Here is a 60,948-nt window from a genome sequence, read left to right as displayed (position 1 = left end):
AAACTGGCAAATTAACAAAAAATCTAGACGTTAAATACTGTCCATTCATTTGCTTTGCTTTGTGTACAAAGAAGTTATGGTTCTGTCCATTCATTTGCTTTGTGTACAAAGAAGTTATGGTTCATAGTTGTTGCCAATGTCTCCACTCACCTTAGAGCACATACAAAACTACATTGGATTGTGGGAAAGAGAAGGGAAGGACATTAAGGAGGAGGGACCAGGTTAGCCAAGGTCCTTGTAAGAAAGATGGGACCAGAAGGCGTGATGCAGAGGCGTGCACCCTTTCCCCCAAACACACATCAACTTCTCTGCCCGTATTACATGCTGGAGCACCATGGTCCTGTGTACCCCTCTGACCTTAGGCTGCATGGTGCTTGCATACTGTTTGTTTTTTTGTTTGTTTTTTTAAATACAGTTTAATGAAATAACATGTTAACTGATTAATGTAAACCAAGCAACCCTTATTGATACAGTCTCAATGAAACTGAAGGTTGCAAAATCGGCAGGCAAGAATTCTGTAAATGCCTGTCAAAAATGGTGATATTGGAATAGATATATATCTGCAATGTAAATTGTTTTGTGATCCTTTTGAATAAAAGATGTAGTCCACTGTTTCTCAACCTTTTTCATGCTAGAGACGGACTTGTTCCCTTCCTAAACTGTCAGGATGATCTCAGGGACCAGTGCTGGTCCACAAACTGGTGGCTGAGAAATACTGAGTAGTCTATAAAAAAACAAATGGAAATCAATATCATTAGAATGAGATGCTTATTTTATCTTTCTTCTGTTTCTGTACCATAACCAAAAACATTTTTTTATTTCCAATTTATTTTTAAATGAGAATTAACTTCTCCCATGAAAGTGAACAGAACTAATGCAATTCTCAGAATTAGTCTTAATAATATGCAGTTGTTTATCTTAGCCTGTAGTGCCATCTAGTGATTGTACCCTTAAAAGAGCAATAGTATGTATGTTCTCATTTATTTTATGTTTCTTCACTATTGTGCCATGCAAAAATGCAATGCTATGAAAATTACTAAAATTAGAAGACAATAGTACATGCAAAGCAGTTTGGGCACTATGGGATCCATATACAGAGCATCATACTGCAAACACTCATGCAAATGTAGTAAGTGGTAGACCCTGTTTGGGTGCCATTTGTGTTACAGATACTTGGGTTAAATTTTATAAAGTTCTAGGAGACTCCCTTTTCCTGCACTTCAGCTTAACTCTTTGCTGAAGCACAGGCCAGAGTTCTGCCCTTTCAAGACTTTTTGAAAAGAATTACACAGAGTTAAACCTCAGGGCTACTGTTTGCAAAACCCTGAATGTAGGTGCTTGTGACAGCTTCCAAGCCGGTACCCCATAATGATTAGTAAACAAACCTTTGATACCCATGAAAAATTGTAAATAATATTTGGAATACTTACGATAAACTTTTAAACAAAAGCTACTAAGTAGTAAATCTACTGATGTTCCTTATACTGACTTTCACCCCTTTGTGGCCATTATGTATATTCCATGGAGGGTTCCAATGGAACATTTAGACTTCTGTTACACTAGCACACATACATACATACATATATTCCCTCTGATCCTTTTTTAGAGAAGAAATTCTCTACAGTGTGGCCTTAATATGTATATCTGTCACCTGGATCCTCTTCAGAGCTTGAGAAGACTGGCAACGTCTCAATTCTTTATTCTCAGACACTGCAGTCTTGTCAGCAAACAAAAGTCTAGGGATTCTCACAACTAGCAGTGCTTCAGTCTTTGGGTTAATAGCTGACTTGGCTTCTCAGTAGCTGGTAAAATAGGCAATCTGCAGCCTGTATCCCAAGTGGTACAAGTATTGGGATCAGCATATAAAATTACAGTTTCCTGTGGATATCTAAAAGGCTGTCACTCTAGTCCATCGGGCTCTATTTTATCCCCACCAAAGCAACTAAGTCAGAGACGGATCTACAGACCCTCACTTCCCTGAGCTCTAATTCTTTTCTCTTTAACTGAGACACAATCTTAGTAGGAAGTAGTTAGCTAAAAGCCAAATGTTATTTCAATAGACTCTGTAACCTCAAGGTGTGACAATTGCTCCCCTCCAACTCTCCCTCGGGGTCCATAAAATACACTGTGGTGGACCTTTCATTACTTCAACTGAGGGTGTCAGTAAAGTGGGAATAACTCTGAATTGTATAGGAATTGGATAATATTCCTTTAAGTAGACTGTGATCCCTCTAGTAGGCCTCCCTGTCTCCTGTTGCACTAGCCACCAGAACTTAATAGAGCAGCAGTGTATATAAGTAGCTAGACTATGTATGTTTATATATAGTTAATAAATGTGGTTATTTGGAGCCCAACTATGTCCAGCTGGTTTCCTCATTTCTTAACATTGTGTGCAGAGCAAACACAACAAACACCTGTATCCAGCATAGCATTGGCACCCAAGTCTTACAACAGGCATATCTCTTGGTCCTGCATCGATCAGCCACTGAGTCCACGGGGTTGTCTTTATCTCCTGTGTCTACAACCTTCCCCTCTCTAATGTCTGATTGGCTTTGCTCTCAGATGGTGAATATGTGTGGTCCCTGCAAGATGGTTTGTCCTTATTGGAAACTGTACAGCTTCCAAAACAGTTACTAAGCATGTCTAATAACTGCAACACCCTATTTCTAGATGTTTCTGGGTTCTTCTAGCTGAGTTGCCCTGCCCTGGATTCAAACAAAAATCCATTTCTTGTCCCCACTGCTTCTCTCCCTGCCTTTGGACTTAAAAAGCAAATGTTGCTGTATAAAGCATGAGGATTATGCAACCTTAAGTTCTTGAGTAGTACCAGTCACTTCGGTGGGACTACTCACATGCTTAAAGTTACAGAGAATGAATGTTTGCAGGTTTGTGACCTTATTGTGTCTCAGTGGCTCCAAATCAGATTTGCAATGTTTTTAAGTAAAAAGATGGGGTGAAGAGTGTTAAACGGATGACAAGCTCAGCCTGTGTTCTGAACGCCAAACAATGTTCTTTCTGGTTTGTGACATCACCTACCTAAAGATTCTGCAGGCCAAATGCTGCTTTCATTTCAACATGTGCAACTTAATTGGCCAAGAATTTATGTCCTGTGTTCCACCAGCGTAATTCTGCTATTTCATAGGGTTGCACAGGTGTGACTTAACACATAATTTGAGAATGGTGGGGTTGCACAGATAGCCCTTCTAATGAAACTTAGTTACCAATTCTGTTTATGATCCATGAGCCAGGAAAGGATCCAGTTCATGCTCTCTTCTGTATTATTTCCAGGTAGGGTGACCAGACAGCAAATGTGAAAAATCAGGACGGGGCTGGGGAGTAATAGGAGCCTATATAAGAAAAAGACCCAAAAATCAGGACTGTCCCTATAAAATTGGGACATCTGGTCACCCTATTTCCAGGGGACTGACAGTAGTAAAATGTGACACTTTGAACAAAAAGGAGGGGTGACACTGCACTGTGTTGCCAACTCTTGCAGTATTGTGAGACTCACAATATTTTCTTAAAAGCCCCAGCTCCCTCAGTCAAGTGATTATGTGAAAATTTCATCTTGCTTTTTTAAAAAATAAACATGTTTCTAGCCCTCATGGTTGCAGACAAAAGCTGGAAAATGTGCCCCGAGTGAGTCTTAAACACTCAGAAACCAGAAGGCAAACAAAAAAGCCACAAATTTACTGGGTTTTTTTGTTTTTTTCTGTTTTAAATCTCATGATTTTAAGCCAATCCCATGATTTCTTGAGGTCAGACTCATGATTTTGGAAGGCCTGGGATTGACAATACTATTGCATACCCAAAAGGAGAAGATCTGTTGAGCATGAAGATTCCATTTTCACATTGGCACTTTTCATGGCAGAAGTACTCTTTAAGGAGAATCCTTTATTTTCAGACTGAATACTGACTATTGTCACTGCTTCATCCAAAATGGAGACTGTCGTTCCACAAAGTGGTATCTGGGAAACAAAAGAAGGTGGTCTTGTGGTTAAGGTACAGATCTACTGGTCAGGGGGAGGGGCGGTCAGTCTGGCTGTGCCACAAACTTTCTTTGTCGTGTTGGGCAAGTTATTTAACTTTTTTGTGCTCTATCTGTAAACTGGGAATAGTAATACTTAACTTCACAACAGCCACGAGCGTAACTGCACTGATATTTGGAAAGTTCTCTGAGATCTTCAGAGAGTGCCTTTGGAGTGCAAAGTAGTATAAAACTAAATAAACATAGTCACACACAAAGAATCAAATAATTCAGCAGAGTTCCTTTTGTCAGACTTTGTCTCAGAGATACTTAGGATCACGTCCTAAAGACTATGTACCTGTGGCACGGATTGTTCATTTGAGCCATGGAGAGGCAAATCTCATGTGGAGTATGTGGGGAGTGAAAAACTTCTCTGATGCCCCTTTTTGTACCTGGCCATAGGACAAGCAGCAGGTTCCAGTTAGTGGGTGACAGTCACCAGCCATCAGGAGTAACACTCTGATTTTGAAAGGAATATATTCAGTCTTATTAAAGTCCCAGTTTTGTGTACTTTGATTTTTAAAATAATGAAGGTCTGAGGGTGAGCAAAGAGGCAGAAAAATAAAGCATTACATTTTCTATCATCTAATGTTACACAGCACAAGCTAATTGGTTGTGGTCAAGAATGTTTTCTTTCTTCCAGCCTGTAATGCACAAATGCAAAATTAGGTGCATTGTAGCTAGGATTTTCCACTCATTCATCCAGGACTGGCTGTTGTTGGCAACATGATAAGTGATAAGATGGTTCTTGGATCTGTTCTTGTATGGCAAATCCTGTTTTCCTGAGTTTCTTTGTTTTCCAGAAGACAATGAGACAATGCCTTCAAGAGCCACTCCGAGCAATCAGTTTGCAAATTACCAAACTCGGTGACTATGTTCTACTTTCTGCTGACAGCTGATTCTTTAAGCAAAAAATCAAAGTTTTAATAAAGAAACATTAGACACTAAACACACGCAAAGTAGTGTTGATCTCTAATTACTATGTTTGACAAAAAATGTAATGAAAAATATACCCCTTAATTCTTTCCAGTAAAGACATCAAATCTGATGGCTTATTACCACAATATCTTTGAGGAAGCCTTTCCCATGGTCATGCGATTGATTCCATCGCTGTGGAATCCCAGTTATCATCTGACTTTTGTATTTTGCATTTCTAACATTTCATCTAGATTATTCTTTCGCTAAATAAAGAAAGAAGCATTTATTCACTTTGAGAGGTACCATCTGGTTTGAGTTTAACTGGCGGTGAGGGTTAGGAGTGGGGGAAGGAAGTAGTTTCCAATCTGACAGTACAAAAGGAGCCCAGAGCAATAGGTTTGGGAAAGTATGTTTATCCAAACTATCCCCAGCATTCTATTTCAGTATAATCCAAAACACCTGTTCCTGGGCTCACACCTGCGTAAGGCACATGGCTGGGGCCAGGGCCAGACTCCTCTTTTTTCCAACTCTGCAAATTAATAGATGTTTGCCCTCTGGTGGCTCTTTGGGGCTACAGCAGTGAACAATTTATTGTGAACCCAAGGATACCTATAGGGATTATGATGAAGTACTGTATGAGCCTTAACAAACATTGAACTTTGTTGTACCACTGAGTCAAGAGGAAGATCAAATCTACTGATTAGTCAGAGTTTAAAGAGATATTGTATGAAGTATTTTAAAAACTATGCTGAAAATAAGTTACCTTGCTCTTTCTGGCCCACGGGATGGGGGACAGAGAGAAGCAGCTCTGGATTACTGCTTCTTCCTACTCATGCATGTGTGGGTTGTATGCAGACTGCTAGTGGGGAGAGGGGACGTCATGATCCATCTCGTATTTGTGTCCGAGTGTGAGTTGGAGGGGAAATCGTACCCTAACTCATTTGTGTGATGGTTGCAGGGACAAAGATCGTACACCATGTCCTTGTGGGGGCAAGGGCCGAGGCCTCTGCGCTCCCACTCTCTTTTGCCAAGGGTGAGTTGAGTTGTGGTGGATCTCTTTGCTAGGATCTTAGTGATAAAACAGTCAGCCACACCTAGAGCCTAAGCCCAAACCCCATCAAAGTCCATGGGGTCTTTGTCATGCACTTCAGGGGGAATAAGATAGGACAGCTAAGCCCGAGCTCTGGGACATTCCCACCTCACAGGGTCCTAGAGTCCAGGCTCCAGCCTGAGCCCAAAAGTCTACAATGAAACAGCCCCGCAGGCTGAGCCCCACAAGGCCAAATTGCTTTCCAGGGGTTTCCCTGGGGAGAGGGGGGAGACACGTTATATTATGACAGCATGGGCTAGCCACAGGTGTCTAGTTGCTGTGTAGACATACCCTCACGCCTCAGCATACCCAAGGTGTGTGAATATCAGCCAGCAAACCTTCTGTTTATAACGTATCCACCCCCAACCCAGTACTCTCTGCTTGCTACAGCACAGGGAGCTCTGCAAAGCAAATCTCAGTGATGGGTGGGCTACCCAAATCCTTACCTCTCTCCCTCCCCCCCGCACAGTGGAATTGCACTAGTTCCAGAGTGTTCAGGACATTCTGTATCTGGGGAGGGGAGCAGGTTTTGCTCCTTAGAATGTATGGTACACAAGCTGCACTTAGTCCTTCTGTGGTACAGAGATTTGGGGGTGTTCTGCTAAACCCATTTTAGAGATCATAAAGATGAATTTTCTTCTAAGGAGGAAACAACTGACTAACTGTGGAGCCTTAAATTGCACATGCATTTGTAAGTATTTTAAAGGATTTCAAAGAGAGTTTTCCAGAAGATGGTGATGGGCAGTGTAATATCTCGTACAAGCAGCCACAGCAAAGGAGTTATTATTGAAGTAATATTCTCCAACCCTTTTCTCGCCTGGATTTACTCTGACAGCATATTCACTCTGTGTGTGTGTGTGTGTGTGTGTGTACATACATACGTACGTACGTACAGGCACACTGTTTGGAATTAAATATATGGACATACATACATACTGTGGCCCAAGTTTTGAAAAGTAATTAGTGGTTTTAGGTTGCCTCAATTTTTTGGGTGCCCAGCTTGAAACTCCTTAAAGGGCCCTGGTTTTTAGAAAGCGCTGCGCATCTGTCCTCTGAAAAACAGGCTCCTTTATGGTGTCTTGGGTTGGACACTGAAAATCACTAGCCAATTCTGACAATCTTGGCCTGTGTAACAGGGTCCATGACCCGCCCCTCTTTCTGGGGCCCGCTTGCTGTCCCCAATAAGGCTCAGAGAGGCTTCAGGGTTGTGCAACACCCGTGTCTTTATTTACCTGCCGTTATCCCACCACCAGTATTCATCTATTTACAAGCTTTACAGGATTATTCAGCCTCTTTTACCTCCACCTCAGAGTCAGCCTTCAGCTAGGAGGCCTCCAGTTCCCTGACTGACTGACTGACTGACTTCTCCCTGGTTACCCCTCTGACTTCTGGCTCCCTCCCAGCCTTTATAGGCTTTGGCTTGTCAGGCCAGCAGGTGTTGCCAATCCTCAGGCCAGTATCAGGCCTTTTCCATCAGCTCCAATCTGTTTCCCCTGATTGGAGCTGACTGGGCAGGGGCTAATTAGGTGCTTTTGCACCAGCACCCTGCTACAGTCTGTATCTACATCTATACATAGAAATTAGGGCTGGTCTGGAATTTTCTGACGACGTGTTTTGGCAGAAAATGCAGTTTCTGGAAAATTTTAGTCTTGCTGAAATTTTTTGATTCAAATCAAATCAAAAGAAATCAAAATGAAATATATTTAGTTTGGGGTCTGGATGCCTAAGTAAAAACATCTCATTTCCAGGCAAGTTTGACATTAATCAGTATTTGCCTGAGATAGTGCAATGTCTCATGGAAGCTGCGGTTGGGGTGCCTTGTATCCCCATTCTCCTCTATGGGCTAGGCTCCCTCTCTGGACTTCGTCTCCCATGATACACCGCAGTCTCCCCTCTGACTTCTACAGTGAATCATGGGGCTTGAGTAAACATTGTGCATCATGCAGATGTAATCTGGCCTGGGAGCCTGGTTGATAGAGGAAAATGGGGGTCTAAGCCACCTAAACTACAACTCCTGCGAGACACCACAGCAACTCAGAAGGACATGGACGATAATGCTGAACCAGGCCAAAATGAAAAGTTTCAATTTGGGAATGTCAAAACATTTTGTTTCAGTTGTAAATGTAGAAATGAAACACATCACCATTTCTGAACTGAAATATTTCAGAACTTACCGTTCTGTGAAAAATTTCACTATCTTGACTTTTGGGCTTGATATTTTGAGTGAAAATAAATGTAGAAATATCCAAATTTCTCAGGAGGAAAATTCTGCTTTTTCAACTAGAAACATCTATATATTATAGCTAGATAGACACAGACAAGAAGGCTGCATGCTGATTACCTGCCCCAAACACTATTTTTGAGAACAAGTAACCAAAAAAATAGGAATGGGAGAACTTATTTTTCTAAATTTGGAATACACACTGACATCATGGTTTCAAAACTGGGTGAAGTGAGAGAAGAAATTTGAGTCTGATGGGGTGGGAGGGAAACACCCAACCTTTTGGGCTAATACAAAGGAGTAGATTTAAAAGGGTCATTCACAAAAGCTCAGGAAGCACAATGATACCAGCAGCTATATCAGATACATGTGTCCTGGTTTTGCCCAGAATGGGTCAGATGTGCCATGAGAAAACGCCCCACTGGTCTCCAGCCTTCGTGCTTTATTTTGATTTTGTATCCTCAAGATCTTCTCAGGGCAGTGGTGTCCTATGTTTTGGCAATAGCATGGTTATGCTAAGAGTACAATAGATAGACCGAGAGTTTCAAAGCCAACTAGGAGAATTAACCACTAATTAATTAATTTCCCATTAATTTCAGTGCAGTTGCCCTGACTTTGAAAATCTCAGCCATAGCTTCCAGAGTAGACCAGTTAGTTTGCAGCAATGATACAAACATTTGCTACTCTGCATAGAGATTATGACCATGAATAATTCAAGCCAAAGGGCTCCTCTATCTTGTACCAGGCCTAGGTTGCTGACCCTCCAGGATTGTTTTGGAGACTCCAGGAATTAAAGAATCTTTCATTAAAGATTATGTCATGTCATAAAACCTTTAGGAATATGTCCAAACAAAACTGGCAGCCCTAACCAGACTTCCAACATACCCTCTCTGATTGAGAAAAAAAGAACCAATTAGTAACATTTTAATACACTTATCAAATCAAAGATTTAAAAGGACACATACAAATAATGAATGCAAGCAGAAAAACAGAAACAGAAAAGCTGCTTGACTAACAGTTATCCTGGAGGGAATCAACATGTTCCACCAGAAGATAGCCAGATTCAAGTCACGTTAGATTAGTTTTGCCATTAATATTATTTGGTGGACTTTTTGTCGCTTTTGTACATCTGGATCGTCTGGACACTCTAAGTCTAATTCTGCACTAGTTTTCATCAAATTCAACCCCCATGAATTTCAAGGGATTTCTCAGTGCAGAATTGGCTCTCCGATTAAATTGATTTTGATAGGGTGGTTAAATAACTGATGGTGCTTCTGGCTGATACCTCCTCAGAATAGTGTAGACGATAATGAACTCTAGAGCTCCTTTCTAAGGCAATGCCATATAATGGGCATCTGCATACATAAAAGATCTATTAAGCATGGTGAGGTATCAGATTTAAGGCACACATCTGACATAAAATGCTGGTATTAAGAACTAGAACATAATTATTTACAATTGGATACACAGAAGTTTAGATGATTTTTCAAGTGTACAAAAACAAGTGAACAGATCCTACTAAGGGAAACAGTTGCATTAAATTTTGCTCTTTAGGCCTTGCAATACAACTCATATTTCATCTTTTCTCCCAGTTTAGTTCCTGCTAAACACTCTTCAAATTTTCTGTCCATTTCTTTACTCTGAGCTTCAGAAAAATGGTCCTTCCAGTCACCAACCATTCCTGTAAACATTAAAAAAATATATAATAATTTGTTAGAGAGAAAGGATCATCACTCCTTGGTTGAAGTGGCTTTCCATTGCAAGGCCGATTTTTCACATCACAACCTTCATTCCCCCAGCTATATCCCTTAGAATTGATCCTTTCTTCTTGAGACTCTACATTTGAGGTTTGTGACCACCGGAGAATTTTTTCAGCAATGTATGAGGTGAATTGGTGAAGCCATTTCTAAGATGTAGGATTTTTTAAAAATACAGGTAGAGTTCTTGGTAATCTTCTTTTTTTAGTCATACCATATCTCAGAAATAACTGGCCCCAGAAACATTTGTTTTGTTAAATTCAAGAGGCATTATACTCATTTATACCAGGTCTGATTTGGCCCCAAGTTTGTAGCTTTTTTTTTTTTTGACAAGATGGTCTTCAAACTGCAAACTAAGCACATGTATTGTTAGGCGTGGTACTTATTCTTAAATAAATAGAGGGGAAGACATCAGATTCTCCACGCATACTCCCCCATTAGCAGCTCTGTTCTTGTGTGCCACCCTCAGCCTGTGACAAGCAGAGATCCTAACTCAGGGCCTGATAAGGTCCCATGATTCATGATCCACAAAGGGGAACCTCCATGCACAAATCTGATGTATTCTCTATGGAAGGTGGGGGTGAACTGTCTTCACATCATCCTCCCCTTTCTCTGGAGCCCATGTGATCCACACATCAGGAGAGGTTGGCCAGTGGTGAGGCTGAGGGAGAAACAGGCGTGGTCTCCCCTCAATGGACGGGATGCAGTCAAATCCCAATGAAAGATAATAGAGCCCCAGACTAATGTGAGCTACAGGTAACTCCACTGTATCTAGGAGTACCTTCCTGAGCTAACCAGTGGTAGTGTCAGAGTCACCGCAGCAATTGTATTAGATGATTTCAACTTTTGCACTGATTGTGGCACTTCTACGTTAGCCCTAGATTCCACAGCCACCAATGACAGGCATAGCATTAGCCCTGGGACAGTCTGGTTCAACACCTAGAGTTGGATGCACTCTGGATTTTGTCTTTGGCCTGGGATTGGAGGTGGATGTTACATGCTCATCACAGTAGGGGATATAAGTGCTACTCTAATGGCATGAGAGAGGTCTTTCCCTGGCCAGCGGCCCAGCAATAAAAGGTTCCTGGATACTATCCCAGCAAGACAGAGGTCCTGTGCCACTAACCCTTGCAGGGGACTGTGCCTTCACATCACACCAGCAAGCTTGAGTTGCCAAGTCTGTGATGTCCCAGACTTTTACAACAGCCCTGAAAGATTGGGATGCTGGAGCCAAGACCTCATCAGAACCTGCGCCTTCAGTTCACCCAGACAGCTAGAGGTGCTGGCCAATGACTTCACTGCAAGGGACTAGTGATGAGTTATAGGGAGTTTTCAGAAATTTACCTTTACAGAAGATAATTTTCCCAAATGTTCCATGAGTTTTGGAGGATTTCTCTTTTATAGCTTTGAAGCCGCTCTTCTCTACAACAGTCTGAATCTCTTCCTCACTCAGGGAGAACCCAAAGAAGTTAGCTATTTTTTTCAGTCCTAAATTCTGATTCTGAAAAAAAGGAAGATAAGAGTGAATATTATTGAAACAACACTCCATTTGGATTGCACCTGTGGAGTAATTATAACAGTATCTCTGAAGGGTTCATACTTTCAGATTTTTCACGGTAATTCTGCTCTGTGAAAGTACTTCATTTTGCATTACCAAGGAATTCTAATAGCTTTTAATTTTCAGACAGCTTCTGTACAACGAGCCTTGTCCTCAACTCCTAACTCATGCAAGTAGGATTCTTTGTCTAAATGAAGACTGGGCTCTATACTTTTTATATGTGGCTGTGCCCTTCACACACCAAATGACAGTGCATTTTGACAGATACAACAGTGAGCAGAAAGAGTTGTTCTAAGGGGATTTGACAATAGTGGACCTAAAAATAGTAAGAGGAAAACTAGGAGAATAAAATAAATTAATCAAATAAGGCAGCCCCTTAGAACAGGCCAGGAAACAGAATTTCCATCCCACAAAAAAATTGAATTTGCAGAACTTTTCATCCAGATTTGGGATGAAAGGCCAAACATTTCAAATTCTGTAATATCTTGTTTCAAACATGCTGAAATGTTCCTATAGTGGAAATGTTGTGGTGTTTCCAAAATGAAATATGATCACTGGGATACCCAGATCACCTACCTGGCAGGCAGCCTGGAGTCCTGGCCAGCCAAGGAGCCCAGTAGCCCAGGGAGCTAGGGAGTCAGCTGCTCAGGGAGCCTAGGATCCCACCTGTCCATTCATGAAGCAGGCATCCGTGGAAACCAGCCACCCAGACTCCTGGCCAGAGTCGAATTATGGTTTTGTGGGGCCCTGGGCCACAGCAAGTGGGGACCCCTCCCCACCCCTTCTGCCTGCAGTCCCCCTCACTCCCCTCCAGGCAGTCCTGCTGGGGAAATGGGGTTGGGGCATGTGGGCTTGCCCTGCCCTGCCTGGCATTCCTGCACTGGTGCCCCAGCCTGCTCCACCCAACTGGTGCTCCTGCCGGGGAGTGGGGCAAGCCCCCGCACCCTCATCATGCTCCCCAGGCAGGAGCACCGGGCTGGTGGAGCAGGTTGGGGCACCCTTTTTTCCAGAGCCCCCCAAGTGGCTGGGGCCCCTGGGCACGGGCCCCATTGACCCAGTGGCTAATCCGCCACTGTTGGTAGCTTAGGGAGCTTGGAAGCCCAGCTCTGCAACTGCTCAGCAGATGGGCTGCAAGGAGCCTGGCTGCTGAGGAACAAGGAGCCTGAAAGCTCGGGACAACCCCAGTTTCACCTCTGAGGCTGCCAAGAAGCATGGGAACAGAGATGTGGGCAGGCGGGTGAGCTAGCAGGAAAGCAGGGAGGCAGGATGGCCAGTAGGCCGGCCTGCCTGGTTTCCATCAAAAGTATTGAAGCAATCTACATGTTCCCATGGGAACATATAGAGTCCATTGAATCAGCATTTTCTGTTGGAAAGCTGACAATCTCTTAAAGAGCGAGAAAGAGAGATTGCATTAGGATTTTTCTAAATAGATTTAGTGTGGGGCCAAGGTACCACACTGCAGGCATTGAAGAAATTAGATCACCCTGTTTTTATTTTATTTTTTTAAATCATCTCCCAAACACCTTGTCCAATTTGCAGCAAGCTTTCCAGGAAAAAAAATCTACCCTGCCCTTTATCACATCTGTGAAATTTCAGGTGAATTCATTTCACTTAACAAGGTTAGGTGTCGGGATCAGAATCAGACTGCAAACTGAACACGGTTTTTCCACTTAACCTATTGTTTCCCCATGGTCACTCTCCATATGCTTTGTGGTAGCTGGGCATAACAGGAAAGCATGCTAAAGACAGCCTTGATTTACAAATGGAAATCATTCTTAGGTGGCTTTGTGGATTTTGTCAGTGCTTCACACACTTCATGTTACTGTAATTTAGGTTTTAATGCAATATGTAGAATACATTCCCATCCAGCTCACTCGTGTGAGATTTGAGACGTCCGCATTTTAGTCCACATGGGTTACATATGGCCATATCTTATTGTTCTCCATTTTGGCAAAATGTCCCATTGAAGACAATTTGAAGTTTTGACTGAGTGAGGATTGAAAAACTCGGCTGGTTTTATGGTGAAGATGTTTGTTCTGAGTTTCAGAGATGAAGCGCACCCACACGCCCCAGCCAAACCAGTGGGAACTGTAGTCGTTCAGTATTTTTTAATATTAGGCCACTGGCTCATGTTGACAGAATATATTAAAAAAAATCTTAGGGCTAAATGGTGTAAGTGAGTGAAAATCCATTTGAAGATAACAGCGTTACACTTGATTACAGCAAGGCTGATGTTGGCTCTTGGTAATGATTTCCCCATGAAATGGATACTATTAGATGTAGGTCTTATTCATTCCAAAGTCTCTTTGTTCCTAGAGTCAAGTTTCTGGGCACATTGGTGGTCACAGAAGGTGAAATTCCACCCTATTCAGAGGTCTTCACCAGGACTATATGACATTTGCATCTGACTTATTTCATCATAGGGTTAAGTAGAGCTGGTTAAAAATTTTCCACTGAAACATGCGGTTTTTTTTATAGAATGTGGCTTTTTGATTACATTTTCATCAACATTTCTGTTTTGTCGGTTTCTGTCAAAAACAAAATGAATTGTATAGGCCTTGCATGGGCTGAGTAGATGTGTTGTTATCATTTGCTATGCACTATTTCAGTATGAAGTAAAGATTCCTTTAAACAGTATTAACTTCACCTCTTTCAGCTCTTCATAGGCTATTGCCATAATATTTTCATATCCATATGCTTGTTCCATTCAACTAAATAATCGAAATAGGAGCCCCAGCACACTGGAGAAAAAAATCCCAGAAAATCAGAATGATTCAATAATAATGAGGTAAAGATGAACTGAGACAGGGAATGTGGACTCCTTTTATAGGCTTAGGCTGACTTCATGGGATCAGACAGGGTTTTGAGGTGAGGACTACAGTAACACGTTTTGCCACTGCTCCTCTGAACAGAAGCAATAAGTGTTCCTTCTCTCTGATGGCTAGTACTAGCCACTAATGGAAGAGCACACATCTGCTAGGTCGAAAGGACTAAATACCCTCTTAAACACCTTCAGGACATAGTGTAAAAGCTGGAAAGCTAGCCAGCCTAACATTCCAGTGCACTCCTGTTTGCCAGGGAGACATCCTGTCTGACTGTTGGCTGGGTCAAAAAGAAAGCTCTCCTTTGCACTGTTCGCTATTACAGCTGAGTGGGTGATGGATTTTTTGGTTCAGACAGTGAATCAAAAAATCCAAAAAAAATCTGGTTTGATTTGAACCAAAACCAATGTTTTAATTTTAATTATTTTCTGTTTTTGCTGAATCAAATAAGTAGAAAAAAAATTAGTTTAGAATCAACTAAAATATTTCACTTGATGCCAAACAAATTTTATTTTGAGTTATTCATTTTGATTAAGCTGTTTTGGATTCTTTTCACTCTTTTCGTAGTTTTTTCTTTAACTGACCAAATTTGAAAGTGAAATGCCATTTTGAATAGAAAGTTTAACAAAACATTTACAGCTGAAACAATCAAAATGAAATGATTCAGAATGATTGAAACAAAATGTTTCCTCTGTTTAGAAATTTTGTTTCCAAACAAAACTATTTACCAAATTCAGCCTGAAGTCAGCAAATATTTTTGACCCCCAAAAAACAATTATTTGAAAACATTTTGGTAACCTCTATTCCCTACTTTATGCACCAGTGGGAAGAATTTTAGCCTTCTACCCAGTAAATGAATTCAGCTTATGCATAGATTAGCAGAAAGAAAAGTTTAGGGGGAAGTTGTTTTGAGTTAGAATATTGGGTTTGGATTTCTAGACCAATATACTTATGTCTATTTTAATAAGTACTGTATTAGCATAGTCAGTAATATAACTCATATTTAATTTCCTAAATCTGTGTTTCAGACTATATAAGGTTCACGGTAATGGTGGTTAAGCTGTAAAAGCTTATCTGACTTACTCAAGATCGCAGAGGGAGTCAGTGTCATCGAATGAATTATCTCTTGATTTCAGTGGTCACAGGCTGATTTCAGTTACATCATTTATAAATCTAGAATAACTCTAACTAAGACCATGAAGTTCTTCTCAAATTATAACATTACAACTGAGATCAGAATCTGCCCTAGGTCTTCCTGAATCCCAGTGCCCACTTTTGCCAATCCATTAATTAATCAGAATAGCTAAAAAATAGAAAAACAGAGTGTACATTTTCCATGCATAAAAGCTGTAAAATACTCATCCCATGAGCTGAAGGAGGGAAGTGGAGGCATATATTTTTGAAAATGGAAGTAAGATACAGTGATGTCTTTTAGATTTCGAATCAGCAGCAGTATCTAAAAATATAAGTAAATGAATTATTTGTTTAAAGCTTGAAAGTCAATACAAAACAGCTTGTACTTTTCCTAGCACAATGAGATCCTGGTCTATGACTAGGGCTCTGAGCGCTATGGTAATACAAATAATTAATAAAAATTAAGTAAGAAAAAATGTTTATTTGTTTAACAATCACAGTATAAGTAGAAACAGTTTAATTAATTTTACCTTATTTGAAAAATAAGGAATGGCTAAGCTCATTAGCAGGATATTTCTGCTGAAATGATAGCAGAGAAACAGTAAACATTTAAATTGTCAGCATTAGGTTTCAGTGTCAATGCATCCTGTAAACGAATGGGGCCAGTTTACTCCCAACCTAAAGCTATTCTTTCAGTTGTTTGCTGTCTCAGTACATAACACTGTATCAGTTCACATGCAGAAATCTTATCTTCACAACCATAAAACCTAGATGAAATCATAGAAAACACAAGGCCCTGCATATAACATAGAGGAAATCCAAATTGGTCTGAAAATGCCATGACAGTGGGTATTTTCTATGATACTGTAAATGAGGACTCACTTTGACCTTGCTTTTGAAAATAGATTTCGGCAGGACTTGAGGAGGGAGATGTGTTATTATGATTCTTCTGAAAGGTAATTCCTTCATCCTCTTTCAATAAAATTGGAAAGAAACATAGAATTAAATAACAGTCTATTAAAGAGACTATCTTTTTAAGAATTTTGTTTTAAAAAACTAGACTTAATAGGAAATATTTATTTCCTGCCAATTTAGAGGGTGACTATTTCACTATTATTAACATACTGCAGAATCTAAGAGAAATTCATTATTATTATTCATTCATACTCCCACTATCCTTTATTATTTACTCATTGATCTGCACGTTGTCCCTAATGTTTGGGCATTTTTGCCCATTGACACTTCAGAAAAGCCACAGACCGAGAGGAAGTATAGATCCAAATATCTCTGCTGCAGTTCTGGCTTTCTACCAGATTTATGGACCGGTCATGCTGCTGGCAGTAGGTACGCGGAGCCAAGAAGGGGCTACAGGGGCAGGTCCAACCAGATAGTTGATATGGTCCTTCAGTTTCATCATATGTGTCCCCAAAAGTATTGGTGTTCCCTTCACACCCCTTCCCACCCTCATTCTTGGGTGGATTACTACTGCTGTCTTCTGTGGAAGAGCTGTGCATGGGCCTAGGGTTAGCACCCTGCTGTGTTTACCGCCTCAGTGTGCTCTTGTTTTTGGAGTAATTTGGTGCAATACTATGGCCCTAACCTATGTTCCCTCTAAGCTGCGTGGCCACTCAGCAGTCTACCAAGTGCCACACATGTCAGGTGCCCCTCCCCCCACTGCCACACTGCTCCTGCCCTCTGCCTTGGAGCTCCTGGCCAGCTGCTCCCAGGAGCCTCCTGCTTGCTGTGCAGAGTAGGAGGAAGGGGAGCGCTGATGTCAGGGTGTCCCCCTCCCACCCCTGTACCCCATCTCCACAGAACAGGGGAGGCACAACAGGGCTCAGGAGTGGGACGGGGGGAGCTTGAAGGTGTCTACTATATTGTCTGAACAAGCAGGCTTCAGACTGGTGATTACCAATCTACTTAAAAGAGCAGCATACTTAAAGGGGCAAAGCGTCTCTCTCTCTCTCTCTCTCACCCACACCCACACTGTGTGTGTGTGTCTCTGTCTCTCTGTCTGTCTGTCTCTCTCCCCACACACACACAAACAGTTTGTCTCTGTCTCACACACACACTCTGTCTTTCACACTCACCTCCCAACACATATTTGTATTACTGTTGTTGTTGTTACTTCTTGATACTTCTTTCAAAGTGCTGTTATTTGAGTGATCTATGCATTTCATAATTTTTATTTCTTCTTGCGCTTAAATTTAATTCTTTGAGTAGTAAATTCTAAAATACCTAACCTGTCCTGGCTGGAGTAATTATCCCTATGATAACTCTTCAAAGATATATATTATATCTAGGTTTTTTGTTTCTACTGGTGGTACATGTTCACATATTTCCTTGATATGATGCACATAACAAAATTTATTCTGCACATGGATGGAAAAAATTAGAGGGAACACTGGCCCTAACACCAGTCAGTAAAAACAACGAGGGGTCTGGTAGCACCTTAAAGACTAACAGATTTATTTGGGCATAAGCTTTCGCAGGTAAAAATCCCCACTTCTTCAGATGCAAGGAGTGAAAATTACAGATACGGGCATAAATATACTGACAAATGAAGAGAAGAGAGTTACCTTACAAGTGGAGATCCAGTGTTGACAAGGCCAATTCGATCAGGGTGGATGTGGTCCACTCCCAATAATTGATGAGGAGGTGTCAATACCAAGAGAGGGAAAATTGCTTTTGTAGTGAGCCAGCCACTCCCGGTCCCTATTCAGGCCCAAATTGATGGTGTTAAGTTTGCAAATGAATTGTAGCTCTGCAGTTTCTCTTTGAAGTCTGTTTTTGAAGTTTTGGTTTTGAAGCTCTCAAAACTGGAGACTCTCATACAAAACCAACCTTCCAACCTTGTGGCTGGAATTTACAAAAAATAGACAAGCCATTTACAATACACACTTTGCTTCTCTAGAGAGGAAAAAGGACAGCAAACTATCTAAACTCCTACATGCCACAGGGGGCTACAACAGTGGTACCCCAAACTCACCCAACACTATTGTTAATCTATTCAACCACACACTTAGCCCGGCAGAAGAGTCTGTCCTATCTTCGGGACTCTCTTTCTGCCCCACCACCCCCAGACACATTTTACAGTTCTGCAGTGATCTGGAAGACTACTTTTGCCGTCTCCGACTCAAGGAATATTTTCAACACACCACTGAACAGAGCACTGACCTAAAGGAACCCTCCTACCTACACTACAAGAAAAAGAATTCTGCATGGACCCTCCTCCAAAATGACAGACTGGACTTCTACATAAAGTGCTTCTGCAGATGTGCACAGGCTGAAATTGTGAACAAACAGCATCACTTGCCCCATAACCTCAGCCGTACAGAACACAACGCCATCCACAGCCTCAGAAACAACTCTGACATTATAATCAAAGGGGCTGACAAAGAACATGTAGTCATCATGAACAGGTTCGGATTATGAACAGGAAGCTGCCAGGCAACTCTCCAACACCACATTCTATAGCCATTATTCTCTGATCCCACTGAGGAGTACCGAAAGAAACTACACCATCTGCTCCAGAAACTCCCTGCTATACCACAGGAACAAGTCTACACAGACACACCCCTAGAGCCCAGACCACGGGTATTTTATCTGCTACCTAAGATCTATAAACCTAGAAATCCTGGATGCCCCATCATCTCAGGCACTGGCATTCTTACAGCAGGATTATCTGGCTATTTGGACTCTCTCATCAGACCCTACACTACCAGCACTCCTAGCTATCTTTGAGACACCACCGACTTTCTGAAGAAACTACAGTGCATTAGTGATCTTCCTGAAAACACCATCCTGGCCACCATGGATGTAGAAGCTCTTTACACCAATATTCCACACGAGGATGGACTACAAGCTGTCAGGAACTGTATCCCTGATGAAACCACGGCACACCTGGTGGCTGAGCTTTGTGACTTTGTCCTCACCCACAGCCATTTCAGATTTGGGGACAACTTATATCTTCAAGTTAGCAGCACTGCTATTGGTACCCAAATGGCCCCACAGTATGCCAACATTTTTATGGCTGACTTAGGACAACGCTTCCTCAGCTCTTGTCCCCTAGTGCCCCTCCTCTGCTTGTGCTACATTGATGACATCTTCATCATATGGATCCACAGGAAGGAGGCCCTTGAAGAATTCCACCTGGATTTCAAACATTTCCACCCCATCATCAATCTCATCCTGGACCAGTCCACACAAGAGATCCACTTCCTGGACACTACAGTGCAAATAAGTGATGGTCACATAAACTCCACCCTATACCAGTAACCTACTGACTGCTATACTTGCCTACATGCCTCCAGCTTCCATCCAGGATACATCACACAGTCCATTGGCTACAGCCAAGCTGTAAGATACAACCGCATTTGCTCCAGTCCCTCAGACAGAGACAAACATCTACAAGATCTTTATCAAGCATTCTTAAAACTACAATATCCACCTGGGGAAGTGAGGAAACAGATTGACAGAGCGAGTCGGGTACTCAGCAGTCACCTACTACAGGACAGGCCCAACAAGGAAAATAACAGAACACCACTGGCCATCACGTACAGTCCCCAGCTAAAACCTCTCCAGCACATCATCAGTGATCTAGAAAATAATCCCTCAGTCTCGCAGACCTTAGGAGGCAGGCTAATCCTCACTTATAGACAGTTCCCCAATCTGAAGCAAATACTCACCAGCAACTACACACCACACCACAGAAACACTAACCCAGAAACCTATCCTTGTAATAAACCCCATTGCCTACTCTGTCCCCATATCTACTCTAGCGATACCATCAGAGGACCCAACCACATCAGCCATACCATCAGGGGCTCATTCACCTGCACATCTACTAATGTGATATGTGCCAGCAATGCCCCTCTGCCATGTACATTGGCCAAACCAGACAGTCTCTATGTAAAAGAATAAATGGACACAAATCAGACATCAGGAATGGTAACATAGAAAAGCCAGTAGAAGAACACTTCAGTCTCCTTGGATATTCAATAACAGATTTAAAAGTAGCCATCCTTCAACCAAAAAAACTTCAAAAACAGATTTCAAAGAGAAACTGCTGAGCTACAATTCATTTGCAAACTTAACATCATCAATTTGGGCTTGAATAGGGACTGGGAGTAGATGGCTCACTACAAAAGCGATTTTCCCTCTCTTAGTATTGACACCTCCTTATCAATTATTGGGAGTGGACGACATCCACCCTGATCGAATTGGCCCTGTCAGCACTGGTTCTCCATTTGTAAGGTAACTCCCTTGTCTTCATGTGTCAGTATATTTATGCTTTCAGCTGTAATATTCACTCCATGCATCTGAAGAAGTGGGGTTTTTCACCCATGAAAGCTTATGCCCAAATAAATCTGTTAGTCTTTAAGGTGCCACCAGACTCCTCGTTGTTTTTGTGGATATAGACTAACATGGCTACAGCTCTGATACTTAACACAATTCAGTATTATCTAATGTCCTTTTCCTACAATAGATGAATGCAATACCAAATCTTGATCTTGCCTTGAGTGTAGAGCCCTGCCATGGAGTTATGGCCAACCTAGATCTGCGGAGTAGTGCAGAGATCGAAAGGGGAAGACTCTTATGGGCAGCAGCTATAGAACTATTCCCTACTACCCTTTTCTCCGAAGGCAGAGTCTGAGTGCCCTCCCATCGCCTCCCACAATAACTCTGAAATAAGGGGAGGGGTCTCTCCAGCTGAGTGAAATCCTGGGAAACGGTGGGGCAGAAAATCAACCCTGGCGCTGACTGAGAGTTACGAAGGAGCTGTTAGCAATCAGAATGGGAGACTCCATGGAAAATGAAATGGAGATGGGGTAATAGAATCTTTCCTCAATCCCCAGTCCCATTGCTAACCGCCTGTTTTGGGGTGGAGGCTCTCAAATCCCTCCTCTCCACATAGTCAATTCTATGGGGACAGTAGTAGTGTAAAGGAGAGAGAGAGGGACAGATCGGAATCTAAGGAAACCCGTGATGGGGAGGTCGTTTGTATGAATTCTCCACCCCTTGTCTGAACTTCCATGGTTTCCAGCCATGGAAATGCAAATGCACTGCACTCTGATTGTGCTGACCTGATCACACCCTGGGGGAGGTAAGAGTCCTCTATAACCTGTAAAATTCAGCCATTACATTTTATCAATTCTTATCAATGTGTCATACAGTTCATATGAACATTTCTAATATCATCCCGTGCTGACCTTAAATTTCTCTGGATCCCCAAATTCTAGATGTAGAAATTCACTTGTAATATTAATTCTCTCATTCATTTCCTTCTCTGTATGTTTGCAGCTGTAATTTCCAAGTGATTTAGGATTTGATCAAGCCAGTTAGTACCTGAAACAAGATAGAAACTGGTTTAAAGACTACGGAAGTGAAAATTGTCACAACAAGTGTTGAATGTATTTAGTTAGAAATACCTGTGTATGGTATCAATTACTGTGCAAGAAAAAACATTAACATTCAAGGATCGTAGCTAACAAAACTGAAATCATACTTTGATACAGAAATATTTTGCTGTTGTTTATGACACAAGCTATGAGTGAACAGAAGTGTCATATGATTGGGCTAAATAATCTGTTGACAAACAGGAATAGTCCTGTTTGTGAAACACATATTTCTTTGCGACTCACAATGAGGTTATAAATCACTAAATTAAAAACTATGTTCTCTGGATGAATTCATGTCACAGATAAATGCAAGCACCACCATTGTCATTGACTATGCTCCTACTTGCCAATCCAGGGTAAACCATTAGTACTAGCTCGACCAAAAGCAAAATATACAATAATGGCTTCTAAAAAGAAGAAATCAATGTGGGGGAAATAGACAGAAACACTCATTATCATAGTTATGTGAAATCTGGATACCCTCATATCTGTGAGTCACATTGTGTTTTTTCTCACATTTCAGCTGTGTAAATTTGGAATCATTCCATTGGCTTCAATTGAGTGTTTGCAGATTTACAGCAGTGCAACTGATAGCAGAATTTGAGCCAATTTTTCTATATGAGACTTGCTCAATTAATACGTGAAGGAATTGTTTTTCAACCACCAGCCCTTCAAACTCAGTCAAATTGACAGTCAAGCTGTTTTCTCAGCTCTTTCATCACCACAATGCAAAATATTAGCAAAGCTTTGTCATCTGCATTGAATCAGATCTACAATGAGACACACACAAACATTTTCTCTAAACTGATAAACACTGGACATATAGTTACTTAAAATGTAAAATGTAAATATTCAGAGGGAGAAGAAATTAATTGACAGTCATTAATGGCCGAAATTATTCTTCTCACCTCATTCATCTGAACAATCCCTAATACAGTATCTTCATGATGGACTGCATTTACTATAAACTGCAGTCATGTATAATCATTGTATTAAATGCTGCCTAATCATTCATACTACTTTATAACATTTCACATTTAGTTTTTGTAACAAGCTAGCAATAGTCACCATTTTTGGGGTATCCCACTAGGATCACATCATCACTCCTGGCTTCAAAAGAATCAAGATCTTGGAAAGTTTCAAGGTTGCAAAAAAGTAGCAGGGTACAAAATTCCCTTATAGGAAAATAGCAGGTCTTCAGAGTTTGCCTTTTCACTATCAGCCAAGGCCTTATCCAGATATTCAACTACTTTCTTCCTGCTCTCTTATCCATGTTTGTGAAATTCTCTATTCAGAGAGACTGAAACACAGGCTGTCTTTTAACGAAACAATTGTGGTAGTGATATACCGTGTAATTTAATGGTAAATGACACTCCCTTGGGCATGAAGGTAAATGTCACTGATTAATTTGGAGTGTTTGAGATTGAAAGGGGCTGTGGCCTTCTGTACCGAGCTTTCTAAATATCTGGAACTATAAGCATCCCAGAGAAACACGCATTGCACTTTGCATTCAGCAGTTCCCACCTGAGGCAAGGGAAGTTTTCAGATACTCAACGATTTCGAAAATCAGGCCATTTATTTAAGTAGCTATAATATGGATTCAGGAGCCTAATTTTAGGTATCCATTTGAAAACACAACATCTTGTTCAGTCTATTGTAGTTATGCTACAGTTTTCTTATGCTGAATATATTCTTTTACATATCAACAACATCTTGGTGCAAGGCCAGAATGCCTTCCTTTGGAGAGGAATTTACTTCATGAAGTAAACCTTTTCCCTATACTGCTACTGTTACCCGAGCTAGCTAAATTAAAGCTAGCATGGAGGTGCCTACCTGTGCTACAACCACACCTTCACTTGCAGTGTACCCCAAAATCTCGTGCCAGGAACTATATCTTGGTTTGAAACGGCAGGCCACAGCAACTGTTAGTACATGTATAGTCTGACACCATTGTTTTTACACAACTAGTGGATAAAATTAATGATATAACTAAGTGATAATTGCTGGAGATCCAATTCTTCCTAACCTTGACTCATGCCCTGAAGTCAGTGGTACTACTCCTCTGAATAAGGCAAGCAGGATTTGTCCCCCAAGGGGTGCTGGGTTCCTGGAGTTGTGTGAAAAAGCAGTGAGAGCCCGTGAAATAGTGTAAAGACTGTTTCTTAACTAAAGTTTGATTGTATTATAGTTATAGCAGTCGCAATATCAATGGTTAAAGATGACACATAAATGCGTATAATGCTTGAGTCTGATCTCACACCAGTTTTATGCCAGGGTAAGGGTAGGTGTTTGAAATGCAGCATAAAAGGCAAGTTTGAGTTAATGTTGCTATAGTGCCAATATTTCAACCACCGGCCCAAAACAGACTTCACAATTTGATGTAGCCATATCCCAAATTGTCACACTCAGTACCAAGTATTTCTCATTAGAGTCAAGGGGAGAATATCTAGGTACTTAGCAATTTTGAATATCAGGCCTAATTTTCAGTGCCTAAATATGGACTTAAGGATATTCTCTCTAACTTTAGGCTCCTATTTTCAAAAATCTGGGAAACTTTAAACCGCAGTCTTGTTATACTGCAGTTTGGTTGAGTTCTGTTCCCCTTTGCAACCCTAACTTCAAGTTAACAAAGTTTGTTTTTGTCTGTGAATAATAAAAGAAATCTTGTCTTTGAATAAAATGTAGTGTATTGTTTAAAAATAAAGGAAGAACTACATTTCCTATATAGTATTAATATTTATTATTTGTATTATACTAGTGCCTGTAGGCCCCAACCAAAATCAAGTCCCTGTATTACTAGGTGCCGTATAACCAAAGGAAGAGACAGTTCAGTCCCTGCCCTGAAGAGTTTACAATGTAAATAGACAAGACAAACAAAGGATGGATGATAAAACAGAGGCATGGAGAGAAGAAGTAACTTGCCAAAATTCACAAAGTAGGCCAGTGGCTGAGCTGACAGTAGACACAGATCAACTGACTCCCAATTTAGCACCCTAGCCAATAAACCTGAAGCAATAGCTAGCTTTTCGTTAACCATGAGTTTCTGGCTGCAGGAATAAATGAGTTCATAGTCCAGTATTTTTTTAAAAATTACTGCCCAGAGCTAAAGGGCATGTTATTTTATTAGCTTTGCTGAATTGAACAAAGTAAATGAGGCTTGATTATTTACTGCCTTACCCATTGTCTAGTATATCTATAAGCTAGTTATTTTATTTTAACATTTTGGTGCCAGGATGGAGTACTGTATATTTTATTGCTTATGATGTTGACTTGTACCTTTGGCTTCTGTCCTGGCTTAAACTGGTGTAACCAAGAGCATAATCTGGCTCACTCTATGAATCTTCTTTAATCATCAATCCCTCCACCCTGCTGATAATCTTTGTTGATCTTCTCTGAACTGCACCTAGTTTGTCAATATCTTTTTAGCAATGAAGTTCTCAGAACTGAACACATTATTTCAGACACAGTCAAGTAGAGCCACATAGAGGGGAAATATCACTTCTTTGTTTCATTATTATTTTCTCTTTGCACCCTAAACTTGTACTGACCATTTCACAGCAGCCATATAGTATTACAAACTGAAATGTAGTTTGCTGTCCACTTTCATCCCTAAATCCCTTTCAGCATTGCTGTTTCCTATATACTCCCACTGAATATTTGTGTTTGAGATTATTTTTCCTTTGGGAAACAATAGGCATTTATTCAGGTTGATCGCTATTTCGCTGTACTCTGGCCATTTTTATAATTTCTCTCTGACCCTCTGTATCATCTCTTTGCACTTGTAGGTGTTCTTGGCTCCAGTATTTGAACAATTGCCTTACCTTGACATCAGGTCAGCATGCCTGGAATATTATTCTCGTTACCAAATTTTCTGTTGAATTTTAGTGCTTAAGAAAGATGCTCAATTTACAGCCATGGAGATTAAAGTCCTCTCTTTATCCATATAATAAGTACCACATGGGACAAGGGAGCAGCAGTGTCCTTATCCTCCCCTGCCAATAAGCTTTTCCCTGCGTACTGCATGGAAAGCCGAGGGTGCAGGGTATTTCAGTTTCCCTGTTCACTCAATTATTACCATAGCTGGTTAGTGCATTATATATTAGGCACACTTCAAACACCTTTTTCTGAAATCCACTATCCCACTTGTGACCCTAAGCTACCCCAAAACCTCAAGCCAAGTTCTATGTCTCGGAGACCAACAGAATCTGTGAAATAGTGTATAAGTAATTGCTAGACTATAGTTTTAATTGTATTATAGATACAGCAATAACAAAAGCAAGAGTTAAGAATGACACACAAGAAAATGTATACAGGGCCTGACTCTGCTCTCCCTCGCACCAATTTTGTTCTGGTGTAACTTTTCACTGATTTCAATGGAGCTGCCTCTGATTGACACCCATATAACCAAGAGGAGAATCAAGGTAATGTATTTTGGGATACTAACAGCCAAATTCTCTGTGGGCATAAATGGGTACAATGCCTCTGACTCCAATGGAATTTTCCCCATTTACACCAGCAGGGAATTTGGCCATAAATCTGCAGGCAAATTTCCCAAAGCCATTCAGTCCCAGACTAAGACTCTATTTTCAGAACGATGAAAAGCCTTAAGAAAATATTGTGCTCCCTTTATTTTAATAACTGCTCTCTCTGTCCTTCCATTTCATCAGTGCTTATTATGGGTCTTCTTATGGAAAGATTTCTATTGACTTGAGCTGGAGATAAATCAGTCCCTGTGTTTGATAGAAATCCCTTGGTGAAGAAGATGCCTCATTTAAAACATTTTTTGAAAATGTCTCCACATACCAAATGCTGTTAAATATTTTAGCAAGACTGATGGAGTTGGGTGAGATGGGGCAACAGTAGCGGGGAAAGAGGGTAGTACAGGAGAGTGGTTCTTCCAGGTGATTTATATTAGAGCAGTGATGTAGTATTAATCTGTGTATGACTGATTACAATAGTATTGAATAAAGGAAAGCAGTCTAAGCATGCTGAGAATCTGCTGTCACTGTAAAGAGAACTGGAGTGCTGTAATCATTTAGAATCATTCAGAGAAGTTTGGATCACTTTATCTATTTTTCTAGTGCATGTAATGCAACAGTTCTGATAGAACAGAGAGATCTGTTACTTTAACAATGTTTTCTTAGTCCCCAGGCTTTGCAGTACACCTCATACTTTGTCTTTGCTCCCAGCTTAGTTCTTGCAAGGCTTTCTTCAAACGTTTTGTCCATTTCTTGGTTCTGATCTTCATTAAAAAGGTTCTTCCAGTCACTAACACCACCTACAAAGAAGCAATATTTATGTATGTATTAATATGTATAACACATGTACAAAAACTTTGAAAACGAAGAATTTATCACTTCTATTTTTTTCTAAAGCTCAGTCATTTTGATGACTTTCGCTAACTGGAGTGTGTTGCTAGGTTTTTTAAACACAAGGCCTGATTCCATGTTACTTCAGTGTAATTCTTCTGAGGTCAGTGGAATTACTCCATTGTAAAACTGCTATAATAGTCATTTCAGTAAGCTTCATTGACTAATAGAGTATAGCACATAAAAACGAAAATGCACCTCATTTCAAGAAATAAAGTAATTAGTAGGACTATATACAGTACAGTTTTGTGAAGCAGCACTGAGCAAATAAAGGGGAATTACTTGTCTGAATTCCCCTTAGTAGATGACTGTGAGACTGGTATTCACAGCAGCAGCATCAGTGTAGTATGCCCTCCAAAGAGAAAGGACAGGAATCGTAGAACCATAGAACTGGAAGAAACGTTGAGAGGTCTTCTAATCCAGTCCCCTGCATTCGTGGCAGGACTAAGTATTATCTAGACCATCCCTGACAGGTGTTTGTCTAACCTGTTCTTAAAACCCTCCAATGACAGAGATTCCACAACCTCCCTAGGCTAGTTATTCCAGTGCTTAACTACCTGAAAGGAGTTTTCCCTAATGTCCAAAATGTTTAATGTCTAAACCTCCATTGCTGCAATTTAAGCCCATAGCTTCTTGTCCTATCCTCGGAGGTTAACAAGAACAATTTTCCTCCCTCTTCCTTGTAACAACCTTTTATGTACTTAAAAACTGCTATCATATCCTCCCTCAGTCTTCTCTTCTCCATATTAAACAAACCCAGTTTTTTCAATCTTCCCTCATGAGTCATATTTTCTAGACTTTTAGTCATTTTTGTTGCTCTTCTCTGGACTTTCTCCAATTTGTCCACATCTTTCCTGAAATGTGGCGCCCAGAATTGGACATAAAACCCCAGTTGAGGATGTATCAGGTCAGAGTAGAGTGGAAGAATTACTTCTTGTGTCTTGTTTATCACACTCCTGCGAATACATCCCAGAATGATCTCTGCTTTTTTTGCAACAGTGTTACACTGTTGACTCGTATTTAGCTTGTAGTCCACTATTATCCCCAGATCCCTTTCTGCATTAATCCTTCCTAGGCATTCATTTCCCATTTTGTATGTGTGCAACTGATTGTTCCTTCATAAGTAGAGTACTTTGCATTTGTCCTTATTGAATTTCATCCTATTTACTTCAGACCATTTCTCCAGTTTGTCCAGATCATTCTGAATTTTAGTCCTTTCCTCCAAAGCACTTGCAACCCTTTCCAGCTTGGTATCGTCCACAAATTTTAAAAGTGTACTCTCTATGCCAGTTTTCAGAGTAGCAGCCGTGTTAGTCTGTATTCGCAAAAAGAAAAGGAGTACCCGTGGCACCTTAGAGACTAACAAATTTATTAGAGCATAAGCTTTCGTGAGCTACAGCTCACTTCATCGGATGCATTATGCCAGTGGTTCTCAAAGCCGGTCCACTGCTTGTTCAGGGAAAGCCCCAGGTGCGCCAGACTGGTTTGTTTACCTGCTGCGTCCGCAGGTTCGGTCGATTGTGGCTCCCACTGGCCGCAGTTTGCCGCTCCAGTCCAATGGGGCTGCGGGAAGTGGCGCGGACCAAGGGACGTGCTGGCCGCCCTTCCCGCAGCCCCCATTGGCCTGGAGTGGCGAACCGCGGCCAGTGGGAGCCGCAGTTGGCCAAACCTGCGGACACGGCAGGTAAACAAACCGGTACGGCGCACCAGGGGCTTTCCCTGAACAAGCGGCAGACCAGCTTTGAAAACCACTGCTCTATGCTATTATCTAAATCACTGAAGATATTGAATAGAACTAGGACCATTCCCTGCGGGACCCCACTTGATACACCCTTCCAGCTTGCTTATGGACCGCTGATAACTACTCTCTGGGAGTGGTTTTCCAACCAGTTATGCACCCACCTTATAGTAGGTTCATCTAGGTTGTATTTCCCTACTTTGTTTATGAGAAGGTCATGTGAGACAGTATCAAAAGTCTTACTAAAGTCAAAGATATACCACATCTACTGCTTCCTGCCATCCACCAGGCTTTTTACCCTATTTGTTTTTGACAAATCCCTGCTGTTTGTTATTTATCATCTTATCTTGTAGGTGCTTGCAAACTGATTATTTAATTATTTTCTTCATTATCTTTCTGGGTACTGAAGTTAAGCTGAATGGCCTGGAATTCCCTGGTTTGTGCTTAGTCCCCTTTTTATAGATTGGCGCTATATTTGCCCTTTCCAGTCCTCTGGAATCTCTCCCATCTTCTATGATTTTTCAAAGATAAGTGCTAATGGCTCAGATATTTCCTCAGGCAGCTTCTTGATTATTCTAATGTGTATTTCATCAGGCCCTGGAGACTTGAGGACATCCAACTTGTCTAAGTAATTTTTAACTTGTTCTTTCCCTATTTTAGCCTCAGATCCTACCTCATTTCCGCTGGCATTCACTATGTTAGACATCCAATTGCTACTAAACTTTTGGTGAAAACTGAAACAAAAAAGTCATTTAGCACTTCTGACATTTCCACATTTTCGGTTATTGTTTTTCCCTATCACTGAGTAACAGGCCTACCCAATCCTGGGTGTTCCTCTTGCTGCTAATGTATTTGTGAATAATACAAAGCTGCAATGCTGTTCATACTCTTATTGCTAGCCCATGCCCGGATCCATGCCACTGCGTCTTCACTACTATTTTTACCCATGCTAGCGAAATTAAATTAAGCATGAGTATGCCTATCTGAGCTGCAGTCAGACCTCTGATTGCAGTGTAGACACACCCTAATGCAAACTGGATTAGCTTTAAAACCAAGAAAAAGAAAATACCCACTCTGGGTCCCCAGTACCATCCAAGCTCTGCATTGGCCCTATGTCCTTTTGACCATAGGGGAGGAAACAACGTATTGCTAAATTCCCACACTCTCTGTCTCAACTCACCCCAAATTCAAGAGAGTCAGCTTTGGCAGGGGGGAAAGGGTTAGCTCGTAAGGAACACAAATGTCCAAAGGCAGGTGTCCAAAGTTAGTTAAAGGATTTTTTTCTGACATTCTCCTTTTAAAATGAATTTTTGATGAAATGTTAATTTACATGGAACATGGGTGTTCAAATATTTTTATCAAATGAAAATAAAATGCATTTGCTGGTAATAAATGCTAGTGTTATGTCTGCAAAAAAGAAGTAAGAGATGATTTGCCAAAGCTCCTGGGAGACTGGTTGTTGCATGTTTGGAACTTTTTAGGAATTCACCTTTGCGGAAGAGAACATTTCCAAATGCACCATGGGTTTTGTGGGCGTTCTCTTTCATAGCCTGGAAGCTACTCCTATCTGCAACTGGTTGAAGTTGTTCCTCTGTCAGGGGCAACACAAAGAATTCAGCTATCTTTTTAACTCCCAAAGCCCATTTCTGGAAAGAGGAGGTGTCACGTTGGATGTTATTCAAATAAAATGCATTATTTTATTGCTGTTGCATTTCCACTTACAGTAGTTGGTTCTATATTTTCCTGTAGTGTGTTTAGAGGACTTCAGTGTGACTGAAGTGGTGCATAGAACTTAAGCTGGCCCTCTGTATAGAGGTGAATTGCACCCAGTGTGAGCAAAGCTGATAGACTTAGTCTCTACATACTGCGGTCACAATATACCAGGGGTGGCCAACCTGTGGCTCCAGAGCCACATGCGGCTCTTCAGAGGTTAATATGCAGCTCCTTGTATAAGCACCGACTCTGGGGCTGGGGCTACAGGTACCAACTTTCCAGTGTGCTGGGGGTGCTCACTCTTCAACCCCTGGCTCTGCCACAGGCCCTGCCCTCAATCCACCCCTTCCTGCCCCCTCCCCTGAGCCTGCTATGCCCTCACTCCTCCCACTCCGAGCCTCCTGCACACCAGAAAACAGCTGATCGGGAGGTGCGGGGAGGGGAACTGCCAATGGGTGGGAGGCTCTGGGAATGGAGAAGCTCATGGGGGGCTGCTAACATATTACTGTGGATCTTTGGCAATGTACATTGGTAAATTCTGGCTCCTTCTCAGGCTCAGGTTGGCCACCCCTGCAATATACACATCTATACAATTAAATGCCTACTCAGATGGGGATATGCATATCAGTTATTTGGGAATTAGGCTTTAAAAAGATTTTGGCTCATACTACAGCTAATCAGAAAACAGGGTGGGAAATCATGAAAAAAATTATTCTTTTTTTTTCTCATTGAAATTTCAGCAAAAAAAATATTATCAGAAATCAAGTAGGTGAACATTTTGGCTAGTTCTATTTCATATGGTAAACCGTTGGTGCTTTGGAGTTCACTCAAAAGACAATCTGTATAATTGTTACTTGAACACTTCTTCAGTAACCTCACCTCTTTCAGTTCTTCATAGGTTATTGTCATAACATTTTCATCATCCACATGTTTGCTCCATTCACAAATGTAGTCAAAATAGGAGCCCCAAGGCACTGAAGGACACCAAAGAATCATATAAATTAATAATTATTAACATGAATAATGGCGGAAGACTGAGTATATTTCTTAAAACCTAGACTAATAGTTAGAACTTCAGACTGACCCCTCTGCCAGGCAGCATAGTTTCATGGCACTCTTGAAGAAGATTGTTAGAACTTGGGTTCACTTAGCCCACTAAAGACATAATAGGATTTAGTCCAGTTCCGGGTACCAGAATTTTAGGAATTTTACTTAGAAACCTCTATGTTCCTTTTATTCCTCAAACACTTTGTATTGGAAATTAATTGTCATTCCTTAACTATTAAAATAAGGTGAGAGATGCAGGTAGATGGTTTTACCTGGGTTTGAAAGTTTTTGATTATTTACTGTGATATTTTTAAAAATGCATTTGCTATTTGTTCATTCGCCAACAATAGAAAGCCACCTTTTAATAAACTGATTTGTGGCAGGCCAGACTAAAACAAAAGTCACATCTGTGGACTTTGCAAACAGGGAAAAGGGTTCCCCAGGTGAAGGCAAAAATGGGGTCTTTATTTCAATTCCCCTTCTACTCCCTTACAAGGCAATAAAAATGTGTCCCCTGGCATTCTTTGGAGATATCTGCCTCAAAATCCTTACCTACCAGTGAAGGAAGTGGGGAGTTCCAGTTTACTCTGTTCACAGAACTTTAGCCTTGGGCCCAAAAGCTTGGTTCAGCAATTTGGGCTTCCTTATAAATTCTAGATTGCTCCTGTGAAACTGTTTCTTCCTTGTCCTCAGTGATTTTTATTAAAATGATACATGTTCCTACAATGAGCCCCTTTTAAAAGAAGATTGTCTGAATTTTTAAAGATCCTTCTATTAATCTCTGTCATTTTTGTGATAAAATAAAATGAAAAAAGCATAATGAATCTGGGTTACAAATTCCATATTTTCAGATTTAGTCTACACATTGAATAATTGGGATAGGTAGAAAAAGGAACAGTACTTTTTCCAGTCATGAAAGCTGTGAAGAATTCATCTCAGGTCTAATAAGAGGGAAGTGGAGACATGCCATTGGTAAAATGGTAAAAAGATGTAGCTATGTCTTTAGGATTTCGAACAAGCACCAGTATTTGGACAATTTATATATATACATATATATATATATATATTTATATATATTTATTTATTTATTTCTGGAGCTAGAAACAGCAAAACTGCAGTATCAGAAAAATAATAATATTTAATTATAATGGTAATTTCTTGGACCTCATATATTAAGAACAGAAATAACAATGTAATCCTATATGCAAATGATGCAATTCTTTCATTATTCCTCATTAGATTTCAAAGATTATTGGCTACATTCACTTAAGTGTGCTTGTCCTGATCTCCCCAAATTAATTCTACACTATCTGCATGTGCTTTGTCTGAAACAAGACTCCTTCACCCATTTGTGTTAATGAATATTCTTAAAATAAACTGGATTAAAAGTTACAAGGACAAAATCAAAGGTCATACTGGAAAAAATAAATGGTGGTACTCAAGCTCCATCCACACCAAAGCCCCACCCACCAAAATGAGAGACCACCCACAATAGACTGTGTAGCAATTCCTCTATCAGTGGACGATCCCTCTTCTACTGAGTGATCCTTATGGAGCTGGATACATTCTCAGACTTCATTGTGATGTGATGTGATGTGATGTGAAGTATCTATGCTGTACTAGACAGAGGACTAGGCCCTAAAAGTGGCCATAATGAGCACTCTGTACCTATTATATAGACTTTAAAAATGACAATGGAAGTCTAAAGAGGCCTGAAAATTCTACTGAAGGGCATATGTCTACAAGACATTTAAATGAGCACTCATCTTGGCTTTATTTTTGAAGATGGACTCAGGTAGATTGTGCGGAAGGAGATGAATAAATATAACTCTTCTAGAAGATAATTTCTCCATTCACTTTAATACAAATTGAAAGAAGAGGAAAAGCAGACAAATCAATTAATGCAACATTACATTTTCTGTAACCCTATGCCAAAATACCCCATTGCTGGTGTATCAGTGGCTCTGGAAAGCTCTGCTGAGCTGATAGCAGTCTTCATGTCTTAGGAGTTTTGTGATTTTTCTGGGATGAGTGTCTCAAATATATAGACACCCCTGAGTGTAGTAGATTTGGGAAGAGACCTGGCTAATACCCAACAGATAAAATGAAATATGATTTCACACTTCCCCCTACATGATGGAGCACATCTAAAAGTAAGAAACTGAATCTAACTGGGGAATGAGGGAAAAGGGAGATGAGCACTAAAGGACGTTGTTTGGGATCAAAAGTGAGAGTTATAAAGATGGGGGGATCTGTTGGGACTAAGAGAGAGGGGGTTGGGAACCAGAAGAAGGAAAGAGGTTCTGGTTGGGTTGTGAGAGGGTGTGAAAGATGGGACAAGGAGAAGAGAGGAACGTAGAAAAAAGTGATAACTCAGAAAGTTCAGCACAACCATCTGAGCTCTGACTCCTCTTGGCTGTATCTTTCAAAGAGTTCCCATCAGTAACTGGCATCCTTGTTTGCAGTCTCAGCAAAAAGGCCAAAGACTGAATAGGCATTGGGGATGGAGCTACTCTGTCATCTCTAGAGCTAGCTCATCTAGGTCATGACTAAGGCACATTGGCAAGACAGCACAGGGAACCTCTCACTAACTCTGCAGAAGCTGTATCTCTTTTCTGGATAAATGAACTTCGCCTTTGACAAGCACTAAGCTCACGTCAGAAACAAAACTAAGTACATGAATGAAAATGTTAACAAATACACAGACTGGAGGCGGTGAGCAGCAGAGCAGTGATGGATTGAATCAGCATGGTACTGGTGCAAGAGGGATTTCATCTAGGATTAAGTACCCAGGCCTGGATCCACAAAGGGACTTAGTCATTGCGACACTCAGTATTGCATTACCTGATTTTTAGGTCCCTAGAAAATCACAGGAACCACGCTGTGATCCACAAAGCCTGAATTAGGCAACTGAGGCTCCCTATACAATGGATGGGGAGAGATAGGTGCCATAGAATGCGATCTGCAAAGCCAGCACACTGGGGAGGAGCCACCTAAACTAGCCAATGGGAAACACAGGTGAGAAGGTGTATTCTAAGCCCTCAGAGATAGTGCTTAGGTCCGGGCTACAGGGAAGCGATGAAGTGAGCTGTAGCTCACGAAAGCTTATGCTCAAATAAATTTGTTAGTCTCTAAGATGCCACAAGTACTCCTTTCGAATACAGACTAACATGGCTGCTACTCTGAAACCTATCTCTGCTAGTGATCCACAAACTGGGAAAAGATAGACAATCCTCTACCTCAGTCACATGTGATGCTGGCAGACCAGGTGCCAGGTCATGCCAAGGCCCCTACGCCTCGACTGAACAGCTGGAAACCAGTCTGGCTTACCTGTGTGTTCATATTGTTAAAATCGGTATTAGGTTTATAAAAGAGGTAAGTGTTTAGACATTAGGAAATGCTTGTAAGTTGCTTCCTGTATTAATCTTACTTATAAAATCTGTATCCCGTGTTATATGGTAATATTTAAGTGTTTGTTCGATAACTTTAAAAGTGTTTGCTCTGAAACTGTAAACCCCCACAGTCAGAAAAGAAATATTACCAAGTGTGAAATACTAGTTGGCACAAGAGGCTTTATGTCTTGCCCAGCAAAAGAAGACCCATAGACACCAGACAAACCATTGTGGAACATCAGAGGACAAAAGACTTTGTTGATTGCTCCCCCCTACATCCATGAACAGGAGATGTACATGTGAACTTGTCCCATCAGCTTGAACTCTGGTGGAAGAGAGTAAAAATCCCTGACAAGAAGAAACTATCTTTATGCTGCTTGGACTCTGAGAAGCAAGGATTACTAAACATAATCAAAAGATCCCTGGTGTTTGTCTTAGGTTAGCCCTAAAGGACATATAGAGGGTTGCTTATTATAGAAGCTTCTACACCTTTTGGAACCTAAGTCAGTAATTCATTTACCTGCTTTAACCTTGTAAATAACTCTCTCATCTCTTTTTCTTAGTTAATAAATCTTTAGATAGTTTCTTATAGGATTAGCTACAAGTGTTCTCCTTGGTGTGAGATCTAAGGTGCAACTGACCTGGGGTAAATGACTGGTCCTTTGGGACTGGGAGTAAAATGAATATTGTTGTGATTTTTGGGGTAAGGGGCTGTGTTTCACAAAAGCAAGCTTGCCTAAGTGGCCGGATAGACTGAAGTGCCCACGGGGACAGTCTGTGGCACCACATTAAGGCTGTTATAGTGCTTGAGAAGTTCACACTTGATATCTGGTTGATGAAGTCTAAGTATAGAGTTCACAACTAGCTTCGAGTTTGTGCCCTGAATCTTAACAATGTGCCCTGAGATTGGGACTCATGCTCTTGAGACACTCCCGACAGCTTGACAGCATGTGGGGCTTGATCTGGTAGGTGTGCTCAGAGTCAGCATTTCTCAAATGTGGCCACCACGGCAGCATGCGGCCACCAGGGGATTTTCTTGCGGCCACAGCCTCCTGGGCTGTGGGAGATGGGGGGATGTAGCCGCCCCTCCCCCTCCCTTTGCTCCTGGACACCCTGCCTTGGTGTTGGTTGCTGGGGCCGCCAGTAGGGGTTGGGCCCTGCCCTCCTCTGGAGACACCTGGGCCATAACAGTGGAGGAGCAGGCACCCAATGACTTCCCCTCCTTCCCGGGGGTGCTGGGGCTCAGGCTTTGGGCTTCAGCCTGGAGTGGTGGGGTGGCAGGCTCTGGCCACAGGGCTTCGGCTCCAGCTATGCAGCAACAGGCCCCAAGCTCCAGCAGTGGGGCTTCAGGCTCCATCCCCCTGCTGCTTCCCCTGGAACCCCATCCAGGGCTTAATTTGTTCCCAGGCTTGGCAGGACTGAGTAAGTCTGCTGTTAAAAGTGATACTTGTATGTTAGTTAATATCACTTTTCACAACGGACTTACTAGCTAGCAATAAATAAATGGCAATGATTAGGGTGTGTATATGTGCAATTTATTTGTTTTTCCTAAAGTTAATTATGTATTTTAGGGGAAAGTGTGAGAGCGGCCACCAGCAAGAGTTGGTAGCCGCACTCTGAGGCCACCAAAACATTTGTCCTGAGAACCCAGATGTACATAAAACAACTGGGGTGGGGTGCAGGATGGAAACAAGGAGGAGAAGGAACACCTCCCTTTTAATATTTAGTCCAGTGGTGAGAGACCCCCCTCCCCTGGTTCAACTCCCTCCTCTGCCTGATGAGGTGAATGGATTTGAACAAGAAACTCCCACCATTCATGTGAGTGCTCTAATCAGTGGACTATGGAGTGACTCTCTTTTTCTCACCTAATTAATATGTAATTAGTCAATTAAAGTGGAACAACTTCTGTTGGAGAGAATGAAGGAGGCCCACATCAGAAGATCCCATAGTCCAGTGGTCAGAGCACTCACCTGAGAGGTGGCATATTTCTGTTCAGATCCTTTCTCCTCATCAGGTAGAGGGTGGACTTGAACAGTGGTCTCTCACATTTCGCTGGGCTAAAGAGTATAAGGGAGGTGGTTCTCTCTTCCACCATCCATTTTGGGTAGATCTAGGCAGCATCTTGAGCATGCCTACTGGATTGGACTCAGCATACCAGTTAGTCAGAGGAACACCTATTTTCTCCAGTTTGTGGATTGCACAGGAATTAGTGGAGAAGATAGACATCTGGATGCCTAGGGAGACAGCTGTGCACAGGCCCAGAGACAGAAACATAGGTGCCTAGAGAACTTTTACTGAAAAAACTTAGGTGACATGTGAGTTTGGGCACCTGCAGGGTTAGGTGGCAGCCAATCAGGAGTTTTGTGGATCACTGTGGAGCCTAAAATTGGGACTTATCCACCTAAGAACCTTTGTGGGTCTGGCATTTCCATTCTGTTCCATGGTCTTTGTATGGAACTCCTCCGTACACCCTATTTGGAATAATATATTATTGAGTTTTTGTAAGTGTCTCATGTAATTGTTATTCATTTGTGTTCTCCTCAACTCTTTCTGACTGCCCATTTACCAGCATTTCTCCCTGAATTGGGTGGCACATGCAGCATCTATTCTAGTCACAGCAATTGCTGTAGTTGGTCAGAGACCTTTCTTTGCAATGGGTATTTCACATACCATGTTGTCATCAATTATATGTGAAACAGTATGTCTTAGCAATTTCAGTAAGTGTTCAGGGCCAGATCCTCAATGGTATTTTGGCACCTAACTCCTATTGATTTCCATGGGAGTTAGGCGCCTAAATACCTTTGAGGATCTGGTCCTCAGTTCCCACCTGATATTTCTCAGCATCTCCAACTTCAAGGTAAGGAAATTCTTCCAGTTCCTCATCATTCAGGCTATTTGTTTTATCTTCATTATTTTCTGCAGATGTTGTTACCAAGTGAGTTAAGATCTGGCCAACCCAACTGGTACCTTAAAAATACACAGAATTGGTTTAAAAACCTTTGGGAAAAAAATAATTTCTCAGATTTGAATGTATATACAGCAATTGGAAAGATTTGTACAGAGTGTATTAAGGAATGGACAAGAAAAATCAATGAGCTTCAAGGAGCTAAATAAATTAAGTCTGGGTCTGGCAGACAAACTGGGACCAGACTTGACAGCAAGAGCTCCAAGGCTTCCTAAAAGAGTATAATTCAGGTCTATTCTTTTCCTATTATGGAAGAGAAGCCATCTAACTTAGCTTGTAGTGACATGAAAAATATAGTGAGGCTAAATAGGCATATAAGCTGTTTGTTGTTTTGAAATATTTTTTTCTAATGCTTATTCCACTGCAAATAAACATACTGATTTTAAGGAGGCAGTTGGTCACTATATCACTGATCCACAGGCTCCCAAAGGGAAGAAATTCAGGTTGCCAGTTGAACCTGTATGGTAATAAGTGATTGGCATAGATGTGGTGTTGAACCTGATCCCCATCTAAGGGTGGGGAAGTTGTGAAATTCAACACCTGAGACAGGTAATAGCACGAAGCCTAACACCTGAACAACAGGTACCCTGAGAGAGACTAGACAGGGGACAGAAATGAACACAGCCTCGGTGGTGTGACTCTTACCATACATGAAGTTCAGATGTACAGAATTATTCAGTTAGATAACACAGGAATATTAATCAAAATCAACAAGAAATATTCTGGTTCTGCAGTGCATTGTACTCTCTAGCTGATCCTGTTGTCAAAACTTTGTCAAAACTCCTGTTAAGCCAAATCCATCCCTGATGTGACTCCAAGCCAGTGAAGTTACATCAGGATTGAATTTGCTCCATTAACTTCTGTTCTTGGTTATATGTTATACAGTAGAAGCAGTATATGGGAATTATTAAAACCATTTACATCTATTTTAATTAGGGTTGGAAACCAACAGACTGGAGAATACAGCCCCATTTTATACCTATTTCAGTAGTTCTAGATTAGTTATAAGAGAAGTTTTCCTCTTCTTTTTTTCTGGTGAAAGTTTCATGCATCCTTTTCTAAAGACCTGACTGGGACTTTAAAATCTAGCCAAGTCTGAAGATTGTGCTGTATAGTAACTTATTATACTAGTAGGTAAAGTTGTACATAGAACTCCAGTTTGTAAAACTACATTGTAGAAAGTGATATTTTGAAGCATCATCATAAGAGAGCATAGAGTGAGTTCTCACCCTTAGCCTTGCATTTCCTGACATTTGGGTGCTGGACTTCTCAATCTTTATTGTTGCATTAATGACAGTTAACCCCATGCCCATGGAATTTTTGGAAGAATAGGGAAAAATGCCAATACAGCAGATGTGGGATAATCTGCCTCCCACGTGAAGTCTGATTCTCATCTCTAATAGTTAGAGATTGGCTTAAGCCCTTAATCATCACATTTAATATCTCTTTCAAAAGTTTTATCAGAATTTTGATAATTAGATATTTATGTCTTCCATGTAAATGTCCTATTTTTTTTGAATCTTCATAAACTCTTTGTTTCAGTGACTTCCTGTGGCAATAAATTCCAGCATTTAAAGTTTCATAGAGAGTAACTTTCACTTTCATCACCCAAGTAGGATTGAGTGAAATCTATGGAAAGAAAAAATTACAAGAATTCATGGAGAATTATTCACTAATTCACTTTCCATGATTTCACAATCCTAACGTCAATTTTTCAAGAAGTTTCAGAAAACTGCAATTTTTTTAATAGGAAGAAACTAAAAGAAACTAAAGTGCATGAGAAACCAAATGCTAAATGTTATGCAAAAATACATATTTGTAAATGTTGCAAATATAACAAAATGCACAGTACTACAAAACAATATATATGCACCATAGAAGCAAGTAATGTTTTCTGTAAAAACCATTACTTTGATTTTCCTAACCTGTGCATTTAAATTTTTAACCATAACATTGACAAAAACAATAGCAATGGCATTTCCTTGGCAAGGAATATGAGATAAATCATTTTTCTTCTCTCATTTATATGAATAATTCCCATTGCCATATCTTCCTAACCAAGGTTGTTTAACATAAACTGGACTAATTCATTCACTGTTTTAACTACAGCCTGGTTATTTATAATTATATTACACCTTATATTTCTATAGCAAACAAATTATATTCACTGGTTTTAGGATACCCTGCTAGGATCACATCCTCCTGCCTGGCTTCAAAGGACTCAGAAGCCTTGAATATTTCAGGACTGCACACAGTTGTTGGGTAGAGAATCCCATTTTAAGAAAAAAGCAGATCCTCATGGTCCATTGTGTCACCAACAGCAATTGCCTTATCCACCAGATCAATGAATTTCTTCCTATGGTTTGCCATTCTCCTCTCTCTTGATATAAAGCTGTATGCAGACAGAGACAGATGCAGACTACCTTTTAGTAGGCCTTTTATGGATTAAGTGAACAACATTTGACTCCTCCCTATTCATCTGTAGACAGAGATAGAGCCCCAGACAAAAAGCCTGATCCAGCTCATGTTGGGGTCATTTATAGTCCTGTCATTCACATCAGTGGGAGTTGGAGAAGACCAAAAGAGGAAAACAAAGGAATTAAATTGCTTCTTAAGCCAAAACTCTTACATAATTTCAAAATATCACGTGTAAAAGATTGTTGAAGAATGAGAACATAGTGCACGTGTACATAATACATTAGTGACATGCAAAAAATTACACTGATGCCAGGTTCCTGTTGGGATGGTACATGCCCCAAAATAGGTTTCCCATGATAACCCTGCCCTTTTACATATGCGTTACAATGGGTTTTTTCTTTACACAATCACATCATTCTTTGAGTCCTGAGACCTGAAGAAGAGTGGCTTCCATATAGGGCTTATGGCTGCAGAACTCGCCTGCTAGGGTAGGTCACCAGAGCCTCCATTTGGTGGCCTTCAGGGTACAATGGCTAGCTCCTCCTTTCAGCCAAACATTTTCTCAAGTTTGGAGTGAAACGATGGAGTTTTTGCTATCTAGTGGTTGGGGGGGGGGCTGATTTTTTTCTTTAATGAGTACATAATGTTTTATTAATGATTATTATGTTTGTATTAATATAGATCAATTAGTGTCTGTATCAAGGGATGAAATCCTGGCTCCATTGAACTCAAAGGCAAAACTCCCATTGACTCCAGTGAGGCTAAAATCTCTGCCTTGAGGAGCATCTATGGTCTCAGCCTTTCTCGTACAGTATTCCCATGAGCAATAAGCCCCATTCTCCTCATTCACTGAACCTCATTCCCACAATCCCAATCACTTATTTGAAGACTTTGAGTTCCTCCTTAAATTCTACTCCTCTCTGCACAGGACCTTGGTAAATTCTTCAAGGAGAAAACTGAGACCATATTACGGTTAGGGTGCGGTTTTGGTGGTAGAACCATGGCCCATTTTATTTCAAACCCTACCCCAATGAAATAATTTGGGATCTTTGAGGGAAATCTGAAGGGATTTCCCTCCTGCAGGTATTTCTTCAGAAGGGGGTGCTTGGGCCCTTTGTTTGTTATGGATGGATTCTTATGATTAGGCACAACAGTAAGATTAGGTCATGCCAGAATGGAGATTCGTGGTGGAAAGCCAGCTAGAAAAAGTGAGTTTTGAGGAGGGATTTGGAGCAGAATTAAGTGTCTTGGCAAAAGGCCTGATAAAGTCTTAGTAATATGAACTCTCAGTACAGCATTCTGCTATTAAACATTTGTTGAGAGATTGGGAGAGAGCACGATACTTTATACAGATTGTATAAAATGTGCAGAGTCACGACGCCATCTGAATGCACCAAATGTCAAAAGGGGAGATTGGCAGAGGAATAGAATTTTGTTTAAGCTTCTAAGAAGGTATTTACAAAAAGTGGAAAATTAAAAAGATTAGAGCACTTGATAGTATCCGGTTTAATGAAATCCATCATTCTGCCCAGCTCACCACCTCCCAAAGGTCTAGGACAACAATGCAGTGTCTGAACTGCTCTTTACTGAACATAGAGTTTTGCAGTGTAAGTTAGTGGGCTTCAGACATGATGCCTACAGAACATTGGCGGCTAACAGCGAGGCTAGTGGTGAGCTGACTACTGCTTCTGATCTTCTATTTGGCTTCCTTAACAGCAAACAACAACCCACCTCTCAACCATACCCTCAACACCTACAAATTGTGCATACAGCTAGTCTAACAAAAAAAACCAAGTTTCATATTACTGTCATGGTGTTCTGTCTTCTCCCCACACAATCCTGCTCTGGTTTTTTCAGCCATCTGTTACATCTGGTCTTAAACTAAGGGTATGGCTACACAGCGCAAGCTGTTCATGGGCTAGCCCGAGCTAGCTTGAATCCAGTTACAAGAGCAGTGAATAGCAGACAAGACAGTGAATAGCAGGCTTCAGTGTAGACAGTACAAGCCCAGCATGGACCCTGGATATGTTTTCAGCTCACTAGCCTGCTCTGAAGCCCGTAGTGTGCTGTCTTCACGTCTATCGTTACCCATATTAGCTGATTCAAGCTATCTTGGGTAGACTAGCCCATCCACAGCTTTTGCTGTGTAGACACACCCTAAAAGTGTAAGCTCTTTGGGACAGGGATTGTCTTTTACTGTGTGTCTGTACAGCTCCTAGCACAGTGAAGACCCATCTAGGCACTATTGTAATAATAATAATAATAATAAGTAAATAATACATAATTAATAATGGGCCCAATTTGGGAAGGATTAACTTCCATAATCTAAAATCATGAAGATTGTGAGTGAAATCCTGGAGTAACTGAAGTCAATGGGAGCTTTGCTATTCATTGAGGCCAGCATTTCATCCCGTATATTGCAAGTCAAGATTCTGAGGGCCTGCAAGATAACAGGACAATCAACAGCAATAGCAGCAGAAAGATTGGGTCCTGAAAAGGGGTGTGCTGGGGAGGGTGGGGTACTAATTGATGTGTTAAGACTCTCAAAATGGTTTCAGAATTTGTGGCAGTCCTAAAATAGCTGAACAATATCAGTCAAATTCTTTCCCAGTTCAAACTGATGCAGATCCATTGATGTCGATGGAGCTGCCTCTGAAAGAGATGATGAACACCAGCAGAGCTCTGAGTCTATTGTAGTTACTTTGTAAATGTGATCTGCATTTTTGTGAGCTAGACATTGGAAGTATGAAAGCTTCGAAGACTATTGTATTGAGATAAGCCGGATGACATGGGCACATAGACTATTCAGAGACCTTTGCATCAATACATGTTATATATATGTGTGCATTCTTGGCTTGCTAGGTGGGTTTTCCATGGAACCTGGAATCACTATGGGGTGATTAATGCAAACTCCTAGTCCTTCTTACGCAGATACCCAGTCTTTGAAGCTTTGCAACCTAAGGAAAGGGGCATTGACTGGTTTTATCTGTTTCAGGAGGCCTGGGAAAGAAAGGCCCCAAAACTGTATAAAATGTCAGCCTGAGATGACTGAGGGACTCATTTTGATCCAACAAATTGACACAAACTTTTAACCAAGAGGGCAAACCCTGCTGAAGGATTTCAAGAATTGGAATTTGCCAGCATTTCCGTAAGAAAGATGGGGGATATCAGGTAAGCTTAGTATTCAGTTAGGCCTTTTCTTGCTTTATGGTATGTTTTTTCTGTAATGTTTTTGTCCTAAAATAAATAGACTTTGCTTTATGAAGTGTAGGCATGTAGGGGTATGTGGCCCTCCCACTCTGCCAGTCTCCAAGGGAGGCCACACCTCTTTCCTGTCATGCCCCTGGAGTAGCAGTATATCGAAGTGGGAAAGTTAGCAGTCTCAGCTCTCAGTCAGTGGAGAGCAGCCAACGATTCCAGGGCCCAAACAGTCTAGAGTTTCAGCCCTCAAGTGGGGTACAGTAGTTAGGGACAGTTCAGGGGCCCAGTCCCTTGGACAGGGTGGGGCACCTTGCAATCTAGAACTCTGGCCCTTGAGCAGGGGCGAGCACCACCCACAGTCTATGGGGCACCAGCAGGGGCGAATGCCCCCCAGTCTATCATCCTGGCTCTGGGCAACAGACAAATGCAGGCCTCTTGGCCTAAGGAGGGGGAGTATTGCCACCCCAAGGGTGACGTGACAGCGGGGATGCGGGCCCACCCAACTCCACCACGTCCCAGCCCAGGGACCTTACAGTGGCATGCTCCTGTTGGAGTCAGTAAGACTACTCACATGTTAAACCAGGCTTAAGTATTTGCAGGATTAAGCCCTTAGATGGTTTGTCCCACTTGTGCTCTCAAGGGTACACTTCCAGAAGAAAGGCCACTATGCCCTAAAATGGTATACAGGTTGTCACGTGCTTTCTCATGAGGAGAGAGAGATGTTCATTTCAAGAATGTTAGCTTGTAAAATCCCCAAAAGAGATAAGGCAATACAAGTTCAATTTATTTTAAACCAAAAAAAAAAAAAGTGTTTATAGGCAGTTTACATAAGAGAAAGTAAATAAAAAGATGTTAGATATTAACAGCCCTTGTGTGTTTGATCTTGTTGCTTATGTGGTAAAAAGCTCTGGGCGTTCTAACAGTAAAAACTTTCTTTCTCCATCCAGGGTGTCAAAGCAATCTCTGTGAATGACATCTGCTGAAAGATTGTGAAATCCACCAAAAACCCATAGACCAACCTAGCCTCCAGCCTTTGAAGTAAACTTGTCACAGTTTACAATACAAGTTAGCATTTTGTTAACACAATGTCTTTTCAAGACAATAACTAACAAAGTATCATTTTCTCCTTTATAGCATGTGGATATGATCAACAATCAATCATTTCCCAAGTTCCTGATTATTTATGTCCATTTCAAATGGAATTTGAACATGCAGAGGTTTTCCCAGAACTCAGAGCGCAAAGCTGATTGATAATTCATAGAAAGTTTATGGTTTCACTAAAACTGAATTCTTTTCCAGGAATTTATAAAATCCAACTTTTTTTTGTTCTTACTTGAAGTGTTACATCATTTCAGCTTTTTTCTTTAAAATAACCCCAAACAAAATAATAATAAGATTTTTTTTTGTTCAAAATTTCTTGCAGGAAAAATCTTGGGTTTTTTTTCAGGCAACTCTAGGACTTTACAAACTGTTTGAAAACTTGATGAATGAGAGAGACACCCTGGGCCTCTCTGAGGGAAAAGGAAGGTTTAGTGTGGACTAAATGAGCATTGATTTGGTCTTTCTGAACCCAATCTGTGTCAGGTTGTGGCTTGATTAGAGAGGGCTTTCTGCTTTAACCAAGTTCTGCAGTGGGTCTACCTTTTGGCTCTTGCTATGAGTACTTGGCCTTCCTCTGCACACATTATAGAGGATGTGTGCATGTGTGTTCTGTCCTATATACACACAGCGGGCCAAATTCTGCACTATTACCTTGGAGCAACTCCACTAAGTTCATTTGGTTGTGTGATGTGAATGGTAAATGCTGGACTCTGCCATTCAGAAACTGCTGTTCCAGATTTACCAGTGCACCTGCACACAGCCCCTCTCAGACATACCTCAAAGCTGCAGTCCCTTTATTTATTTATTTATTTTATTTAAGATGAGACTGCAAATCTATCTGACACAGCCAACTTTAAGCCTTGTATACAGCCTTCTAATTGAGACCTGTATTAGTATGGTAAATATTGAGAACTTGATTGTGGAACTCATGCTTTTGGTGAGCACTTACTCTTACACATAGCATCAATGGGTTAGCAGGGCACTCACCAATGAGTGAGTAAGTACTCACTAATGTGAATAGGACCTAGTCTGCATTGGGGAACTGTACAAAAAAAATTCAAATTCTTTTTGGAGCCTCAAAGTAGGCCCCGCTCCAGTGAACAAAACAGTTCTTATAACTGATATAGTTAAATCACCAACAGCTGAAACGGATTTGGTAAACTTCCCCTGTGTTGTCAAGGCCTTTGCATTCCATTTTTGGATTCTGACCAGTTAATGATGTGTCATTTACACTGGGCCTCCACTAGAGAAATGAACCAGTTTGAAACATTTTGCTTAAACCAGTCCAATTGATGCGTCCACACTAACCAGCCTGATTTGATGTAAGTTTTGACCATGATCACACTGGTGCTGGCTTAAGCAATTTCAGATACGCTGACTTCAGAGTTCTTAGCTCACTGTCCCCGGCTCAGCTCCCAGAAGCAGTGTATTCTGAGAGATTTTCAAAGGCTACTGCCGCACTGTGTTACTGTAGTAGCAAGGGAACTAGTTCAGATAGTTTACATCTACACTGGCACCCACCCAGTTTAGACTGAACCAGTTCTTACACCTGTGGAAAGCCTAGTTGTCTACAGCCCATTCTTGGAATACTTGTAAGCCAGATGGAGTCCTTGTGTGCCTGTGTAACCCATACACCTCTTGGGTGTGGTGTTCTGTCCCATTTAATGGCAACGAGACCACTTAGAGAGAGAGAAGAATGATTCTGCTCTACAACCTTAGCCAACAGGAAGTTGGCTTTTAGCTCATGTGGTAGAGGCTCATGCATTTAGCTCCAGAGGTCTCAGGTTCAATTCTGCCCACCCACGACTGGGGTCTGTTGGTGTTACACCTGGACAAAAGTGTTTTACAAGTGTTCAAGGCAGTCAAATCAGCTTTTAGACTGGCCAATTTCTCTAGAGTAGGCAAAGCTGAAAAAGCACATTGCATCCCAAGAGGTGTTACAACAGGTTTCAATCCCGTGGTCAATAAAATAAATATCTGAAATCTTATCAGAGTTTTCTGGCTGAAGCACCTAGTTTTCCTATTGTGTTTTCTTACTTTCCCGTAGTTTTCCAATCTGCCTCCATGTTAGCTGGTGGTTGCACTTGATATAGTTCAGTTTCTGAATGCAAACATAATAACCCAGTGTGAGAATCACCTTTAGCTTTACATGGAACTTTTCCACAAAACAAAGGATAGTAATGCCTGTTTGCCAAAGTGGTTTTATAGATTACTGGCTGCTTCTAAAAGTTATGGAGTTCAAAGGACTTTGAGAAATAAGTATGTAAATGTGATCATACTGGATCAGACCAATGGTCCATTTAGCCCGGTATCCTGTCTTCCAACATTGGCCAGTGCCAGATGCTTCAGAGGAAATGAACAGAATAGGGCAATTATTGAGTGATCCATCTCCTCTCCTCCAGTCCCAGCTTCTGGCAGTCAGAGGTTTAGGGACACCCAGAGCATGAGGTTGTATCCCTGACCAAATTGGCTAATAGCCATTGATGGACCTATCTTCCATGAACTTATCTAGTTCTTTTTTTAACTCATTTATACTTTTGGCCTTCATGAAATCCCCTAGCAATAAGTTCTCCAGATTGACTGCATTGTGTGAGGAAGTGCTTCCTTACAGGGCTCCCAGGCCCTACAGTATTACAGATATATAATAATTATAAGTGCATTTTTGCACCAGTGAATTTTTTTATTTTTAAAAATAGCAACATACATTTTAGTTTTATCATCTAGTGATAAATATACTATGAAAGGCTAAATCCAATTATTTTTGCACATTTCTTGCTTTAAAAGAGATTCCAAAATATCATTCTCTGTTCCTCAGAATCACAGAGATAAGAGAAAAGACAGGAAAGCATAATGCATGGCAGTTTTTAAAGGAACATTAGAAAAGCAGTTTCACTGAAGAATTAGAACCTATAAAGGGGTTCCCCCCTACACCAAGAGCAGGTGCACTCATCGCCAATAGGAAGCTGGACTTGTGCAGTACCACTGCCCTCTACTGGCTGAAATTAAAATTACTCACCCATGTCATAAGACCTATGCTTTTGAACAGAAGGACTGAATTGTACCTTTGACTACAGCATAGTGATCATGTGGATGTCCTAGGCAGGGCGGGGAAGCACCTAAGAAGCACTGAGGAGGATCCTGTGATTACTCCCCCCTCTCCTTCTTTCTTTCCCCCACCCTCCTCACTCCCTCCCTCCCCTCAGACTCTGTCCGTGCAGCACCTCAGGGAGCCAGAGTCACTGCAGCATGCAGGAGCAAAGCACAGCTTGGCCCCACACCCTCCTCCTGCTGCTTCTGGCTTCCAGCACTTAATTCTCTAGCACTTCCATTTATCTGAACACCTGGTTATCCAAAAGTTTTGGATGCCCCCAGGCCATTTGAACAAACAGGAGCATCCTGTAATACTGTTCAGTGTATTGCTCAGTATGGCACTGAGTGGTGACATATGGAGCTTCACATAGATAATAATGATAACAGAATATACACTGAAGACAACAAATATGTAAATGCTTTATTTAAATAGCACATATATAAAACATTTTCTTTCAGTCAAAAAATAAGGAAATTCACAAACTTCTGTTTAACAGTAAAGGTTAAAGTTAGTTAAGGTTGCTCTCATCAGTAAACCAAACCATACAAAAACTAGGAAATCCAAAATCAAGGATTAAAAAGGATTACAGAGTAAAGCACTCTCAAATTAGGAACTTCCAGACTTAAACATTGCCCTTGGAACCTTAATTTGACCCTCTTGTGCGTGTGTATTATGATACAGCCTTTAATTGCGTGCAGAAGGAACTACCTATGAAAAAAGTTTGGTGCGAGTCACCCAGCATCACTCAGGAACTTGGTGGCAGAGGCAGTGATAGAATCTGAGTCTTCAAGGCAGCATTCACCTGCCCTAACCACAAAACTGTCCTTTCTCTTCCTGCAATCCCTTGTCTCATTCACTGCAAACTTTACAACTTCTGCCACAATTTAGGCAGGAGACTTACAGACAACTCACTTTGTCACTACGCAGCTCTTATTCATCCCCAGAGGAGGTTTGTCCTGGGCACTGAATGAAGCAGGGGTTTGTATAAATAATAATATGGGATCGTATAATTAAAGGCTGTATCATAATGTGTACGAACGGGGGCGGGGGGGTGAATTAAGGTTGCCTAGCCATCTTTCATTTCCTAACCTGAATATGCTTGACTTTGAAACCTTTTAATCTTTAACTTTGTATTTTCTAATTTTTTATGGTTTAGTTTAATTATGAGAACAACCTTAACGCACATTAAATGAGGGGTTTTTTGTTTGTGAATTCTGTTTAGATTCCTGTACTGCACCCATCACCCTGCTATCTGAGCAACTGCCAATGTTACAAATAAACTAGGTGATTAACATAGGTAAAAGGTTTCTCTCCTTTCCTCCCCTAAAGGGGCAGAGTTAAGGTGTGGGGTTTTAGTAGCATTAATATAGTAATGAAAATATGTAAGACCAGATTCTCAGATGGTGTAAAAGGGAACCACTTCATTGGCTTCAAAAGAGTAACACAAATTGACACCACCTAAGGCCAGTGCTCTACTGATATATTATTTTATACATTGTGCTGTTTGGCATACCACTTATATTAAAAATATATAATAAAAAATACACCTTAATTTTTTCTCCTCAGGTGAGGAAAGAAAACCTAACCAGACTAGTATTAGTCACCTCGTTTATTAATAACTAGTGATGAGCTGCAGCTTTGTCACTCAAATCTTTGGTAAGTATGACCATTTCAGGCATCACCCCTTCCACACCTTAGTAGTTTTAACAAAGCTTAGGTTGATGTGTGTGCAACTCAACCAAGCAATTGTTGGCATTGCTTTCCATCTGGTAGCTGGTCAGGGATGTGGTGGGGCTGGAAGGTTCTAGACTCGATGCCCAGGTGGCTCTCCAAGCTGCTTGATTCCACTGGCAGGCAGCTCTAGAAGCCGTAAACAGATGACTTGGGAAAGCGTGTGTGTGTCATGCCGGGAGATGTGTGTTGATTTGTGCGAGTGATGAATTAGGTGTGTGAGCTGCAGTAAGGGGCTATGTGTGTTTGGGGTTATTGTGTGTGCTGCTTGTGCTGTAGTATTGGTGGTTGTGTTGATTTGTGTCGAGAAGGTTGTGCTGGGGGGTGTCACAGTTTCAGCACTAACTGCACAGGTGTACAAACCTCACACAGGAGAAGAAGTGGCTAAGGAGCAGCTTTGGGCCCAGGCAGCCCCACCCAGCTGCACCTACAAAGTCTCCACAAGCTGGCAGTGGAGTTTAAAGGAGGAAGCAGAGCAACTCAGTGGGAGGTAAGCAAGAGAAGGGAGCAGACCGGAGGTCTGGGGAAATAACAGGCCAGGAGCTCTTGTTGCCTTAGACCTGACTACACAGTCCTGCCCAAGCCTGCAGAGGAGAGACTGGTGACTGTTTGGGAAGGTCAGAAACTATTTTTGGTTCAATTCTTTCATTTAACCTGTGGGGGGAATTCCGGTAGGAAGTGATCCAGGGAGGCACCTATTTAACATTTCCAAGTGCAGAACTTAGCTGCTCACCATTCAACCCTGGATCAGAGCCCTGTGGAGAGGGTGGGCCTGGGCTCCCCACCAAGGGAGTCCCAGAAGGTGGGACAACTATAAGAGTCTACCCTTCGGCAGGGAATCCAGCTGGGGAAGACCCTGACTACACCAGGGTCCAGACCTCAAGTCCTAGAGCTAAGGAGAAAGCCCTTATGGGCACCAAACAACTTCTCAGTTATTGAACTTTTCTTCCTGTATACTCTGAAAGTATGAAAGTGGATGCATGACCTGGCCTGAGGGCTGACCTGCAAAAGAAGGGACTGCCTGCACAGGCTGGAGTTGCAGAAGAAAGGGGAGATGTCTGGAAGGGGAATCCCTGGCCATACCCCTGCCTGGCCACTTTCAGTGAGGGTCACATTTCACACCCCCTGCTTTTGAGTCTTTCTTAAGGGCAGAGGGCAGCCATTTAAAGTTTCAGGCTTCCAGCTGCCACCTCTTAGGAGGGGACCTGCATCTCTCTTCCTCCAGATCAGGGTTTTAGGTTTGCAGTCCCTCAGTAGGTCTGACCAGGGTCCAGTACGTGAGGTTAACCTTTCTCTGGGGCTACAACAGTTCATACCAGTTACCAACCAGCCTTCACAAAGCAAAGTACATTTATTTTTAGGGTAAAAGCATTACAGAAAAAATATCAAAAACAATAAAAGTTTCTATGCACGTGATAAAAGCTTACCAGAATTCACCCATCAGTCTGGGGGGGGGGGGGGTCCTAGGAATCCATAGTCTTTCCAACCCTTCCATAAGGGTTGGGGACCCCCTGGGACAGAAGTTCTTGTCCGTTTTCTGAATTAAAAGACCCTGTGTCAGTTCAAGCTTTTCATACTAAAAGCCCTCTTTTCGTTTGAGTCTTTGGAAAACCCAGTTTGAACCAGTATATGCACCCCTGGGGTTATGCTTCTCAGGAGTTGTTAACCGTTCCCAGGTAATTGTCCCTCACTGTTCATAGTTCCTGGAGAAGCTGTGGTTACCCTCCCCCATGGAGTAAAACACAATCATACATAAACCATTCATAAATTGACTACAGTGGTCCTATGCAGTATCTGTCACAAGGGAATTTTGTTTTGATTTGAGTGTGGATGATTATGGGAGATATTAGTTGATTTTTTTGTGTGTGTTGATTTGTGCAGGTGACAAATGAGGGGTATGTGCTCCAGTGAAGGGCTATGTGTGTTTGAAGTTTTTGAGTGTGCTAGTTGTGTTGTTGTGTGGGTGGTGGTAAAGAACTGTGGCAGTTGAAATAAGAAGTCCACCATCTATGTAGTATCCCTCACAACACTGACTCATACTTGATGGGATAAGTCTCATGACTGGAATATTGGCATAGCAGGGTATAACTTGTTCAGGAAGCAAAGTCAGTATAAAAAGAAAAGAGGCATTCCATTATATATCAAGAATATATAGCCTTGTTCTAAGGTCAATAAGGAGGTAAGGGGCAGACCAGTTGAAAGTCTCTGGTTAAAGATAAAAAGAGTTAAAAAAAATAGGGGGTGATGTCATGGTAAAGGTCTACTGTAGACCACCAAATCAGGAACTGGATGTGGATGAGGCATTTCTAGAACAATAATAGAAACAGACAAAACATAAGACTTGGTAGTAGTGGAGGACTTTAACTACCCAGACATCTATTGGAAAAGTAAAATGGCAAAACACAATTTCCAATAAGTTCTTGAAATGTATTGGGGATACTTTTTTTGTTTTGGAAAATGGAGGAAGTAACTGGGAGACAGTCAGTGTAGACTTGATTCTGACCAATAGGGAGGAATTGATAGTGAATCTGAAGGTGGAAGGCAATTTGGATGAAACTAAGCGATCAAGAAATGATAGATTTCCTGATTCTAAGGAAACGAAGGAGTGAGCACAGCAGAATAAGGACAATGGACTTCAAAAAAGCAAACTTTTTAATAAACTCACAGAACTGGTAGGTAAGGTACCATGAAAAGAAAATCTAAGACTAAGGTTTACTTGGTCCTGCCTCAAAACACGGGGCTGGACTTAATGACCTCTCAAGATCTCTTCTACAGCTACATTTCTATGATTCTGTAACAACCAAAGAAATTGGTGCATGCAAATTACCTGTATAGTAAGGGTGGTGATTGGGTGAGTTAACTCTGATATCACAGTGGTCTAGGAGTATTGGCATATATAGATACGTCTTATTGTTTTATTGTATATAGATTCTGGAAGGTGTTCAGATACCCTGTTGATTTGCACAGCACAAGCACCTAAAAAGAATATCTTATCTTCTTCATGACTATTTAAGCTGATTGAAGGTAGATTTAAGGGGAAGTTTTTCACAGCACAAAGAAAAGTTAAGTGCCCATCTCCTGTTGAAAATCAATTGGAATTGGGTGACTGACTTCAATTTTGGCCCTAATAACATCTTCCCTTATTTGTATGATGTAGGTTATTTCATGTTACTATGATACCATTAAAACTACCTGTTCATTTCCCAACCCAGGTGCATTTAAATTCATAACCATAGCATTGCACTAATATAGATTGGTTTCTGTTGTGTGGGTAGGTATTTCTGGTTGATTGGTTTGCTTTTTTTTTTTTTTTTTTTTTACATTCAGTAGCTATCTATTCATTTGTTTCCATCATGTTGGAGAATCCAGATTTTTACCTTTGTTAAAATGCATAGCTGTGACTTTTTAGGTCTACAGTGCAGAAGATAATGATTAGTGTTTGTGCTGTTGTTCAATAACTTGTGCAAGTAAATGTTTAGCTTGCTTTAATGTTACATACTGAAAGTTGGGGAGACAGTGTGGTTTACTGAATAGAGACTGGGACTCAAGAGACCTGGGTTCCATTCCTAGCTCTACCACTAGCCTGCTGGGTGACCTTGGGCAAGTCACTTTTCTGCTTTATGCCTCAGTTTCCCCATCTGTAACATGGGGCAATGATACGGACTTCCTTCGTAAAACACTTTGAGATCTACTAATGAGAGAGCTAGGTAAAATAATTATTTATTTAAGTTCAGCCATAATATTTGTGCTCTTTCTTCTGGTGTAGTTAAATTGAAGGAGACTGCATTCAGTGGAGATGATGCTGCAATTTCAGAGAGCAAAACCTTTTCCCTGCCCACCACAAAAATTGTTGTTTGTTTAAACTAAATGGTTAAAGATGCCAGAAATTGAAACGAAATGTTTCATTTTGGGTCAAGCAGAATGATTAGTTAGAAAAAATTTATTTTGGGTCAATCTTTTTGATTCACTGAAAATTCTGAAAAAATTTTGGTTTCAGCTTGACCCCAATTTTTTTTTCTAGAACTGCAAAAAATCAATTATTCACACAACTCTAAATGATTCAAATTCTCCTTGCTTCATAGATAGATAGATAGGCCAGAAGGGACCATTAGATCACTTAGTCTGATCTCCTATATAACACAGATAATAGAATTTCACCCAGTGACTCTTGTTTTGAGCCCAAAAATTTTCTGTTGAATCACACCAACATTTGCCATCCACTTTTGAACCATATTTTTCCAGACTGCAGTTTACAATATGCAACATCTTATCAGACATGAGTTTTGATTTCCTTTTCCTGCTAGCTTTCTGTCCATTGTTTAGAAGTTTCATGCTGATGCCTGCTAGTTCATACTATCTGATTGTTTGAAAAATTGCTGGGGGCACCCCAGATGTCCCTGCTACATGGTTCCTTCCCCCTTACTCTGGCTCCTGCTTTCCCTCCCTCTGTCCTGATCTCTCTTGGCTCACTGCTCCCAGTCAGTACCTGCTCCCATCCCCTTCCTCCTTTGCCTCAAGCCCCATTTACTTCCTCTTCCCAAAGTTTCTGCTCTCCCAAGTCATCCTGTCCCCTCCTAGCCATCACCACTCCTCAGCCCTGGCAGGTACCTGCTCCCCAGCTTCTTGCTTCCTCACGCTGGGCTCCTCAGCAGGTACCTGCTGCCCTGAGCCCTTCCCATTCCTCAACCCCTGCTGCCATTTGCTCCTCCAAACCCCTAGAGCCTGGGTACTAAAGGGCTCTCTAATCTAGCAGGAAAAGGTGCAACAAGAACTAATGGCTAGAAGCTGAAGTCAAATTAGAAATAAAGCACAATTTTTTAATAGTGAGATGCATTAACCTTTGGAACAAGCTACCAATGAGGAAGCTGTGAATTCTCCATCTCATGATTTTTTTCAGATCAACACTAGATGCTTTTCTGGAAGATACGATTAGGCCTAACACAAATTATTGGGCTTAATACAGGAATAACTGAGTGAAATGTAATGGGCTGTGATATACAGGTCAGACTTCTGGCCTTAAAATCTATGAATTAGGGCAACAATAGTGTTTTCAACAAAACTGAAAGTGATGTAAAGCGAGAAAATTGTAATGTTCTGGGACACTACAGCTGTAGAAACCATTCTGAAGGACTTGATGGCAACATAATGTTTGAAGGACACTTTATAATTTGTACTCTTAAGCAGATAGTATTTCCACCCAATTCACTTCTGAATTGATTGATACTGGTCCCATATCTATCATGTTTGCCAGAAGCTGGAAATGAGTGATGGGATGGATCACTTGATGATTACCTGTTCTGTTCATTCCCTTTGGGGCACCTGGCATTGGCCACTGTTGGAAGACAGGATACTGGGCTAGCTGGACCTTTCTTATGTTCTTATGCCATCTTCATTTCCCCCAAATAATGAACATTAACATTTCTGAACTTTGCAAAACTATATTTTTGTGTTTCTATGGGACTGAGAGAAGTCTGTTATGCTGATTCAGCCTCTGGTCATGTTTTCACTGAAATGAGTGTGTCTGTCCTTAACTTTAATGGGAGGAAGATTGCTGTAGCCTCAGAGAGAGCTGTTTGTTCTAGGCGCTATTGATCACTCTAGATCAGTCAGTATAAGTTACAATAAGAAGTCTTTATCAAAAAGAGAATCAGGCTCCTTTTGTTTGATTCACCCATATATAGAATAGTGTCTCCAATTGAGGAAGAAAAAATAAATGAGGATTACAGACTGAATGGAAAAAAATAGGAATGAAGATTTTATACCTCATATAGGCAGGTTCATCTCACATGAGGGAGAAGAAATGTAGAGTTTCCTGCTCATTTTTCGGTAGGAGCTGGTAAGATTTCCCCACACACAGAAGAGGCCAGGGTGCCTCCTCTTAATCGGCATTTTTCATTGGAAGGGACCTGCTTGAGGCAATTACCATATGAGCTGAGACCCTATGTGTCCACACTACCTACAGGCTCCCACAGCTCCGTGCAGCCCCTTGATAGGGCCTGAAGGGTCCAGATTGCCAGGATCTCTCAGCTGCCATTTCAGAACCCCCCTCAGGCTGGGAGTGGTCCACAGTGCGTAGAAGGAACCTGGACAAGCTATGATGGACTCATTTAGCAGCACCTGGAACAACTTTGCCCTGCAGTTTTGTGAAATAGAGCGTACGACAAAGAACAGGCCTAGCCATATCATCAGCCCACCTGCTAATCTGTATTTTTGCAGCGCTTGTGTGGAGGAGCTTATTTGGGATCAAGGGAAAAGGGGAAATGCTCCAGATTCAGTTCTCAAATATCACACCATAGGCCATAGAACTTCTCTCAATTAGTTCCTGTTTGAACTAGATCATATCTTTTAGAAAAACATCCAATCTTGATTTAAAAATTTCCAGTGACAGAGAATCCACAACAACCCTTGATACCTTGTCCAAATGCTTAAGTACCCTCACTGTTAAAAATTTGCACCTTTTTTCTAATGATGTATTTATTTTCCCAAACACTGCACAGTTCTTCTCTGGGATAAAAAGGTCTTTAAGAGAGACATAAACACGTTGAAAATACAACAGCCTTTGTCTTGCTACACAGGCAGCTACAGAGTTGCCACTGCATTAGCAGGCAACGTCCTGGGGCTGATGCGAAACTATATATAATTAAAATGCATTCTGTAGAGCTGAAGAAAGGACAAATGTGTTTAAAATATGGGCATCCAGCTGCTGCCAAGCTGCCAAAAACTTAACAAAACAAAGGCTCATGCCTTCAGGCTAGAGATGTTTAGCAGAAAGCCCCTTCTGAGGGCAATCAATACACAAAGAAGAAAATGAACAGCTAAGACTGCAGCTTGAGGCTACCAGATGTTAAGTTTCTAGATTTGCCAACCCAATCATCTTCCAAGACAGTGAATATCTGTCTGAAATAAGGTGGCCTACTGGCAATTAATTTTTTTATTAAAAAAAATACAGCTCCAGTTTTTAAGTCACTTCTAAATTTCATTCTAGACACCTTTAGAGAAAGAAAAGCATTAAAGGTGACCAGCTGAGCACAAATTTAAAAACTGGATGCCAATTTTTGCTGATTTATGAAGTTTTTTAGTCTTAGTAATATAGAATGTCATGTTTCACCTTCTTTGTTTTTGCTAGAGGACTTTTTAGATAATTCTGAGAAGATGAGTGGGCATTTTCTCAATCTCTATTAAAGGGTTGAAAGTGCTGAATCTTTAACAAAGAGAGCATTTCTCCCAACTGTTTAACTTGAATAGGTGTTAACAAGAAGAATTTAAGAGTAAGAAAATTACTTCCCATCTGTTACTCAGGTTTCACTTATATGATTTCCCTAATGTCATAAACATGCTAGTTTTTCAATCATCCATAGAGTCTTCTAAGAATAATGGTAGACAAGACCAGAATTTCTCATATTCTCAATTTCTAGAAATAGACAGGAAAAACAGCCGTTTAAAATAATGTGCAGGTCGTTTTCTTATACTCTATTTTAAGTAGTGTGCAAACCTAATTTTTATTTTGCAAATCACTTTTAGCAAAGATCTGAGAGTCCTCAATACTTAAGTTGTATGAGCAGATGATACTACAGTAATGGGCGGGAGGGGATATAAGTACCTAAGAGATTTTCACTGTCTTATTTTTATCACTGAGCATTAATTGCTACCTAGACTTCAGTCCTGGCTCCCCCAGTGCAGGGAGTGGGTTGAAAAGACCATGGCTAAAATACACTGTGCTCCAGCAATTGTGGGCCAGCAGAATGGCTGTGGTTACTGCCAGTGCACATTAGAGAAGCCCTACGGATGACTTGTCCTGCACTGGGGACCAAACTGGCTCCTGGCTATCATATTGTGTGTAGTGGGATGTGTAGAAAGGGAGACAGAAGGCCACCCCTTCTCCCAGGTGCAACATGGGCTGCTCCAACACACCCAAGGATATGGCCCATTGTAAATATAGGTACTCAAATGCCTTAAGTGTTTGTAAATTTGAGCCCATACTGCATATACTTCCAGGTCTGAACATTTCAAATCTTACCCAAAAACCTGTATTTTTCCCCCCATCCTATGCCTCCTATTTCTTTCCTTCCTCTGCTGCTCCATAACTGTATTTTGTATTTTGGAAAATGGATTTCTCACATTTATTTGTAATACTATAGCTAAAATATACTTCCTCAACTCTCATTAAGAGTCCAGGATGGCAAACAAAATTCACAGAACCCCAAATTATTCCAAAAAAAGAAAAGGAGGACTTGTGGCATTCTTAGAGACTAACAAATTTATTTGAGCATAAGCTTTCATGAGCTGTAACTCACGAAAGCTTATGCTCAAATAAATTTGTTAGTCTCTAAGGTGCCACAAGTTCTCCTTTTCTTTTTGCGGATACAGACTAACACAGGTGCTACTCTGAAACCAAATTATTCCAAGATTCTTCCCTCTATTGTGGTGGTCCTCATGTGGGGGTTTATCCCACATTCCAATAGCTTGTCTTCCACACTGTACTATGACAGAAATACTGTCTTTGTTCCAATGGTATTTTTAACAATGCAGAATTTCCTTCCTAGGTTCAGAGATGTCAGGGCACATAAAGATGTATTTTTAGATTAATAGGGTGGCTAGATCTCTTGTCTGTATCACTAAAAATTATGTTACTATAAAGTACAGATGGTCAAAATGTTGGTGGAATGGATTTTGTTGGAAATTGCTTTTTTTCTCAGAATCTATGTTTTGTGGGAATGTGTCGATTTTGATGCAATTTTAATCTGAAAAGTTTTGAAATGATTCAAAATGTAGTGTTTCCTTCTGATTATTTGCTTAGTTTTGACTATTGTTTCATTCTGACTTTTATATTATTTAAATGTTATGTTTTATAAGAATATATAGACACAATATTAAGATTAACATTACAATGCTTCAGCATTGATACAAAACACCTCAGTGTTTCTGAATCAATGTATTTTGGAACATTTTGTTCTCCAAAATATTTCAAGATTTTGACTGTTCCTTTGAATTCAGGACAAAAATAAATTTTAAAATGTTAGAATTTCCCGTGGGACAGAAATTCCGTTTTCTAATCAGCTCCACTATAAATATGTATTACATCTCAGGATGGGTCCTGTGGAAAAAACAATACATGATCATGATTATGTAATTAAAAACTGTTTCATAAGGTAAAACAGGTAACCTTAATTCTGGCATTTCCTAACCTTTGCGTGCTTGACTTGCCAATGTTAATGGTTATATGTGTGCAATATGGGTTTAAGGTGTAGCCCCATCTAGAACACATAGTTTTTCATAGATTCATAGATATTAAGGTCAGAAGGGACCATTATGATCATCTAGTCCGACCTCCTGCACAACGCAGGCCACAGAATCTCACCCACCCATTCCTGCGAAAAACCTCTCATTGTTGTCTTATATGGTCCATTTACTTAACAATTTAGCATAAGTGTAACCAAGAGCAGAATTGGGACCTTTTATTATACTCTCTGCCTTTTATTGGTTTGCTGCTTGCTAGGTGTGCCAGACTTTTTCTCTTGTTGTTATTTGCTCCCTGCACAGCTTTGACTTCAATGAAACTATGCCGATTTACACCAGTTTAGGATCTAGCCCAGTGTACCATTTTACTGTAATCTGCTATTGTATGAATCTGGCTCATATCACTTGGTGAATGCTGGTAACTGTAGTCTCTGAGTATGTCTACACTGCAAAGAAAAACGCCCAGTGCCAAGTTCCTGAGTCCAGGTAAATTGACTCAGGCTCATGGGGCATGGACTGCATGGCTAAAAATAGGAGTGTAGACATTCCCACTCAGGCTGGAGCTCAGGATCTGAAACCCAGTGAGAGCAGAGGGTCTTGGAGCCTGGGCTCCAGCCCAACCAGAAACGTCTCTGGACATTTTTAGTCCCGCAGCCCAAGCCTGAGTCAATTGATGCAGGCTCTGAGGATATCTCTACACTACAATAAAACACGCCAGGCTGGCCTGTATCAGCTGACTGGGGCTCGGGCTGTGGAGCAATAACGTTCAGGCTTGGGCTGGAGCTCAGGCTCTGGGAACCTCCTCCGTCATGGGGTCTGAGAGCTCGGGCTCCAGCGCAACCCCGAACATCATCACTGCAGTTTTATAGCCACTTGAGCCCAAGTTAGCTGACACAGGCCTGATGCAGGGATCTTACTGGAGTATAAATATCTGACTCTGTACCATGAGTTTTACTTTGCTGTGTAGACATGACTGCTTAGCTATCCCCAGTCAAGCTGCATCCTGGTATTGTACCACTGGGTGTCACTCTGGACTGTATAAAAGGGGATTAACAAACAACTTTTTTTTAAATACAAACTCAATAAATAAATGATCAAAACATAGGGCAAATTTTCAAAGACTAATGTTTGTGTTATGCTCCAGAAAAGTGCATATGTACCCTTTGCATGTGGACAACCCGTGTTTGTGCTCCAGTCTCCATTTTCATGGTGCCAATGCTCCTTTGTGTGCAGAAATACAGGTTTTGTACTCCCAGCAGGAGATCAAGCAAATGTGTTTAACCTGCCTTTGACATCTTGCCCCCTGTTTCTTTTCTTCAGGAAGGAACATTTCTAAAGCCAGTGGTTCAAGCTTTCCACAACTGCAATCGGTGCTCAAACTGAGAAGTAGAAAGTATGGGGAGTACCTGCAGTGCAGTTCTGAGCCTGGCTCCCACATTCAAGGGAAATATAGTAAAGGCAGTGCTTAAAGGGTGTATGGGGTGGGGAGCTGTGGCATGGGTTGCACACTCAGACCCCACCCTCTCCTCCCACCAAAAAATTAAACAGTGTCTTACCAAAGCTCAAACTCTCCCACCCCCTCATTTTTTCAGACTATGTTAAGCACTGGATAAAGGGGTGCTCTGCAGAATGGACTTGGGTAGACCAGCTAATTAACTGCTTTCTAGCTGCTTTACTTTTCTTTTCTTTTTTTCTAACTTTGTTTCCTTTAATCTTCCTTTTCTTTCTGCCAGTCTTTGCACGTTTGTTCCAAGTAAAACAGTTCATCAGCTTTCTGTGGTTCCCTCAGGAGAAGCAGTTATTACTCTGAACTTGATGGAGGGAGGGAAAAACTGCTAGGGCCTCAGCTCTTAGAGCTTTGGGGGTTCATCCTGTGGCCCATTGACTTCTGTGGGAGCAGGAGCAGGGTCTTTGCACACCTGATTGTCGTATTGTTTCCCCTTCACTATGGTATATTGCTCCTTTCCAAACTAAAATGATAGCTCTGCAAGGAGGAACAGAATTCCTTCTCAAAACA

The 60,948-nt window shown here is 41.1% G+C and overlaps 1 protein-coding gene and 1 pseudogene across 1 annotated transcript; both read right to left on the bottom strand.

The window, feature by feature from the left end:
- Positions 1–9,806: 9,806 nt before the first annotated feature.
- Positions 9,807–23,438, bottom strand: LOC119854003 (sulfotransferase 6B1-like). The gene is given in 11 exon segments (XM_038397795.1): positions 9,807–9,937; positions 11,358–11,514; positions 14,219–14,265; positions 14,268–14,312; positions 15,723–15,849; positions 16,410–16,499; positions 21,740–21,829; positions 21,832–21,875; positions 22,997–23,087; positions 23,089–23,192; positions 23,432–23,438. Coding segments are annotated over 11 exon segments (933 nt in total).
- A 3,616-nt stretch (positions 23,439–27,054) lies between these two features.
- On the bottom strand, positions 27,055–40,522 carry LOC119852983 (annotated as a pseudogene).
- Positions 40,523–60,948: the final 20,426 nt, after the last annotated feature.

This window comes from Dermochelys coriacea, chromosome 3 (assembly GCF_009764565.3).
Source record: "Dermochelys coriacea isolate rDerCor1 chromosome 3, rDerCor1.pri.v4, whole genome shotgun sequence".
In the NCBI taxonomy this organism is placed as follows: Eukaryota; Metazoa; Chordata; order Testudines; family Dermochelyidae; genus Dermochelys; species Dermochelys coriacea.
Note: the sequence above shows the minus strand (reverse complement) of the source record. Positions and strands in the feature narration are given on the sequence as shown.